Source organism: Cornus florida, unplaced genomic scaffold, assembly GCF_030987335.1.
Source record: "Cornus florida cultivar Cherokee Brave unplaced genomic scaffold, ASM3098733v1 CherokeeBrave_3.0.0_Hap2_Chr09, whole genome shotgun sequence".
In the NCBI taxonomy this organism is placed as follows: domain Eukaryota; kingdom Viridiplantae; phylum Streptophyta; class Magnoliopsida; order Cornales; family Cornaceae; genus Cornus; species Cornus florida.
In genome coordinates this window covers 33,777,705-33,849,793 of record NW_026775579.1, presented here as the reverse complement: position 1 = coordinate 33,849,793, position 72,089 = coordinate 33,777,705, and the positions used below count along the sequence as shown (strand labels likewise).

Sequence of the window (72,089 nt, the reverse complement as noted above, 5' to 3'; positions counted from 1 at the left end):
TCAAACGCCTACCGAGATGGCCAGGGAACATAGGAATTCTCTCGTGAAGACTCCATTCACTGACGATGTGTACCTTGTTGACAGACCTAAGAACTTCACTATGCCTTCTTTTACCCAGTTTGATGGTACAGGGGATCCTTCTCAGTACCTAGATCACTACGCACAAAAGATGGCTCTGGACGATCACAATGACCCATGGATGTGCAAAGTTTTCCCTACCAGTTTAACAGGGGCTGCACTGGAGTGGTTCAGGAATAGGCCACACAAATCTATTCCAGACTACGAAACTCTGTGCACTATGTTCCTGGCACAGTATTGCGGTAATAAGAAGCAAAAGAAGAGTATTGCTAGCCTTTTCACTAAAAGGCAAAAGAAAGGCGAAACATTACAAGATTTCTTGTCCAGATTTAACATGGAGGCTTCGGAAATAGCAGATTGCCATCCTGCTACCGCAATAGAAATGTTCAAACTTGCAATGATTCAGGGAACCAAGTTCCATACATCGCTAGTTAAATATTCCCCTCCGGATATGCAGACTCTCAATGCTAGGGCACAGATCTACATCCGGCTTGAGGAGAATGTGGCCCACTGAGCGCAACATGCCACCCTCATCACAGTGGAGAACAAGCCTCAAGAAAGGGTTTTGAACTCAAAAAGCCTAAAAAGCCAGCACGCTTCGGCACCAGCCATTCAAATACCTGAGAAAAGGCAAATGACAGAGGAAAGGTTCACACCTCTTCGCACAACCTTGGCTCGGCTATTCCAGGAGAATAAAATGAAGTTTACAGCCCCTCAGCCAATAAGGCAACCATTGGAACAGAGAGGCAAGACCAAGCACTGGGCCTACCATAGAGATTACGGGCATATAACTAATGATTACAGATCCCTTAGGCAGCAGGTGGAAAACATGATATTGAGAGGTGAATTGGTAGACTACCTCACAACAAAGGGAGTACGTGAAGCCTCGGGAGGTCAATCCTTGGAAAGTTGAAGGTAATCAAGTAAAGGTCATCCATGCAATACATGAAAGATCGGAGGATGATTAAGAGTCAGAGGAGGTATATAGGTCCCAATTGAGAACAACCTATAAGCTAATGAGGTTATCATTGGTAAACGCTATCGCTTCGGGAAGCGTTAACATTGGGTTCGGCGATGGAGATCTATTTAGAGTTCAACTCCCCCACGAGGATCCGTTGGTCATCAGTCTCTTGGTGGTGAATTGCATGATTAAGAGGGTTTTGATAGACCCGGGTAACAGTGCCAACATCATCACAAATGCGGTCTTTGAGCAGCTAGAGATTCCGTTATCATCAATTCAGCCCACCATCAGCCCGTTAATGGGGTTTAATGGCACAAAGGTGGACCCCCTTGGGGTAATTGACCTATCCGTGATCGCGGCAAAGAGGACACTAAAGGAGAACTTTGTTTTAATGGAGATCCACCCTTCCTATAATCTCATTATGGGAAGAGGTTGGATTCACCGAATGAACGGGGTTCCATCTACCCTTCATCAAGTGATGCGATGCTTGTCTCTGGACGGTAAAAAGGTTATTAACCTCAGGGGAGATCTAGTTGCTGCCAACGAATACTACATGTTAACACAGAATGAGGCAAAGAAGGTAACAAAACAGTCCCAACCGATCATACCTCCTGGAAGCATATCCAAATAGCAATTACAGAACCCTCTGTCCAGGTATTTGAAAGCAGAGGATGAGGTCGAAGCTGAAAAGCCTACCAAGGAGTCTTTGGAAGCTATCGAAGTAATCCTCGGCCATCCTCAGAAAGTCACCTACATAGGTTCTTCCCCCACAGCTGAAGAAAAGAAAGCATTAATTGATGTCATTCGACGGAAAGCAGATGCATTTGCTTAGGAGCATTCAGACATGGTGGGAATCAACCCTTTGGTCTCTTGCCATAGCCTGAAGGTGGATTCGGCATTCAAACCAGTCAAGTAGACGCACAGAAGGTTCGCTCCAGAGCGCAACCAAATTATAGCTGAAGAGGTAAGCAAATTGCTCCAGGCAGGCTTCATCCGAGAGGTGCACTACCCACAATGGCTCTCCAACATGTGGTTATTCAGAAGAAGAATGGAAAATGGAGGGTGTGCATAGATTTTACCAATCTCAACAAAGCTTGCCCTAAAGATAGCTTTCTATTACCTAAAATCGATCAAATGGTTGATGCCACTACTGGTTTTGAGAGGCTCATATTTTTAATGCATACTCCGGCTATAACCAAATCCCGATGAATCCAAAGGATGAAGAGAAAACTACTTTCATAACAGAGAAGGGCACCTACTGTTATAGAGTCATGCCCTTCGGGCTCAAGAATGCTGGGGTAACCTACCAGCGCCTTGTTAACAAGATCTTCGACGAGATGTTAGGAAAGACGGTCGAGGCCTATATCGATAACATGGTGGTCAAAAAATGTGAAGAAGGAAGAACATCCTAGGCACCTCAAAGAGGTCTTTGACACTTTGAGAAAGTATGGCATGAAGCTAAACCCTTCGAAGTGCTCCTTTGTGGTTTCTTCAGGACAATTCCTCGGCCATATTGTAAATAAAAGGGGAATTAAAGTGAGTCCGGCTCAGGCTCAAGCCCTTATACAAAATTAAGAACCAAAAACCCGCAGGGAAGTACAGGTTTTGACCGGTGGAACTGCAGCTCTCAGTCAATTTATCTCTCAATTGTCTAATAAGTACAAACCATTCTTTGATGCAATAAGGTCCAAAAACAAAGACATATGGGGACCTCAACAGCAGGCTGCTCTCAATCAACTAAAGTGTTACATGGCTGAACCCCCGATTCTGTCAGCTCCAAAGCCTGGTGAAACCCTTATCATGTACTTAGCTATTTCCAGTATAGCCACGAGTGCAGTGTTGATTAGAGAAGAATGAAAGAATCAGTATCCAATCTTCTACACCAACAAGATAATGACAGATGCAGAAATGCGATACAACAAAGCAGAGAAGATCATACTAGAATTAGTGTATGTAAAGAGAAAACTTTGACGCTACTTTCAGTCGCACAGCGTCAAAGTTCTTACCAACTACCCCATACGAGTCATTTTTTCCAAGCCAGATTTATCCGGTAGAATAACTAAATGGGCAATCAAACTCAGTTCCTTTGATATATCCTATGAACCGAAGGTGTCACACAAAGGACAACCACTAGCTAATTTCCTCTTTGAATATGAGGATAAGCCCGAAGAGCCAGGCCCTTCCAAGCCACAATGGGAGCTTCGGGTGGATGGTTCCTCGAACCTGATTAGTGCCAGGGCTGGAGTCGTTATCATCACCCCCGAAGGCACCAAGCTGCAACAGTTAATCCGTTTGACTTTTCCTGCAACTAACAATGAGGCCAAATATGAGGCCTTACTCGCAGGACTCCGGCTAGCAAGCCAGCTTCAGGTAAGGTGTCTAAAAGTTTTTAGTGATTCTCAACTTGTTGTGAATCAGGTAACAGGCCAGTATCAGCCCAAGGAGGATCAAATGAAAGCCTATAGGGAGGCTATGGAGAGTGCCTCGCGAGGGTTCGATAAGAACAAATTCCATCAGATACCTCGCGAGGAGAATTTCGAAGCAGATCAGTTGGCTGCAGCAACATCTTCTTCGGATGAAGATTTGGTCCGGATCGTACCAATTGACATCCTGGATGAACCAAGTATAAGCCCTCTGCAGGAGATAATGGTGATCCTAGATGTTCCACATGAACCATGTTGGATGGATCCATTGGAAGCTTACCTTAAGGAGGGGACTCTTCCGAACCAGAAGGCTAAGGCATGGAAACTCAGGCTCACCGCAGCTAAATATGCTATCATCAATAATCAATTATATCGGAAGTCATTCTCAGGTCCTTACCTGAAATGTTTAAGTCCCACTGAGGCCCTCATGATTCTGAAATAGATTCATGACGAGGATTGTGGCAATCACTCTAGAGGTAGATCCTTGGTGATGAGCGCTGAAAAGTGCGCAATTAAACCCCTTAAGCTTAGGTATTCTAGGACCTTTATCTATCTTACTTTCTCGATTTAGACTAATTTCATGTTATCGCCCTTTTCAGGCACTTATCCCAAAAATAAGTTAATTTAGCCAAATAAGAGCATTAAAGAAGCTAACTCAAGTTGGATGGAAGAAAGGAGCAAAGTGGAAGCAGAATGAAGCAAAGTGTGGAAATCGGCATCTTCGATCGATCTTAGAAATCCTTCGATCGATTGAAGCAACATCGATTTGGACATATCAAGATAGATCCAAACCTTTGTTCTTATCCAAAAGAATCCAACATGTTCGATCGATCCAACTTTTCTTCGATCAATCGAAAATATTCAATTTTATCCACACCTATCACCCCACCTACCACTTTTGTTTCTTTCCTAAAATATCTCAGAGATTTGTCTTTATTCAAAAAGGCGCCGCCAAGGTTGGATCAATCTCTGCAGCATTCGATGAATCTCATCACAGTTCGATCGATCTCAGAATAGTTCGATCGATCGAACCTCCTCAAGTCCCAAAAAAATAAGTTCCAGCTCATTAAAAGTTGGCCCATGGTGCAATCATTGCAAGGACCCTAGTGCACGAATCTAGACCATTGGGTGTGACACTTGACCTACCGATATAAGGATTTTGAGCCTCTTTTACATATAATATCTCGTATATCATCTCATAGACTTAGAAACATTCTTAGAGGGGAAGAAAAGAGAGGATGAGAAACTGGAGACACATTCTTGGGAGTTCTTCCATTCTTTTAGGGTTTCCATCAAGAAGGAGGTCATTCATACCATGGAGATAGCCCTTGAGGGTTGGATGACTACTTTAATGAGTGGCTAAACATCTTCTTGGGGCTAGAGTTAGCCCTAAGCATGCCTTCTAGACTTTAATGCTTTGTATTTTGAGGGGATTTGTGTTGTAACCTTGTATTGACACTTATTTTATATATAAATCTTGTTTATTCAATGATTTATGTGGTTTAATACTTCCAATTGATCATTTCATTCTATCCATATGTCTATGTATGCTAGAATAGATGTGTTTATCTCTAGTTTTTGTGTTATTGATGCATGTCTATGTGTGTTGATGCTATGGATCTAGATTGTCAAGGCATAGTGCTTAATAGAATACTATTGTGGTTTATTTGATGGTTTATACTCATGTCTTGATGGATTGTGCATCTCCCTTAGTTTCTTTAGTTTAATTTTCATGCCCTTAACTTAGTTGTAGTGTAGTTGCCTTAGTTGTTAGATGGGAGGACAATCCATGCTTGTTGTTTGATGTTCCATGCTTATGAATGCAAGTAGTATTATTCTCTAACCATGTGATATGTTTGGATGCATTGTGCTATTCACTAGGTTGCTTAGACAATATATGCTTAATTGGACATCCATACTTGTTGAAACAATGAATCACACACTCTCAAATTGCAACACATGTTTCCCCTCATTAATTATGCATTGAATGTCTAGAATGGTGATGTTTAGTGGTGACCTTTAGACCCCAAGACCTCACTCTCTTATTTTCTCTAAATTTCATTTAAATTGCTCATTCTACATTGAACTTGTTTAGTTTAGTTTGTAGTCTAATCAACCAAACACACCATCTTTTGATCACTCAACCTACTAACCCTATACATTATTTCCATTGCTAGTGCACCCACAATCCCTTGGGAAGATCCCTACTCACCCTAGCTATATTTTTAGTTAGAGGTAGTAGTGGCATTTATAAATTTAAAACTTGGCCACACTATTTTATAGAAATTTTGTTGTACCCCACGACAGGCCACACCATTTGGCACATAAGGTCCTGACTTAAGGTTATTTCTGGCCTTACTTGGCTCAGAATGCTGAAGAGTATGCCAGAAGATGTGATAAGAACCAGCGACATGGGCCAATGAAACATCAACCCACCGAAGATTTGCACGCAATGGCGAATCCATGGCCATTCGCTTAATGAGGGATTGATATGGTTGGTCTTTTGCCCAAAATTATGGAGAAAAAGGAATACGTATTGCTAGCCACATATTACTTCACTAAATGGGTTGAAGTTGAAACTTACTCAAGCGTGACCCATGAACAAGTGAAGAGTTTTCTATGGAACAACATAATCTGCTGATTTGGGGTGCCGAATGTTATCATGATGGACAATGGCCCGAATTTAGATAACCGAAGCACAAGAAAGTTCTTTGCTGAGCATGGGATTAGGCAGAAGTTAGCTGTAGTTAGCCATCCTCAGGGAAATGGGCAGGTTGAAATAACTAACTGGACCATTTCAGTTGCTTGAAGAAAAAGTTAGAAAGGCTCAAATCAAAATGGTATGAGAAACTACCTCAGGTGCTTTGGGCATATCAAACCACCCCACGCAGGTCAACAGGAGAAAGCCCTTTTGCCATGGCCTATGGGTCAGAGGCTGTCATCCCCACGGAATCAGTAGTTCCGATTCTTCAGACCCACTTGGTGCTCGAAGGTAACAATGATCAATAGCTCGAACACAGCCTCGATCTCTTAGAAGAAAAGAGGGATGCCACAACAATTAGGCTCGCTTCATACCAACAACAGTTGGATAACAGTTATAACAAGCGAGTCAGGTTCAAACGTTTTGTGGAAGGAGATTGGGTGTTGAAGCAGGAAACAACATATGTAAAAAAGTTGCAACCCAATTGGATCGGACCTTACAGAGTCATAGAAGAAGTAGGGAAAGGAGCTTACCGATTGGCGGAAGCTGATGGGCGGCCAATTGCACCTCCATGGAATGCAATACACTTGAAAAGGTATTATCATTAGATGACATAGTTTATTTACTTTTCATTTACAGACAGCATATGTCTGTTTTCTATCCAAGTATGACTGTATCTAGGCCTATATAATAAAATTTTATTGAGTTATACACATCTTTACACATCTTTACTTGTAACGACCCAGGTTTTATTCAACCCGGTGCGTCAGTGATGACCCGAAAGTTAACCTAGTAACGGATCCTAAATGCGGAAGCTAAAGATAAACAATGGTCTTAATAGATGGAAGTCATCCCTAAGACACTAATGTGCCCTTCCATGAAGTCACGGAAGTTAAAGAGAGCAAAAGAGGAAATGTGAGCTAAAACGAGCTAAATCCGTCAATTAAGGGCAAAACAGTCCATTCACAAATAAAAGGAGAAAATTTGACTCTAAACAAGTCAAACAAGGTGAATACAACCTAATCTTATCATTTGAAAACATTCCAAGAGGTTCTAAGAACTTTGGACAAGAATTCCCCAAAAATGCCCTTTCCCGGTTTAAGCAAAAACTAACCCTATCTCACTAAAACATGAATAACTCTCACTATGATTTGAATCTGAGAATGGCATAGGTACCATTGGAAATCTGACTCAAAATCCTTGAGTTTAGGCTTAAAGATCACCCCATTTGGATTAGAAATGAAGGAGATATGACCGTTTGAAGTTGGAACTTCAGTGCTGGAACAAAATCTGGAAGCCAGGTGTATGAGGGGAGTTTCGGTCGACCGAAATAAAGTTTCGGACGACTGAAACCGGCAGAAACTTTTCAAAAACCTGATTTTTAAGAGTGGGACACTTCGGTAGACCGACATAAGCCATCGGTCGACCGAAATAAGCCATCAGTCGACCGAAATGGCCTTGAAAAGTGTTTTTGGCTACTGAAATGTTCATTTTTATTTCGGTCGACCAAAACATGTGAGATTAGCAATTAGACCTATGGAATTCATTCTACCCACATGCATAGGTCAAAACTGATTCTTTTTAAGGGAAATTAAGCATGTGAACATGTCAACAAGCATAATATGAATTATTTATACATAGAACAATGGCTCATGGCCTCATATACATCATTTACAAGAATCTCACATGCTAAACCTCCAAAGTTTGTTAAAATACATTCTTAAAGCAAAAGATGGTACCAAATGACTACAAGTACTAAATTAAACATGTTTGACCCTTGACCTTGTTACATACACATCCAAATAGTATCAAAAGGTGCACTTAAGTGCACATTACATTGTTGAACAGTCATAATAAGCAAAATGAAACAAGATATGCTAACAAGTGCATATTCTAATATAACAAAAATACTCTAAGTAGTCTAGCAAGTCTAAGATTGTTGTGCATCCCACAATATTGCTTCTTTACCTGAAAAACACCCTGTAACTTCGGGTTGAGTAAACAAGTTTACTCGTAGGGAATGAGCATGCATAAGTTTAACTTATTACAAAGTTTGCAATTTGATATAATTCAATCTATGTTATTAAAGCCACATTAAAACTTTCAACATAGCATAATGAGATGCAAATTCACAAAGTTACAACTTGGAATTTAAATGCGAAATCAAACCAAAGTGGATACTTGGATATTGCCCGGAATAAAACCGTACTCTTGGGATCACTTTAGGGCTATTAACCCATGGCTACCTTCCCCTAGTGCGCACTATAGTATAGGGAGCTCTCTATCTCCCGTACTATAGCCAAGTCCTAGCCAAGTCATGTTCTTGATAATATCTCAAGTTTCTAAAATCAACAAATTGAGTAACAAGTCATGATATGTGATAAAACACAATAAGTTTCATGAATTGAATAACCAAATCATTAAAACAATAAGATAGAAATTAATTAAACTAATCAAGTAATTTCTCTAGATTTCAAGAGTTGTCCAAATGATTCCAATTTAATATATAACAAGGAGTAACTCATGGACATGCCATATATCAAGTTAAAAAATGGAATTTAAGCATGGTACAATTAAATAGAATTTAAATCAATTTAAATTAATTAATTCTCTAGATTTAAAAGCTCATTTAAATCATGCGAAATTAATATACAACAAAGGTCAAGTCATGGCCATGGCATATATCAAGTCTAAAGTGAATTATATGCAAGCTACCATTAGTCATTTATTTCTTAAATTAACATAGGACATGCATACAGCTTGTATATCATTACAAGAACAATTAAATCACTTGGAAAATAAATTATAACACCCCCTACCTCAATAGAGAATAGAATCTCTATAATCCAAGGCAATCAAGCTTAAAAATGAAAAACCAAATAAGGGTTTTATAGAGGAGAGTGAGAAGAAACTAAAGTATTCCAAGCTTAATGGTCTAAGGTGAGTGGAAGGACACCAAAATGAAGTCTAAAGTTTTAAAGCAAGCTTAGTCTCCAATGGTGGCTTGGTTAGGGTTCTTTAGAGGAAAGAGGTGATTGAATTAAATGTGAAAACCCTAAGTTAAAATGGTGGGATTCTCCACTCGCTAGGTGCTCTTGCATTACCTCTCTCTCACACACACTTGCAAGACTAAAGGTGAGTCCTACACTTGTCATGAATCTAAGTAAGCTTCCAAGATTAAATATCAAGCCTACACTTGTCAACCATCCATACCAACAAGTGCTCCTATCCTAGGCCAACAAATGGGTGAATCTCCACCCTCCATGTGCCATGAGATTAGGTCTCCAAGTGGTTCCTCCACAATGTCAACAAGTGGCACCTTAGGAATGTGACACTTGTCACATTTTTTCAGAAATTGCAAAAAGGTCCTTTTTGAAAATATCTTCCGAATTAAATTGCAAAATGGTCCCTAAGACGAAAAATAATTACTTTATTTAATTACACAAAACCCCTCAAGTTTAGAATAATTACCAAAAGTCATGCATTCATGCCCTTTACAAGAAAAGTAAACATTTAGCATGCTTTTCTACAAAAGTAAAAATGTAGATATTATGAAAATTAAATATCATGGATGTATGCAAAGCCAGAATCAAATTCGAGTGCAAAAAGTGAGGTTATGTAAGGAAAAATGAAAAACGACAAAAGGACGAAATAGGGAAAAAACGAAAAAAAGAAATTACCGAAAAAAAGAAAGGAAGGAAAATGACCGGGTCATTACATTACTCCTTTAGTAATGTGAGGTATTACTTCTTGTTATTTTCTTTTGTCGTCATAGGGGGCAATACATGTACCCTACTATTGATATTGCGACAAAAGCATGTACCCTACTATTGATATTACGACAAAAAAAAGATATTACCACAAAACAAACAAAACAAAGCTATATAATTTTTTGACTTTTTGGTGGTACTTACAAGTCCTTTTTCATAAAAATGTACTTTAGAATGCATGTGCATTACAACGAATGCCTATTGAACATTCAGGCTCTACTTAAATCATGAACCCAAAGGCGCTTTACAGTTTTTCTTTCATTTTTGGACACAAACCACAAATATGTGTAACTCAGAGCAATTATCTACTGTGGTCCCACATCGGAAAAAAAACTATTTCTATATGTACCTTGATATAGGGAAATATTAAAGTATTTGGGTGCATTGCAAAGAGGGCCCGTTGGTAACAGTAACGGCCCAGCCCAAGTTGTGTTCAAAAGCCTAGTAACAATGGGCATATTTTGCAATAATTTTTATTCTTTTCAAACAAACCAGATTTTTGGCCTATATATCCCTTGTCCCATATCGAATAGGAGTACAAGAGGTGTATAGTACATATAGAGTTAGCAGTCTACATTTGGTTGCCACGAAGAGAATCTCTGTGAAGGAAAGTCTCCCAAATAAATGTATGGGGGACTTTTCAGTCACAGTTACTCTCTTTCTTGGTCTCATGTCATTTTTAAATCTTCAGCCAGCCTTGCATACTTAGTGAGTTTTCCAGATCAGACTTACAGCCGAGGAACGCATCGCTTCGGAGTCAAGAGTCCAGCTCAATACAGTTCCTCTCAGGCTCATAGCAGAGGAACACCTCGCTTTGGACGTCAAGAGTCCAGCTCAATACAGTTCTTCTCAGGCTCATAGCCAAGGAACACCTCGCTTTGGACGTCAAGAGTCTAGCTCAATACGGTTCTTCTCAAGCTCATAGTTGAGGAACACCTCGCTTCGGACCTTAAGAGTCCAGCTCAATACAGTTCCTCTCAGGCTCATAGCCGAGGAATACCTCGCTTTGGACCCCAAGAGTCCAGCTTAATATAGTTCTTCTCAGGCTCATAGCCAACAAACACAACACCTCAGACCTCAAGAGTTTGACACAATATAGTTCTTCTCAGGTTGATTGCTAAGGAACACAACGCTCGGACCTTAAGAGTCCGACCTATGACAGTTCCTCCCAGGGTCATAGCTGAGGAATACATCGCTTTGGACCTCAAGAGTCCAGCGCAACACAGCTTCTCCCAAGCTCGTGACAGAGGAGTATATTGCTTCGGACGACAGAAATCCAGTGCAATACAATTCCTCTCAGGCTCCTAGCCAAATAATATACCACCTCGAATGATTTAAGTTCTAGGCTGAGCCAAAGAGTATACCACCTCAGATGATTTAAGTCCGAAGCTACGCAAGTAAGATATAAGACCAACTAAGGGCAAAAGTTCTCTATGGCAATACGCCCACAGATCATTGTTTAATGAGTTAATAGTATATAACTCATAGAAATTTTCATCACACCTCAAAATAATACAAGGAAAACAAGTATTGATATATCTATGCCATACAAATCAGTGGCAAGAAGGGTTCCCTTGATGGTTAGAATATTAGACAGAGAAACCATCCTCAGATATTAATTAAACAGTCAAAGGGATTCCCTTCTTACCATCTATCTTGTTTTCACTTCGGACCATAAAAGGCCCAAAGTTCTCAGGCAATAAGCTTTCCTCCCTGAGGATAAGAGCACATTATTACAGTATAGTCGTATAAAAACCATAGGCATTCACAAGCATGAAAAAGACTTTAGAATAAATGTTGTCATTGCATTTCAAGAGCAAAAATATATGGTTTCTACATTCATTATTTCAAAACAAGAAAAAAAAAAAAAAAAAAAAAAAAAAGTTACATAACTCTACTTCCTTTTTGGATCAAAGGGAGCAGAGTTAAAGGCATCCACTACATTTGGATTGGTAGAGGAGTTGGCAGGTCAGAAGATGGAGGAGCTAGCAAGCTTGAAGCTGGATGATCCTCTAGATGAGCCTTCACCATCTCAGCAAAGAGCACCTCAGCCTCTTGGGCCTTTGGACCCTCAGCATAAGGGAAGGACACTTCCATGTCAGCATCAAAAGTTTCTGGATCCTTTGTTTTATCACCAGAGCCCTGGCTAAAGCCAAACCTAAAACCCTTTACACTGGATAACTGCACAATGGTGGAGTAGTGTCCTTGTATTTGCCTCCCAGCAGTAATGCAGGTACCAATGGCGTCATTCAAGTGCTAGACTTCGGCTTCCAGAGTCTCCACCTTTGCCTCAGAAACTGCCAGGCAATTCTTGTAGACATCCCTCGCATCAGAAGCAATCTTTGCACTTATAGCCCAGTGTGAAGCCTTATTCTCAGCACTGCCAAGGTCCCTTTCCAATTTCTTAATGGAATGAGACTGAGCTTCAATAGTGGCACACAGTGCCATAGTCTGGTACAGACTCTACATGATCAACAATGACAATATCAGTAAATATACGGTGGAAATAAATCTGAAGAATTAAGCAAGTTTAGGGAAAAGAGTAAACATTCATAGCATCAATTAGGGCGGATGGTAGCAGCTGGTCCAATCCCAGATTCCCAATGATCTCTTCATCCTTGGGTAGCCACATCCCTCGAGCAACTGCCAAGGCAGCAGAGGGGTTAGAGACTATAGAATCCCCGGAGTGAAGGACTGACTTGTCAGCCCTTGAGAAGACAGGTCTCCAAGGTTCTCCGAACTCAGTTTGAACGTAAGCCCGGACTTCCTCCTCTGGGTCAGTCTCCCCAGCCTTCTTCCCCTTGCTGCTTGAGGGATGGTTTGACCTTTTCTTCTTGAAAGAAGGTTCATCCACCTCCTTCTCATGCTCAGTCGATCTGATGACCAACAAGGGTTGTTCCTCAGCAGTTTTCCTCTTCAAAGCTTCAGCTCTCTGTTTTTCCTCCTCAGTCAGGGGGGAAGCTGTCAAAGGATAGAAGTGCCAAGTCCATAAGGTCTGTAGCTACAACACTAGAAGTAATTTCTTGAAGGTTGGATGAAGTGAGTAGCTCCTCAACCGAAGGGGGCTCGCTCTAAACTTGTGTTTCGAGAAAAGCAAGTCTCTTCTTAGCTGCGGAAGAGGGGAATGTTGCTGAAAGAAGACCAAGAAATTCTTAAATATGATGAAATAATAAAACTTAGCATGGGAAACAACCAGAACACTTTTCATGAAATGAGGGAAGATATTCTATACCTAGCTTCCCAAATTTGCGAGGAATGGGGAGGGTATTCGATTTATCCACAGACCGATTCCCCTTCACAATTATCATCCTCTCTTTTCACTTCTTCTCGGAGGTAAAGAGGTCTGTACATATCCTCTGCTGAAGAGGGAAAGTGAAGTAGAAACGGCCAGGCTCAATCCCATGCCTGGCGATGGTGTAGGTAATGAGTAGATCAACAAGAGTCAAGTCAAGAATCTCCAACCTTTGGCGAACTAGAAGCGCCAAGATCACTCGAAAGAAGTTAGGGTTTACTTGGAGAGGGGTAAGTCCTAACTTATTAAAGACTAGATGATAGAAGAGGTGAAGAGGAAACCGAAGAGCATTAAGATGCCCGACTGATATAAGCAATTCATTGTCCCCTACACCTTCGTCAGAACTAAAATCAGCCCCATCTGGGTACTCAACAATGTCAACCCTATCAGGAATCTCAAAATCCTCTATTACAGACTCGATAGAGAACTTGATACGCCGAACAGACAAAATCAACTCTCTCTCCTCCTTAGTAAACACGCAGTCTGACCAAGAAGTAGATACCTCAGCTTATGAAGGAGAGGCATCCATTTGAACAACTGAATCGTTTGTGAGTTTAACGAGGTCAGAAACCCTAGGGGGAGGGATCCTAATGAGATTGGGAAAAGAAGAAGGTGTGGAATCCGAATCTACAAGGTCTATACGGTCGTGAGTGAGTGAGGAGTTTATGATATGAAAGAAAATTAAACAATAAATGAGAAACTAACCTGAGATCACGCTAAAGCAAAAAGCACAGTGAACGTCGCAGAGTCAGGAACGAACTATGAAGAGGCCTTTTGGTCAGAATGGCAATCGTGTAACTTCAATTCCCTTTTAATTAGGAGCCGTAGTCCAATTAAAAAGGGAATTGGGGGCAAAGTGTGGAGGGAAAAAATCCTCCCTCTAGTAAGAATCATCCACATCACCGCGCTACAAAATTATCTTAGGTACAGCAAGGGCCCAATCGATGTCAAGCCCAAATTGGGAGAGCCCAGTCCAGAACAAGCTTAGACAAAGTCTTGGCTTCCATATAGGTCGCTGACCCAGGACATCCGGCCCACTTACTAAGCGCAGACGTCAACAGCCCGGGGCACCAAGGGTGAACTCCAAGCCCATTAGCCGAATTGTCTAGATCAACCCACATTCAGTCCAATCCTAATTAAAGTAGACCATTCCTGCTAGACAAAGGAATCAACAAAGAAGGCAAGTTCTATGTAAGGAAAGTTCTGCATGGAAATAATTGTAAATAATGTCATATATGGAATGGATTGGAGGACAAGCCATGCGAGTCCTACCATAATTCCAATTATTTCTTATAAATAGAGGCCTGTACCTCCAATAAAATCATCGAGTATTATACACTTATTCTAAGTTTTATATTTGCTTGTTCTGAGTGAGTTTTATTTTTCTTTTTATTTATTTTAATAGAGAGAAATTTTGTACCTACACAATGAGAATTTGGTAATCTCTTCAATGCAGCAGGAGAGTGCACACTCTTCAACACAGAAGGAGGATATGGAAGGTTTCATCCAAGTAAAATCTAATTCAAGATCGAAAGCTAAGGAGAAAGGATTGATGGTGGTTCAAACACAAGTTTTTTCTAACAATGCTTTTCAGTTGCTTGATAAATGTGCTGAAAGAGGTCCAAAGGGAAGAAAATAAGGAAAAGGCTGAGAATAATAGTGAAACTGCTTATGGAAGGGTGGAAGAAGAAGGAATGGATGGTAGTGAATATGATGATGTGTTACATATATGTGCAGCTGAGGTATCATCAGGTACTAATCTAAAAGAGTCCCCTACAGGGGGGTCATCTAAGAAACAAAGGAAGAAGAATAAGAAGAAAGAGGTGGAAATTGATCCTAATAATATTTGAATTACTAGAGGAATGGTGGCAAGTGGAGTATCCCACTATCTGTTGTCTAATGATTGGGATGTTGAATGTAAGAGGACTAAATAAGAAGAGCATGCAATTGGAAGTTAGAGCCTAGTTGAGTAAGTTCTCTACCTATTTATGTAGTTTGGTTGAAATTAGAATGGAGAGTAATAATTTTTAGAGGATTGCTACCAGGATTAGGCCTAACTGGTTTTGGGCAAATAACTATAATGTTGTAGCTGGTGTGAGAATTTGGTATGGTATTAAGGAGCAAGATAGATGTTCTAAGTTTTTCCACAAAAAATTCAAGGAGCATAAGGCTGGTAATAACATTTATGTCATTCAGAATGCAGCAGTAGATCTCATCCAGGATCCTTGTGTGATTCAGAATATATTTATTTAGCATTTTCAAAAGGTCTCCAATGATGGACCAGCTACTCTACACCTAAGTGCTGCATATATCAGAAAGAGAGTTACAGTGGAGGATGTTACTGAGCTTAAAGGGTTGATTTCTAGAGAGGAAGTGAAACATACTGTATTCTCTATGGGTCCTGATAAGGCCCCTGGTCCAGATGGTTTCACAGTGAGATTTTTTCAACAATATTGGACAGTGATAAGGAAGGATTTTACTGATGCAGTTCTTTAATTTTTTTATAATCCATCATTGGGCAAAGGAGTAAATAGCACATTCATTACTCTCATCCAAAAAAAGAAAGAGGCTATCAAGGTGGAGGATTTTAGACCTATTTCATTATGTAATGTTTTCTATAAGGTAATTTCAAAAATTCTAGCTAATAAATTAGCAGGGGTATTGCACAACATTGTTGGGAAAGAACAAAATTCATTTTTGAAGGGGAGGAAAATCCAAGATAATATCATCACCACTCATGAATTAATGAGAGGTTTTGGTGCTAAGTACGCTAAACCTACTTTAGCATGGAAAGTGGATTTAAGGAAGTCCCCTGATTCAGTTCAGTGGAGTTTTCTGTTACATCTGTTACAGTTGTATGGTTTTGGAGTTAAATGGATTAATTAGGTGAAAGAGTGCATCACTTCAGATTGGTTTTCCATTTTGATTAATGGCAGCCTTTATGGTCATTTCCAGCCTGAGAAAGGATTGAGACAAGGGTGTCCATTGTCTCCTCTCCTTTTCACTCTGATTACTGATTATTTTTCTGGAATGGTTGAGGCTAATATGAGAGAAGGAAAGATTGTGATATCTAATAGTGCTAGGAGAGTTGGTGTTTATGTTACTCATCAGTTCTTTGCTGATGATCTTTTGTTTGTGGTTCGAGCTAATATGGGATCTGTAGTAACTCTCAAGAGAATTATGGATAATTTTTCAAAGTTGTCTGGGCTGTATGTCAACAGAGACAAGTCTGAGATTTATTTGACTAGAGTAGTGAAAAGAAAGGCTATTATAGCTAGACTACTGGGGTGTAAGGTAGGAAAACTCCCTTTATAGCTAGACTGCTGGGGTGTAAGATAGGAAAACTCCCTTTCATTTATCTAGGGCTTCCTATTTCTGATAAAATACTCAGAAGAGGAAATTTTGTCAAGTTGCTGGACAAGGTTAATGCTTCCACCACTAGTTGGAATGGTTTTAATATCTCTATGACAGGCAGGGTGGAGCTGTGTAAGGCTGTAATCACTCATTTGATCCATTATTGGACTTTAGTATATTCTTTGTGTGATGTTGTAATTAACATCATAGAGAGTAGAATGAGGAACTTTGTTTGGGGTCATGATGGTAATAGAATAAAAATGCAAGGGCTGAATTGGAAGAAGTTGGCTGCTCCAAAGGAAAAAGGAGGTATGGAATTAGAAGAATTGGATATGTGGATAAAGCATCTAAATGTGTACTAGCTTGGGACTTCTTGTTATCCAAGGTAGAATTTGGGTAGCTTGGTTTCAACAATCTTACTTGAGAAATGCATCTTATTGGCAGGTGGTTCCTAGAGATTCCTACTCTTCCATTTGGAAGAGTGTAGTTGCTATGAGACATATCATCAAAATCAACTGCAAATTCAGAATTGGGGATGGTAGATCCATCAAGTTTTTTCTAGATCCTTGGTGTGATGGGAAGTTAGTTTCAGAAGTGTTTAATCACATTGTTTTATCTCATTTCAACAGAATCAGAAAGAGTTGTATAGGTGATTTCATTGTAGTAAGTAATTGGGATAGGACTCAGTTTGATAATTTTACCAATGGCCCGTTCCAATTTGTTATGTAGTTCCAGATTCTAGGTGGGGATGACTGATTAGAATGGCAATCTAAGGAATTTACTTTTAAAGTTGCATGGAATGATTATAGGATCAGAAGAAATGAAGTTTTTTGGACTAATCTTTGTTGAAATGGGGGTAGGCCCAAATGGTCCACCCATTCAGTGTTAGTAATGCAAAATGCCATTCTCACAAACGCTTATTTGCAAAAAAGGGGAGTGAACTTAGCTTCCAGATGTTGGTTATGCTGCAAGAATACTGAGGATGTGGACCATTTGTTCTGTTGCTGTGAGTTTACTTGGCAGGTGTGGCTGGAATTAGCTGCTATTTGCAAATGGTGTTTACAGAGGTATGAAACAATTCAAGGAATGGTTGAAGACTTTATGCTGAAGTTCAAAGTGAATTCTATCAGGAATAAATTATCTAAATTGATTTTTATTGCTACTTTTTATTTCATTTGGAAAGAAAGAAATGATAGGCTGCATAATGATAAGTTCTCTAGTCCAAAGGAGATAGCTAAATGCATATTGTGGGTGGTGCTAGATATTTTGGGTATATGCTTGCATGATGTAATTTTAATGTTTTCCTAGTTTAAGATTATTCAAGGCTGTTATCCTTGTTCCCTTTAAAGGGATTGTTTGGTATAGGGGTATGCCCCTATGGTTCTATGTATCATATTGTTTATAGCTATAAAAAATTTCCTCCATTTAGGAGGAAAAAAAAAAAAAAGGTTTACATCATGCATGTAGTTAGCATGATTTTTTTCAAAAAGGTTGTAAAATATTATTTTATTAGTTTGGAGACAGGAAAGTGAAAAAAATTAATTGTATTTTCCAATACCACCCTAATGATTTCAAATACTAAAAATATAAATAAATTTGTGTTTGCTATTGTTGTCAGGGGGCGGAGGGAGGGCTCCCCTAACATTATTGAATTTTTTTTATAGTAGCATAGCCCAACCCAATATATTAAGCTTAATTTTACATAAACCCAAACTTGGTCCTCACATATATTAGTCCAACTCAATACATTAAATATTTTAATAGTTATTATTAACCCAATACAATAGCAATAAACTATCAGTCCTTTTATAATAAAATTTTAGCCCAACCCAATTCCAAAAAACATTTAGTTACTTTGTTCTAAGCCCAACCCGATAACAGCCTTGTGCAATATAATATTTGCGCATTATAAATAAATCCTATTATGTATGATCATCATGTGGGGTCCACACATGATCAAAGCCCATTGCAAATTGGTGTGCAATTTGCAATGCAAGTGATATTTGCAATGATGACTCCAAAGGGTGTATATACGAAGAAAACATTTTTGATTGGTTTGGTGATGCAGTAATGAAATGCTATTGGTATATTAATGTGTACTAATGTAATAGATGTAATAGTGGGTGCCAAATTTGAAAGGCGGTGAAACAGTAGATTAAGGATACTATATATATGTGTATAGTTTGTACATGAGTTTGGATCATGGGTTAGAAAATCAATAATATCATTCTCTCTCTATCTCTATTATTATCTTTCATTTACAATATATTATCCGCAGGAGCTCTAACCATCTAGACTTAAAAAAGAAGCACTTTTTCCCTTTTTCTATCTCAACTCTATATATCTATTTTGTGATATTAGTTTTGATAAATTGTTGGATTTGCTTGCTTTACTAAAGAATATTGTATTTCTCACTCCAAAGGGTAAGAAAATTTTATTTATTTCCGCCTTTATTATTTAATGATCGATTTAACCGCCTTTATCAATTAATGATTTAATGGCCGGTTTCACTGTCTTTATTGCTTAAATTATAATAGTTTATATTGTTTTACTTAATGCCATTATATTATTAAGATATACGCTTATTTTTATAATATGCTAAAATTGTGTTCTTATATTGTTATTATATCTAGTTATTTTGAAAATGTCAAACTTGACAAAGCTGAAATTCATGGCCCTGGACATTTTCGGCAAAAATTATTTATCTTAGATTCTGGATACTCGAATTTATTTAGATGCCATGGATCTTGGAATTACAATTCAAGAAGAAAATGATGCATCGTCACAAGATAAGGCAAAGGCCATGATTTTTCTTCGTCGCCATATTAGTGAGGAGCTAAAAACTGAATACCTCACCAAAAGAGATCCACTGAATTTGTGAAATTTGTTGAAAGAAAGATATGATCATCAGAAAACTGTTATCCTCCCAAAAGATCGAGCCAATTGGTAGGAGCTGCGGTTGCAGGATTTCAAAACTGTGGTTGAATACAACTCTGCTCTATTTAAAATCATCTCTACGCTAAAATTATGTGGTGATACTGTTACCAATGAGCTCCTGTTGGAAAAAACATACACCACATTTCACACCTCAAATGTGCTTTTACAACAACAATATCGAGAGCATAGATTTGAAAAATATTCAGAGCTAATATCATGTTTACTTGTGGCTGAGCAAAATAATGAGCTTTTGTTAAGAAACCGCCAGTCTCGTCCAACTGGATTGACACCGATCCCTGAAACATAAGTTGTCTCGCTTCGTGGACGTAGACGTAAACGTGGGCGTGGTAGTGATTATAGCCGTGGTGCTCAAAATTGCAATGAATATGGTCGTGGTAATCGAAATGGTCATAATGACGAATATAGTTGTGGAAGAAATCATTCTTATTACCATGAAGGTTATCAATCCTCAAATTCTAATAATCAGAGATTCACACCATATCCCCAGAAAATGGATTATAATGAAAAGGGGACAAGTATGGCCCAAACTTCAAAGACAAATGTAAATATTTGTTATCGATGTGGAATAACAGGGCATTGGCAAAGAATATGTCATACATCTAAACACTTGGCCGATCTGTACCAAGTCTCACTGAAGGAAAATAGGAAAAAGATATAAATGAATTTCACTGATTTCAATGAACTAGTGGATATGACAAATCTGGACATGTCAAATTTCTTTGAGGATAATGATGGAAAAATTGACCAATTGATTGGTGATGGAAATGTCCACACCAATTAAACTTTACTTTCTTTTATCATGTCATCGTTAGTCTGTGTTTTTTTGTTGTTGTTTGTTTTTATTGTTGTTGTTTGTTTTTGTTGTTGTGTTTGTACTAAAGTTTCTTCAGTTACATTTGAATTAAAAGTTTCTTTTGCTATACTTGAATTAAAGTTTCAATTGTCATAAAATATAAATATGAACTTTGTATGAAATATATAGGCATGAATCTATCAAATGCATTTGTTAATGGCAATGATATATGCCTTGCAGACAGTGGAACAACACACACAATTCTTTGAGATAAAAGATATTTTTCCCACTTAACATTGACTGAGGCTAGTGTTAGTAAAATTTCAGGTCCCATGTGATGGCCCAAGTTTTGTAAACTCGGTGCGTCAGTGATGACCAAAAGATGACCTGATAACGGATTCGAAATGCGGAAGCGAAAGGTGAAACAACGGTCTCTAGAGATACAATATGTCGCTAAGACACCAATGTGACCCTCAATGAGGTCACGGAACCCAAAGGAAAACAAATGCGTTGGTGACGTTTCAATTACGGACAAAAAGGAACCTAGGGGCAAAATGGTCATTTTGTAAAAAGTGGATTCAGGTGCTATCAAGCACATCGCTGGAAATAAAATGACAAATTAGTCAAGTTCAAAAAAAAGTTACTCAATTTGGAGTCCGGACGGGGGAGAAAGGTCAAAAACAAAAATGATGTCGTGGCGGCCCAACGAGTGCAACCCAGCACTTCTGCAACTGAGAGTAAAAACGGGCATCTAAACGGACTTTTTTGGAAAACTCAAAGAAGAAACCCCCCCTAAAATCAAGTTTCCTACCCCGACTACAGATGAAAACAAAAAAAATGCATTGTAAAATGCCCAGAATGCCCCCAAGAAAATCAGGTCAAGAGGAAAAAAAATAATCCGAGCTATTGCCAAAGTTTTGGAAATAGGGCTTCGGGAGGTTTTTAAATTGCCTAAATTGAAAATGAAATCTTAAAATACACCCACAAGACCTCTGGAAGTTTCGGATCGGTCGTGACGATTTTCAAAAAAAAGTCGATGAATAGTACCAACTACATTTGTACTAAAAATTTTACAAAAACCTGGCAGCAAGGATTTTTCAGAAAAATATTGATTTTTGAGGGCCAAGATGATGTTTTCTGAAAAAACACAAAGAAGAAACCCCCCTCAAAATTGAGTTTTCTATGTGAAACTCGAGGAAAAATGAAAAAAACACATTGTGAAATACCTGAAATGCCCCTGGAACAGAATAGGGTAAAACTCCCTAAAAATGCTACTTAGAGTTTTTGTTCCATCAAGGAAGGTATTGTTTGCCAAAGTGAGTATGCAAGTGCATGCAATATGATAAAATAGATGTACCAACATGGCTTAAAGCCTCTTTACATTCCATTAACAAGTTTTAGCATACAAAGCCTCCATTTCTCACAAATAAGCTACAATGGCAATACTTGAGTTTTAAAGAGAACATGCTTGTAGTCTTTCATGTTAATGGCTCTTGGCCTCATCTCATACATGTCAAATACATTGTAAAGAGTGTACTTACGTACACATTACATTAATGAAATCAAATATACACATTTTGACATATAAAGCTATAAAGGCATTTCAAGCCAATCTTCACAAAATGGAAATCTTCAAGTCCACAAGTCATCTAAGCATAATGGGAGTCTCAACTTTAATTCTTATACCTGAAATATGCCCCAGTATCATAGGGGTGAGTAACACAAAGCTACTCATAGAAAATGAGCATGCATTGACCTAGTATTTTACAATTATATCACCTTATGGTAAAACATGTTAAAGGGGCTCATGCCACTTAACGTCTATATCAAGTGAGACTCAGGGAGCATCCTAAGCTACTCATGCAAGTTAAAGCGAACAACGATATCCAAGTATACATGCTCAAGTACACTAAACCATATTAAAACATGATACACGACATACAAGCATACATTTCCAAGTATACTAACAATGTTAAGACAAGTCACACAATGTCTAAGCATATTACCCAAGTATACATTTTATATAAAAATCTCATAAATCAAGTATACGAACACAAGTATATTAAGCTCAACAAAATGCGCATAAAACAAGTATACATGTCACAAGTCTACTAAATGAAAGTCAAACTCACGGAGCAAGTATACAAGTTCAAGTATACTAAATAGTATTCAATTGTCCCAAACAAGCATCAATTCTCAAGCTACAAGTAATCCATGATTAACAACTTAAAATTAAATGCAAAAATAGCAAATAGTGGAAAGATTAGGACATGTGGTCGCTAGACCAAGCAAGTATTTTCGGGTAATTACGACTCACAAGGTACTACCTAGTGCGCACTTATGACTTAGAAGACACTTGTCTCCGCACTAGAGCCAAACCTTACCATCACATAATATATGTCCTCACAAGCTTTCCAAAACCAATAACTTCAAAACTTATGCAAAATCAAATGCAAGTTACCACATTGCATGTGCAAGTAAGGTTGATTCCACACAAACCATGTCCTAGAATTCAAGTCTAAATAGCATATGACATGCCAAGTCCTCAATATGCAATTTATACACAAAGCAAGAATATTTTACAACAATTGAGTCACACTACCATCCTAAGCCACAAGTACTAAATAAGCTTCAATTTAGTAACTAGTTTCTAAGGTAAACAATTGTAATATTCTAGATAAGCTATATACCTACACAAGATACATTTAAACAAGCTTTACTAATCAATGATATTCTATATCATGTTAAGTCTAAATACCATTTTAAGAGGCCACAAGTACTAAATATACTTCAAATTAGTAGCATGCTCACAAGGTAATCAGAATACTACATTTTAAGAGATTTTCAACCTAATCATGGAAAGTCTCTAGATTTCAAATCTATCCCAAACAATCTCAAATTAATCTATGTTAAACAACATAGCATGCTCAATACATATATCAAATCAAAAAAGCAAAATAAGCAAGACATCATCATGTAGATTTTAATTAAATCTTTAGATTTCAAAAGTTATTCAAATGATCCTAAATTAATATATAACAAGCACCAAATCATGGTCATACCATATCTCTAGTCTAAAATGGAACACAAGTAAAATACAATTTACTATAATTTAAATTAAATTAAATCCATTAAATCTCTAGAATTGAAAACTCATCTAAATCATCCCAAGTCAATATATATCAAAGATCAACTCATGGCCATGCCATTTAACAAATTTAAAATGAGTTACATGCAAGCTATAATAAATCATAAATTCTCAAATTAGCAAAAGACATGCATACCACTCATATAAGCATCAATAGCATGCAAGAAACAAAATATAACCCTAAAACATCCCCTACCTCACAAGAGGATTGTTCCTCTTGAATCCAAGGCAAATCAACACAAAATGGCAAACCCTTCAAGGGTTATGAAGAGGAAGATGAGAGGAAACTTTTGTCTCCCAAGGTTAATAATCTAAGGTGAGTGGAAGACCCTCAAAAATCAAGGTCAAGGCTTAAGGCTTCAAGCTCCATCCATGGAGGCTAGGGTTTTTGGTGAGAAAGGAAATGAAAACAATGAATGAAGTGTGAGTGGAGGAAATATAAATCCTCCACTTACTATGTGATCTTACACCATGGTCAACACATACATCTGTGGTCAATTGCACAAAAACCCTCCTTTAAAACCATAATCCCAAAATGGCCCAAAGATATTTGCAAGACTAAATTGTGGCCCTACACTTGTCACCAATCTATGGCTCCTTCCTAGGCTTTATCCCACACCTACACTTGTCAACCATCCAAGCCAACAAGTGCACCAATCCTAGGCCAACAAGTGGGTGAATCCTCACCCTTCAAATATCATCATCCAATGCATCAAAGTGTTTCCATACAAATGTCAACAAGTGGACCAATGAGAGTGTGACACTTGTCACACTTTTCAAAAATTGCAAAAAGGTCCTTTTTGAAAATATCTTCCAAATTAAATTGCTAAATGGTCCCTAAGACGAAAAATAATTACTTTGCATAATTACACTAAAACCCCTCAAGTTTAGGTTAATTACCAAAAAGTCTTGCTTTCATGCACTTTACAAGAAAAGTAAACATCCAATATGTTTTTCTACAAAAGTAAAAATGTAAATATCATAGAAATGAAATATCATGGATGTATACTAAGCCGGAATCAAATCCGAGCACAAAAAGTGAGGTTAAGCAAGGAAAAATGAAAAACGACTAAAGGATAAGGGAAAAGACGAAAAAATGAATAGTATCAAAAAACAAAAAAAATGTGAAAATGACTCGGTCCTCAAAGGAAGTTGTCAATCCAAAGGAAAGAGTCTTAGAAACCATTTCCGAGCACTCGAGACGACACTAGGAGGCGGGAAATCGAACCAGAAAAGGAAAAGACAATGGAAAAAATTTATCCGCAAAATTTGAAGAAAGGGAAAGAAATGAAAATGACCGGGTCATTACATCCCACAAGTTTGATTGAAGGCTCAGGAAAAACCGATAATGTTTTACTACATGTGACAATAATACACATTGATAATGCCTTATATTCTACTAGATTTCGAAGAAATTTGTTAAGCTTTAAAGACTTACGTCAAAATGGGTATCACATTGAAACTACGCATGAAGGAAATGTGGAATATCTCTGCATTACTTCTAAAAAGCATGTACTTGAAAAACTTCTTGTTTTCTCTTCTAGGTTATACTATACAACCATCAAGACAGTTGAGTCAAATGTTGTGATACACCAAAAATCTTATGACCCAAAACTTTTTGTGCTTTGGTATGATCGACTTGGTCACCCGGGGACTACAATGATGCGTCGAATTATTGAAAATTCACATGGGCACCCACTAAATGATCAAAAAATCCTTTTATTAAATAATCATCTATATATCGCCTGCTCACAAGGCAAGTTGATTATTACACCATCTCCTTCAAAAGTCATTGTTGAATCCCCCATTTTTACAACGAATTCACAGGGATATATGTGGGCCAATTCATCCACCCTGCGGACCACTTCATTATTTTATGGTCTTAATTGATGCCTCAACACGGTGGTCACATGTTTATTTGCTTTCTAGTCGTAATGTTGCATTTGCTAGACTCCTTGCTCAAATTATCAAATTATGAGCACACTTTTCCAATTATCCAATTAAGACAATCCGTCTTGATAATGCCGCTGAATTTTCTTCTCAAACTTTTAATGACTATTGCATGTCAGTTGGAATTAGTGATGAACATCCTGTTGCACACACTCATACTCAAAATGGTCTAGCAGAATTTTTTATTAAAAGACTTCAGTTAATTGGTCGACCTTTAATTATGCATACAAAATTACTTGTTTCTACTTGGGGACATGCCATATTACATGCTGCATCATTAGTTTGCATACGGCCAACTGCTTACCATAAATTTTCACCATTACAACTTGTGTTTAGACAACAGCCAAATATCTCTCACATACGAGTTTTTGGTTACACCGTATATGTTTCTATTACACCACCACAACGCACTAAAATAGGTCCTCAACATAGACTTGGAATAAATATTGGTTTTGATTCTCCTTTTATCATTAGAATTCTTGAGCCCCTAACAAGTGATATATTTAAAGCGCGATTTGCCGACTTTCATTTTGATGTGACTGTTTCCCACCATTAGGGGAAGAAAAGAAAATTTTTGAAAGGCATAATAAGATCACTTGGAATGCCTTAACATTATCTCATTTTGATGCTCGCACAAATCAATTTGAAAAAGAAGTTCAGAGGATTATTCATTTGCAAAATATTACAAATCAATTACCTGATATATTTACTGATACAAATAAGGTAATGAAATCACATGTACGAGCTGCAAATGTTCCAGCAAAAATTAATGTCCATGTGGGACAATCTGTCAATATTGCAGCAAATGCATTTAGAATACAACTGAAACGTGGAAGACCAGTTGGTGCAAAAAATGTTGTTCCTCGCAAGAGGAAAACACAAAGAAAAGTTGGTGCTCCTGAAGAGGCCACAAAAAGAGTAATAAAAATTATCGATAAATCTGGAATTATAGCCCTTGATGAGGCCCAGGTACCTAAAACTGATGAAATAATAAACATTAATGATGCAAAGACAGTAAATGATGATTATGTGGCCCTTGATAAGGCACATGCCCTTGATGAGGCAATGGTACCTAAAAATGATGAGATCTCATTAAATTATGAAATAAGGTGGAATAGAAATGAAATTGTTGTCGATAACATATTCTCATATTCCGTTACTCTTGATATTGAAAATGAGGATCCGAAACCTCGAAACGTCGAAGAATGTCGACGAAAAAATGATTGGCCGAAATGGAAAGAAGCAATACAAGCAGAGCTAAGTTCATTAGCTAAACGAGAAGTATTTGGACCAGTCATTCAAACACCCAAGGGTGTTGAGTCTATTGGATAAAAATAGATATTTGTACGCAAAAGTAATGAGATAAATGAAATTGTGAGATATAAACCTCGACTGGTAGCTCAAGATTTCTCATAGAGACCGGGTATTAATTATGACGAAACATACTCTCCGGTAATAGATGCAAACACTTTTAGATTCATAATACATTTGGCAGTCACAGAAAGATTGCATATGCATCTAATGGACGTGGTAACGACATACTTAAATGAATAACTAGATAATGATATTTACATGAAGATTCCCGACGGTTTCAAAATGCCAAAAACAAAACCACGTAGTATGTACTCAATAAAATTACGATGATCCTTGTATGGATTGAAGCAATCGGGGCGCATGTGGTACAATCGCCTCAGCGAGTACTTAATAAAAGAAGGATATATGAATAGTCATCTTTGTCCATGCATTTTTATTAGCAAAACAAAATCAGACTTTGGTATTGTTGCAGTATATGTTGATGATTTGAATCTGGTGGGAACCTCTGAAGAGCTCCTGAAGACTGCCACTTATTTAAAGAAAGAATTCGAGATGAAAGATCTCGGAAAGATAATTTTTTTTCTGGGACTGCAAATTGAACATTTATCAAGATGAATCCATATCCATCACTCAACATATACAGAGAAGGTTCTGAAGCATTTTGATATGGATAAAGCCCATCCCTTGAGCTCATCAATGGTTGTCCGATCATTTGATGTTAAAAAAAATCATTTTCGACCTCCAAAAGATGATGAGGAACTCATTGGTCTGGAAGTACCATATCTTAGTGCAATTGATGCTTTTATGTATCTTGCAAATTGTAAGATACAGTTCTACACCAACCCGTAGACATTGGAATGGAGTCAAACACATATTACGATATCTTCGTGGAACAATTGATATGGGATTGTTTTATTCAAAAGAATCAAAATCCCAGTTAATTGGATATGCAGATGCTGGTTATCTCTCTGATCCACATCAAGCTCGATCATAAATAAGGTATGTGTTTACTTGTGGTGGCATTGCTATCCCATGGCGCTCTATGAAACAGACAATGATTGCCACTTCTTCAAATCATTCTGAGATACTCGCAATTCATGACGCCAGCAGGGAATGCATTTGGTTACAATCCATAATCCAACACATTATATCAACATGTGGCCTCTTATCAATAACAGATACCTCCACAATATTATATGAAAATAATGTCGCATGTATTGCACAGATGAAAGAGGGTTATATCAAAAGTGACAGGACCAAACACATCTCACCAAAAAAAATTTACACACATGAACGCCAAAAGAATGGTGAAATTGATATTCAGCAAATACGTTCATATGAAAATTTAGCAGACCTGTTCACTAAGGCACTGCCAACCACAACATTCAAGAAATTGGTACACAACATTGGGATGCGACAACTTAAAGATCTTTGGTACTAATGGGGAAGAGTACTTGATTAAAAAGGTATTAACATATACTGTACTATTTTCTTTCGCTCAGGTTTTGTCCCAATGGGTTTTCCTGATAAGGTTTTAATGAGGCAGTTCTACCCCATGCAATACTATTTTCAGACACACAAGAATATTGTACTCTTTTTCCTTCGCTCAAGTTTTGTCCTAATGGGTTTTCCTGACAAGGTTTTAATAAGGTATATTCTTAGTGTAGTCTTGTGGACCCCAAGGGGGAATGTTATGTATGATCATCATGTGGGGTCTACACATGATCAAAGGCCATTGCAAATTAGTGTGCAATTTGCAATGCAAGTGGTATTTGCAATGATGACTCTAAACAGTGTATACACAAAGTAAACATTTCTGATTGGTTTGATGATGCAGTAATGAAGTGCTATTGGTATATTGATGTGTACTAATGTAATAGATATAATAATGGGCGCTGAATTTGAAAGGCGGTGAAACAGTAGATTAAGGATACTATATATATGTGTATAGTTTGTACATAAGTTTGTATCCTGAGTTAGAAAATTAATAATAGCATTCTCTCTATCCCTATTCTTATATTTCATTTACAATGAAACTTTTGTTTTTGTTTTGTTTTTGGGTTAAGTGCAATAAACCTCCCTGATATATAAACTTAGTGCAAAACTGGTCCCTACTTTTTGAAAATGTGCGTGCAAGTCCACAAAATTCAAAAAAGGTGCATAACCAGTCACTCTGACAACTTTTTACAAAAAGTAAAACTGAAAACCCCGTTTTACCCTTTTGTTTCCCATTTTGCCCTTCACCATTTATGCATAAAAGACCCTCAGCATTTTTTAACAAAGCAAAAGCTAGATGATGAATGATCAGAAAATTGAGAAGCTTTTTACTTCAATTAAACCAAGCATTCGCCAATAGATCAGACATTAAGCAAATTGCCATGGAATATTTTCATCTAAATGATTAGTCTTAAATGTTCTATGTAATAAGGAAAACTTACAGCAGTGCAATGTAGTTTTGGGGAATACCGGAGACAACACGACAGGTAGCTCCGACAATGACGAACTCCTACGATGCTAACTCTCGCCGTAACTCCACCGTCCTCTTCGACCAAACCCAGTTCAGTCCTGCGAGCATCCGTCCGCCTCTAGATGTCTTTTTTCTTACTCCCGGCCCCGGAAAGAGAGATGAAGAGACGGAGACACCATTACTGCCGATGCTTGCGACTCAAGCACAGTCACCATCAATGCCAATGCTTGCGACTTAAGCACAGTCACCGTAACCAACACAGTTGCTTGAAAGCTTGTCGGAGTATGTGTGTTTTCCTATTGGTTCAATGATGTTGTTGAAGTGGGTTGAGTTCTCTTGAGACGTTGCCGAACTGAAATTGGGTTGCTCTTAATTTAGTCGTCACCAACGTCATGGCCCACTCGCCAGAATCAGTTTTAAGCTTTGTGGTTTGTCATTCAAGTGGGTCTCGCGAGCTTGTTCCTTGTTGCCATCTAGGGACATGAAGCATACCGGTGTACAGCTCACAGGAGTAGTGACTAAAACACTCCGTGTGTCATTGGCTTTTTGCATGCAGGTCATGGGACCAGAAGTACACCGAAGCTCAATGATTTGTCATCTTCATCAGAGCATATGAGTCGTGGAGCTCGTCGTTGGTTATGGAGTTCACCGGCGTTCAGTTGCTGCTTTGAAGCTCACTAAATACACACGCATGGAAGTGTAGCTCGCTCTATGATCACCGAAGTGGGTCTCATTTGCTTGAACTGTTTGTTGTAGTTTGGAGCTTTCTGTTTGTTTTTGTAGGCTTTAATGGTGGTTTCGCCGTCGATGGAGCATCTAAATGATGGCAACGGTGGTCTGTATATATATATATATATATATATATATATATATATATGTATCAAGCTTGGCCATGATTTCATTCTTGCATGGTCATGGAGAGGTTTTAGAGATGACCGGTATCTTTCGCCGTCGATCTTGTTGCTGATACATTCACCGCCATCAGGTCCGATCTGCCGATACAACCTCCTCACAAGATTCAGATTTTGGGTTGAAGACTTAGATACCTCCTTCAACTTCATCAATTTTCATTATGCTCTCCCAAACAGAACCTGCAACTACACGCTTTTTTTTTTTTGCCAATTGGATATTGGGTCTGCTAATGGTGTTGTTTACAAAGGGTGATTGTGGATGCCGATATGGGTTTTGAACTTTTGATTCTTTCAGCAAATAGATAAACTAAAATATATGGGTTTTGAACTTTTGATTCTTGTAGTTTGTAGTTGCAGAGAGAAAGAGAGAGAGAGGGGGCAAGTTCAGAGTTGAGAACGATGCCATGGAGGCGGAGGCTGAAATGATTTGCCCTAAAACCCATAGATTTGCCCTAATGATATATGGTGCGCGCGAGCGCACACACACACATATATATATATATATATATATATATATATATATATATATATATAAATGACAAATTTATTTATATTTTAAAATATGAAAGGACATGTTTGGTTTTAGATTTAATTATATTCAGGTTTAAGTTATCCCAATTTTATACAATTTGAGGTTTATATTATTCTTTTGCCAAACAAACCCCATTTTATACAAATTTGAACAAAAGGGTTATTTTAGATGACCTGTATTTATAATCATTAATTTATTCAACTGAAGTGAGGGTATTATCGTCATTTTATACCACCAGAGACCTATTCTCACCAAATTGATAGTATAGGAAGGTTTTTACCACACAGGGACTGATATGCACTATATCGATAGTAGAGGGGGGGTTTTTTGCACTTAACCCCTTCTTCTTCTTTTTTTAATTTTTATTTATTTATTTTTTTTTGACAATTACAATTGATGAAATTGAATAGGATTAGGAATGTATAGAATTTTACCGTGTGTATGTTTCATGAAAAAAAAAAAAAAAAAAAAAAAAAAAAAAGAAAAGGAAAGAAAAGAAATAACCAAATGGTTTTCTATTTGAATTCAACTAGAATTATAACCTACTAAACTAATAGAAACACGGGGATAATTGGAACTTAAAATATAACCCCGCCGCTTTTGCTAGAAACAAAATTTTGGTATGTTTTACCAGGGGAATCATTTGGGGAAAATTGACTACTTTTGGGAATCTTTGTTTCTTACAAATTTTCCCTTTCATCCTAAACAAACACATTTTCGATTGTTTTCCTTCCCTGCTGCTTCCGTCCAACTATACACACTCTTAATGCATTGCATTCAGCAACAATGGGGAAAGAGAGAGTGTACCAAACACAACTAAGATAATCACACGATTAGGATAATTTATTTATTTTTTATTTTTATTTTTTTTCTGGTAAGTAGGTAAATGAATCAAACTTCTAAAGTACTTTTATTTAGCATGCCATATGCTAACTTTCAGAGAAAAACGAAAACTCTTTGTTAGCTAGGGACTCTTGCAAGCATATGTGTATGTGATCATAAGTTGCATGCAGCAACAGAAGTTGCTAGTTATATTTCTTGAGAGCCACTTGGTCAACTGTAATGCTGAAGTAGCTGAATTCTGGATTTGTTTACGTCACGTGAAGGTGAATCGGGCATATTATTTACAATGTCCGACTAATGAAGATATAACAAATCAGTTTATATAGAGAAATTTTTTTTTAGGTGTTCAGACTCATTTCTCTGTATGGTGAATTTTCATCGGCTGGCATAACAATGACATGGCATGCTCATAATCATATATTTAGGGATCCATTACATTAACTAATTGCCATTCATCTCTATCTAGGGCTATAATCTCTTATAAATCATTGTCATTCCATCACATTGCGGAAAAGACTTGGGCCAGATGTCCCATGAAGCATTAGGTCTCATATCGATTCTTCCCACGTGCAAAGAAAAAACAAAATGTTATCAAACTCTACTTAGCATGTACCATTTTTCCATTACAAGTTTCATAAAAAAGAAAAGCTCACTATATCACCAAATGTTCCATGCGTTTTTAACAAATTACTTGAGTAATTAGGGTGCACCTTTGACAACAGAAAAAGCCTCATACAGAAAAGGTAAATAATGGGGAACTGAGATACAACATAAATTTACTAAACTTCGTATACAATCACCCAATTTGATTAACGAAAAGGTATATGGTAATGAAATGTCAGTTCGCCACAAAGTGGTTTGTGCCTACCAAGAAGGTTGCAGTGGCCGAAAGAGACCGTTGAAAAATCACCTGATCAAATTGTCAAATAATCAATTATCTACTATCAGATCGCTTCTGTCATTATCTTGAGACACAGCAAACAGCATTTGAGGCAGAATACTTGCCAAAGTAGAGGCAGAATAATCTTCTAGCGATTTCCTGGCAGCACCTCCAAACACGAGCTGTCTAACCAAGGTCGGAATGCTCCTTCATGGGTCAAATTCTGAATATATCATGAGCATCAGAACACGCTACACTATTTTTCAGTAGTTAATGACATATTAAAGAAGATGAGAACATAATATCAAAAACTAGTGGCTAATTATTAACATATTTCAATGGTTCTGGAAAAATATTAGTGCATTGTCCCGTGCAATCTTCCTACAAGGGCTGCTGAGAGGAATATAGATCAGAGACGAATATTAGTGCATTCGCGCTATCAGACTCGAATCTGATACCCTTCAATCTTGTCGGTACAAGCTTTTTCATTGCAAATTTAAAATCTAAAAATTCCATTGCAGCCTTAAGAGACTGTTGAAAAATCACCTGATCAAATTGTCAAATAATCAATTATCTACTATCAGATCGCTTCTGTCATTATCTTGAGACACAGCAAACAGCATTTGAGGCAGAATACTTGCCAAAGTAGAGGCAGAATAATCTTCTAGCGATTTCCTGGCAGCACCTCCAAACACGAGCTGTCTAACCAAGGTCGGAATGCTCCTTCATGGGTCAAATTCTGAATATATCATGAGCATCAGAACACGCTACTAGTATTTTTCAGTAGTTAGTGACATATTAAAGAAGATGAGAACATAATATCAAAAACTAGTGGCTAATTATTAACATATTTCAATGGTTCTGGAAAAATATTAGTGCATTGTCCAGTGCAATCTTCCTACAAGGGCTGCTGAGAGGAATATAGATCAGAGACGAATATTAGTGCATTCGCGCTATCAGACTCGAATCTGATACCCTTCAATCTTGTCGGTACAAGCTTTTTCATTGCAAATTTAAAATCTAAAAATTCCATTGCAGCCTTATCCTAAAATTTCAAGACATGCTAATTACATCAATTCACTACTCTGGTTCAAGTGAGTTGTAATTGATGCAACATCCTACCATTTGTCCATTATTTTGGATGGGGAACTTCAGAAGTAGTACATATTGTTAGCATATATGATAGCCACGATTTATGGAATGACTTATCATATTAGATTTTGATTTAGTTTCATTTCTTGTAATATGAGCATGTGCGTTTTTTTTTTTTTTTTTTAATCTACAAATACTAGAGCTGTGAATGAGTGATTAATCTCGTTCAATCCTTTACACAATTCTCTCTTTTTTCTTCTTTTTATATTTCTTCTCATATTGTATATAGATGACTGAAAAGTTGAGATATACGCCAAATATCAATTCAAGTAATTATATTCTTCAAGAGAGGAGGGAGGTGGGGAAGAAATACTGGACAAATGGTATGATGCAGTAACTTCGTCTGCTTCGTTTGTAACTCTAAAAACAGTTCTCAAGAATTTAGAAAATAGAAAACTGTATTCAGAAAACTTTAAAAGCCAATTCTCTGAAAACAGGTCCTTTATAACTGAGTTTTCATAAAACTAAGCCAAGCAGAGTTTTTTGTACAGTTTTCAGTTTTCTAAAAACAAAAAACTGTTCTCAGAGTTACAAACCAAGCAGGGCCGAGCTTGGAGTCCGTACTCAAGGGAGCTTCTTGCTTTGCTCTGAAGAAATGTTGATGGAGATCACACCGAGTTCCATGCACCTCCCCCCTATATGTACCTACCATAGGCGCCGGTGCAAAGGATAGAAAGTCTTCTGGCACCAAAAGTAGGTTCAATTATATGGTTCACTAGGCTTATGGAAACCATTCTTGACTGTTATGGATTGTATTAAATGTGGTAGCAGCTATTTTTGACTTTATTTTTCTTTGGTTTGTCTATATTTAGGCGGGCATATGTATTGGATCGATCAACTTGTGATGAATATTGAATATTAAATTGTGCTTTCACACATCTTCCTCCCTAATTCTTCGTCTCTTCTCCCTCTTCTCTCTTCTTCTCTCTTCTGGTTCTACATCACTCACACTACCCTTTCTACATCAAATGTCTACCTTAAACATATCTTCATTGCCTCCTTAGGAAGAAGGTGGACAGTGTGATTGAGAGGGTGAAAAAGAAATTTAGTTCAGAGGAGGTCCAACTTTCCAGCAGGCTCTGTATTCTTAATAGGGCAGGATTAAATTTTTCAACATGTGGTTTCAAGTTGTTCTAAAATGGTCTTACTAAAAGTTATAAAAGTTAAGAAGTTTCTAATTCAGAATTCTAGCATTATTGGAATGAGAAGATGTCCTGTAGCCTACAAATACTATATGCATCTTATCCTTAAATTATAAGTGATTCGATTTTGCAATTCTACTCACAGTTGCAACCCTGTCATTGTTCATCCCGAAAACCTAATTCCATATCCCTGTCCACTTTCCTTTAGGAATTTTATTTTACACCCAAAACCTGAAAAAAAAAATTCTGTCTAAATTTTTTTACCATCTCATACTCTAAAATTCCAATAACCTGTCACTTCTAAAGCAAATCTAACCAAGCACTTTTAGCCTAAAAACCCCAAAACCTTTCTCCCACCCTTTTATATCATTATCTCACACGTTGACATTCTTTGTCAACCACAAAGTCAACTATAAAGTATTGCTTGCAAATGCCTAAAAATAAAAATTTTCCAATCTAAACCATATTATTAGATTTAGTATTAGTTTGATATACCCAAAAATAAGCTATATATATTTTTTAATATTATAAAAAGATTTTGATGATATTTTCGGTTGACAAAAAGATGGTATGGATCGTCGATAGTATTGTAGATTGTGTTTTGGAATTTGAGGGGAGGGTGACTCCAGTGCAAATTATGACATTGTTTTGGTCTTCTACATTGATAGATAACTCCGGCTCTCAAATTTTAAGAGACATTATAGTCATTTAATATTATATTTAAAGATTCATTTTTTATGGGTAAAATGCAAAACAACAACCCCCCCCCCCCCCCCCCCCCCCCCCCGCGCCGGGCGGAACTACAAAAAACCTCCCCTAAACTATTGTTTTGTTGCAATTTACCCCATCAAGTCACCGGAAAAAGCAAAAGACCAGTTCACCCTTACTATAAAATGACGTACGTTTAATCCTTAGACTCATAAGTTGCTGACGTGGCTACTGAAATCTAATCAACCAATGGAATTTTGACAACACACCCAACTCCATCATTGTCATATTCTTATTTCATATTTCACCTTTCAAAAAACAAAAGTCCTTGGCTCCTCTTTGCTCTTCCTCTTCTTAGCTCCTTGCTTCCCCACCCGAGGGGGACTATATGAGGGGGTAACGTGATCCCTTCTGACGAACTCCTCTAACACAATGAATCATCGTAAAAGGAAATAATCAATCATACGGAGAAAATAAATCCAAATCCCTAGAACTGATTCACCATTTTTTTAGGTGATCAAGTTATGCTGGCGGTGATGGTGGTTACAAAAGTGGTGGGTGATGGCAGTGGCTTGGGTGGTTCAGTATGAATTATTTGAGTTTTCAAAAATTTATGGTCAAATTGGTTCGACTATGATGGTGGTGTTGGTGGGTTTCTAGGGTTCGATTGGGTAAATTGTTTGAGAGAAGTTTGTGACTCGATTGGTTGACGTTATGGTGGCGATGATGGCAATAACTAGGGTGGTTCAGTAGGAATTATTTGAGTTTCTAAAAATTTGTGCTTCGATTGGTTCAGCGATGATGATAGTGGCAGTGGCTTTGTAGGGTTTGATTGAGTAATTGTTCGACTTTTCAAGATGATGGAGAGAAGTTTATGGCTCGATTGGTTGGCGTTATGGTGGCAGTGATGGTCGTTGCAAAAGTGGTGGGTGATGGTAGTGGCTTGATTCAGTGGGTTTTTGGGTTCCATTGGGTTTGACAATGTGTGGTTTAATTGAGAAGGTGGTGGTTGAATTGATTGATGTTGAGGGATCGTGATGGTGGTGGAAGTGGTGGGATGGTGGCGATATGCACATCGCCATGGCTAAAGAGCAGAAGTGTTGACGTTTCAATTTAGGTACAAACAATGAAGTAGGCAATTGGGTTGTGCATGGTTAGGTGGTGTTTGGGTGTATAGTTATATGGTGTTTGGGTCTAGGTTTAAAAAAGGGTATGGTGTGGTGATCGCCCGTTGGCTCGTTCCTTTCTCAGACTTTTCCGGATTGCCATGGATAGACGTGCTTTGGTGGCCGATTGTTATCAGCTCAATAACGGTAGGCTCGCGTTGGATGTGTTTTCGGCCTTTCAGCATTGGGAGTTGGATGAGGTTGCAGGTTTGTTGGAGCTGTTGTACGGACAAGAGGTAGATAGTAGTGGCACTGACTCTCTGGTTTGGGTGCCTTCTATAGAAAGTAGTAATTGTCCAAATATTGCGTTGGATAAGCTTCCAAGAAAAAGATTGAATAGAAGTTTAAATTCAAAAACTGTTGCACAAGACTCCTTGGATAAATGGATACATAGAAAGAAGATTGGAGAAAGTTCAAAGTCTTTTGAACTGAGTTATCCACCTTGATTTGGGAGGATTTTGTATTTTATTTTATCTTGATCTGTTGTACAATATTATTCAAAATAATTTGTAACAATGATAAACATATATAAATTCTCTTCCGCACCTTCTGCTACGGTATGAAAAAAAACAGAATTTCCTACCAAAAATACTTGTATTCAAAAATTCTTTATGGTGTCAGAGCCAGTAACAATGGCATTAGCATCCACTCTCAAATATCCCTACCCTTCAAACCTCGATGTTGCAAACTTCATTTCATTGAAGCTTACTTCAACAAATTATTTGTTGTGGGAAACACAAGTACTCTGTTTTATTGAAAGTCAAGACTTGCTTGGCTTCATCACAGGAGAAACCATTACTCCAGAGAGAGAGAGGGAGATTGAAGGTTCCAATGGAACGGGAAGGATTGTAAATCTTGATTTTGTGTTATGGACACGCACTGATCGGCTAGTGAAAGCTTGGATAACGGCCTCTCTAACGGAAGAAGACATTCTTGGACTTCTTGTTGGTCTGAGAACAACTGTTGAAAGCTCTGGTTGATGCCTTTTCACAAAGCTCGCAAGCAAGAGAATTTGAGCTACTTCAAAAGCTTCAATATATGAAAAAGGGAACTTTTTCCCTAGCTGAGTACTTAAGAGATTTTCAATCCATTTGTGACCAGTTGAATGCAATTGGTAAACCTGTGTCTGATAAAAACAAAGTCTTTTGGTTGTTAAGTGGGCTAGGACCAAAGTATGAAGCATTTTCTACAACAATGTTGAAGCCACCAGTGCCAACTTATACAGATTTTATATCTCTTCTTCAAAGCCATGAATTAAGAAGCAAGGGGCATCAAAGTGAGGTGACTAATCATGCAATGGCCTTTCTTGGTCAGAAATCTAAAAATAAAAACAATCATAAACGTGGTGGTGGACAATCCTTTACATCAAAAGGAAGAGGTTTCCAACAAATTGGGTAACATGGGTCATTTTTTCTAGATGGAGATTCATCCAATCGACATCAAGAAACTTCAAGAACACAACCACAATACAAAAATAATGTGGTTGTTTGCCAAATATGCAAGAAAAGAGGGCAAGAGGCTCTTAAATGTTGGCATCGGTTTGACAACAGCTATCAAGATGAAGAAATTCCGAAGGCATTAGTGCAATGCAAATTTTTGAGTCTCAAGATGCAAATTGGTTCCCTGACACAGGAGCAACATCACACATTATTGACAACCCAGGTAAGCTCTCTAAATTAATTCCTTACAAGGGGTCAGATTTTGTCATGGTGGGAAATGGTGAGCGGCTACACATATTATATACAGGTCAGGGGAAAATATTTGGTAATAGAAAAACTATTCCATAAAAGGATGTTTTATTGGTTCCAAAATATTAAGAAAAATTTATTATCTGTATCACAACTTACAACTGATTATCCTTGTTCTTTCCACTTTGATGACGTTGGATTTGTGATTAAGGATCGAAAGGCAAAGGAGAAACTAGCCTTGGGGAGTAAACGTGAAGGACTCTAAGCCCTTGAGGAATCTAGAACCAAGGCCTTCTTCTCAAATCGTTTTCAGACCACTGATGAAGATGTCTGGCATATGCGGCTTGGTCATCCTCAACCAAGAGTATTGCAGTATCTACAATCTAATAAATTGATTTCTGTTAATAAGAAATCTCATGGCTTATACCTGAGTTGTCAACTTAGCAAAAGTTGTAAGCTTCCTTTCTATTCTACAAATAATAGGTGTGTGGAACCTTTGAATAAAATTCAATGTGATATGCGAGGATCGGCTCCTGTTTCTTCAATTCAAGGATTTCGGCATTATGTGGTGTTCATTGATGATTTTTCTCGTTTTCGTTGGTTTCATCTACTAAGAAGGAAGTCTGATTTTTTTGAAACATTTATAGTGTTTCATAAAATGGTGGAAAATCAATTTGACAAGAAAATTAAAAAATTTCAGTCGGACAATGGTGATGAATTTCTCAAGAAAGAGTTCCTTGACTATCTCCTTGATAAAGGAATTAATAATCAAATGCCATGTCCTGCAATTCCAGAACAAAACAGTATTGCTGAAAGAAAACACAGACGTATTGTAGAGTTGGGGCTTGCAATGATGATTCAAGCATTGGTTCCAAAACATTATTGGGTTGAAGCCTTTTCCACTGCTAATTTCTTAATAAACAGGTTGCCTTCTCCAATGCTAGCCATGGAATGTCCTTATACCATGTTGCACCAAAAAACTCCTTCTATTCTATGCTTCGAACTTTTGGCTGCCTATGTTTTCCATACCTTCATCACTACAGTAAAGATAAGCTTGATCCACGATCACTTCCTTGCATTTTCATGGGCTACAATGATAAGCATAAAGTATATCGTTGTCATCATCCTTCTACAAATCGGGTCTTTATTTCTAGACATGTGGTTTTCGATGAAAGAAAATTTCCTTTAATTCATCATATAACATGAATTTTGTTGAGCAGGGAAATGAACATCTTTCTGTATTTGACGAATGGATGAATCCTTGTGATGACACACAAATCTCAACACCTACTATCACAGATCAAGATAGAGCTAGAATGTTTAATGACTTTCAAACACAAGAATCAGCTGGTGAATCATATTTGTTGCCCAACGGCCCCAAAACAACAAGACCTATAGTTGGGATATCATCAAATCTGCCTCATTCTTCTTTTGAAAGTACTAGACCTGGTGATATGGTACAAGCTCCTCATGCTATGACCACGAGAAGCAAGTCAGGTATTCACAAACCCAATCCTAAGTTTATTTACAATACTGTTCATTCTATCATTCCGACTGAGCCAAAAAGCATTAGAAGTGCTTTAAAACATACATGATGGCGAACTGCTATGGTGGATGAGATTACAGCATTGAATGACAACCATACTTGGACACTAGTTCCACGTTCCCATGATATGAATGTTGTGGGCTGCAAATGGGTTTTTCGAACAAAACTTACATCAGATGGGAGTTTGGAAAGATTGAAGGCACGACTTGTTGCCAAAGGATATAGCCAACAAGAAGGGGTTGACTCCAACGAGACATTTAGTCCAGTAATTAAACCAGAAACTATACATACGATTCTCACCGTTGCCACAGTTAAAGGTTGGAGCATTAGACAACTGGATGTGAAGAATGCCTTTTTACACAGGTATCTTGAAAATCCAGTATATATGGGGCAAACTCCAGGATTTACTGATCCTAATGCACCACACCATGTTTGTCAACTCAACAGAGCATTATACAGTCTTAAACAGGCCCCTCGTGCATGGTTTGATCGCTTTAGTTCCTTTCTTATTGAGTATGGGTTCATTTGTAGCGTTGCTGATTCATCGTTATTTATTTACAAAGATAAAAATCATATTATTATTCTCCTTCTGTACGTAGATGATATCATCCTTTCAGGTGACTATTTCTCTCATAGACTCATAGTGGACTTGATTTCTGCTCTTGGTCGTACTTTCTCAATGAAGGATTTGGGACAATTGCATCATTTCTTGGGTATAGAGGTTCATAAATTGGATTATGGCCTTTTTCTTTCTCGGTCCAAATATGCGTGGGAGCTTTTGCACAGTGCATATATGGAAGGATGTAAACCCATTTCCACACCAATAGCAACTAAGTCAACTAATGTTGCAGGGGGAGAAGCCCCATATCATGATGTGACGGAGTATCGACGGATAGTTGGTATGTTGCAATATCTGACTATGACACGGCCGGATATTCTTAGGCCGTTAATATTGTTTGTTAATTCATGCAATCTCCCACAGTTAGCCACTTCAAGATGGCGAAACAAATTCTTCGGTATATTCATGGCACTATCCATCATGGATTGCGTTTATTAAAGCATAGCACTACCTTTTTGCATTTTCATATGCTGATTGGGTGGTTGTCTCTCCACTCGGGGATTCACCATCGGCTATTATACTTTTTTGGGTTCCAATTGCATCTCTTGGAGTGCTAAGAAACAACCAACTGTTGCAAGATCGAATTATTACCCAAAGCTGCTTTCACCATTCTTTGTGGCAAACTTGGTCTGTGGCCACATCCCCAGCCGAGTTTGAGGGGGTGTATAGAAAGCAATAATTGTCCAAATATTGCGTTGGATAAGCTTCCAGGAAAAAGATTGAATAGAAGTTTAAATTCAAAAACTGTTGCACAAGACCCCTTGGATAAATGGATACCTACAAAGAAGATTGGAGAAAGTTCAAAGTCTTTTGAACTGAGTTATCCACCTTGATTTGGGAGGATTTTGTATTCTATTTTATCTTGATCTGTTGTACAATATTATTCAAAATAATTTGTAACAATGATAAACGTATATAAATTATTCTGCTACGGTATGGAAAAAAGCAAAGAGTTTCCTACCAAAAATACTTGTATTAAGAATTCTTTACCTTCCTCTCAGGGGAGATTCGAGGTTCGTTCCCTATTCCATTGTCTCTCTGATTTTCACGGTTCTAATTTCTCTTGGAAGACGGTATGGCATTCCAAGGCTCCCCCTATAGTGGCCTTCTTTATATGGACTGTTGTTTGGGGCAAGATTTTGACCCTGGATAATTTGAGAAAGAGAAGACAGATTACAATCAATTGGTGTTGTTTATGCAAGAGGAGCGTCGAGTTTGTGGATTATCTTCTTTTGCATTGCCCTGTAGCTCAGGACTGTTGCAGCCTTATCTTTGGCCTTTTCGGCGTCCATTGGGTTATGCCTCGGTCCTCGAGGGGTTTGATTGACGCTTGGCGAGGCTATAGTGTGGGAGCCCATGCCCGTGAGTGTTGGAGGGTGGTTCCCCTTTGTGTTTGGTGGTGCTTATGGAAAGAGTGGAATAGAAGATCTTTTGAAGGGGGGGAATCTTCCTTAGGGGCTTTGAAGTTTCAAATTATTAGCTCTCTCTTTAATTGTGTTTTGGGGAGAAATTGTATATCCATTAACGAGTTTATTGATTTTTTGGGTTCGATGGGTCCTTAGGACCTTGTCTCTTGCTTCGGCCTCTATATAGCTCTTGGGATACGTTCCCCGTTTGAATGCTTTCTAATACATTTTATTTAAAAAAAAAAAAAAAAAAAGAGTATTATTGTCTTTTATTGTTGTGAAGGATGGACAGTGGGCAATCAGAATTTCGTTATCTGAAGAAATTGATCCGACCATGGTTCCGCTGATTGAAACACGTTCTGGAAAAGCGGATTCGGGTTCACCGGCGGCGTCGGCTAGCATCCCTCGTTTGTCTCTCAGGGATGGAGGTGGGGTTGGTCCTAAACCGGGTTTCCAAAAGGTGGAGGTGCTGAACAGTCGGGCTCAAGGTTAGGGACGAGTGAATCGCCACGCGCACAAGGCGAGTGGTAATAGGAAGGCTACGTTTGGGACACGTGGTTGGAGGAAAAATGATGCCCGTTACGAGCGGATGACAGCTGGCCTTCCTCGTGCCGAGTCACGTGCTTCTCAGGGTATTTTGAATTCAGGTTCTGTTGGGCCAGATAGTGTTGGGCCTAGTTTGTGTGGGGCTCATGTTGCGGGCTCAAAAGTGACTAGGAAGGACCTTTTTGAATGGGGTGGGCTGGGCCATCCTCTGGGCCGGGGCTCTTTACTAAGTCCATTAAGCAGGATGGACGATTTAAGCGTTCTGGGCCTCTCTTTTCTTCTGGACCAGCTCAGGTGAAGTCAAGCTTGGCTAAGGCTAGGATAGTTAAATGGGGCCCGAATAATCAACTCTCAATCTCTCTTCAAGGTGGGCAGCCTAACCCATCTATAGAAGTGGTCTAAAGCCTTGTCACTCAAGATCCTACTTCGGACACGTCATAGAGAGATTCGACCTCACGTTTTTGGTCGACGAAGGAGAAGGCGAAATGGGTGAAGGTGAGCTCGAAAATGACGAAAGGGGCTGGGGCTTGTCCAAAGACTTTCCGGCATGGGTTGTGTTGTCAGAATCGGCTCTCGGGTAACATATTTGAGCTTCTTCAGTCGGGGTTTTTGGGTGATGACGAGAAAGGCGATTGTGCCTCCATGAAGAAGGATGGTCTCTCTCAAAGCTTTTTGAAGCAACTTGGTAAGAAGTGGACTAGAAATGACAAATAGAAGTGGGTTGCGCGTAAGGACCCCCATTCGTGTCCAGGTATGTCGGTTCCTTTTCAAGATTGGAATTCTTCATCTACTTCTATCTCCGCTTCTACTCCTTGTGAGTTGCTGGGGGGGGGGGGGGGGGGGGGGGGCGCCTGTTCCTGAGGTTGATTTGGTGGAAGGGTTGAGTTCTACGGTTGGCTCAGAGTTTAGTTTGGGATTGTTGGGCTGTCAGAAAGGGATGGGACGGTTTGCTTGTCTGGTGACAGGGATTTTGATCGATTTTGTGTCGGGATTGCTGAGACTTGTTCGGAGTTTTCTTTAGCCTCTCGATATGATTCTTCAGGGGAGGAGATGGGCAGGTCGGTTAAGTCTCTTTTGGGTGGATTGGAAGGGTTGTGTTCTTCCTTAAAAGGAGACCCAGTGGCTTGTCTGAAGGGTCCTGTGCCTGAAGTGGTGACTGTTTGTGTGGGTAAAGATATCAAAATTTCTATCAGTGAGGAATCAGCTTCTCTATTGGTAAAGGAGTTACAGAAACACAGATTTCTGCATGATGATCAAACTGTTGATTGTAACCTGGTCCCGTTCACCCAGAATGGTGTGTTGGATTATGGAAAGGACTGGCCGTCACCTGTCGAGGAGGCAGTGGAGGCCAAGGGAGATGTGACAGATGGAAGCAGGTTGAAACAGGGCAGCTCTCTTGGTATGATTTTGTGGGAGGAGGAGGGACTTGGTAATTTGGGGGTGGTTGACCCTTTGGCTGTTGTTCATCCAGAGGAGGTGGACAGCAAGGTGCGTCGGCAGGAAGGTGAGGACACTGGAATGGAATGGGTTAAGGCTAATATTGGGGTTACTAGTGATCTGTTGGGAGTCTCCTGCAAGGGTAATCGTGATCAGGCCTTAGCAATCCTTCAGGCCACGGCAGAGGGGAGAGAAGGGGAGATGATTCAATTTTCCAGACGAAGGAGTAGGAAGAAGAAGAACCTAACTCCAAGGAAAGGAGAAAGGGAGTTAAGGAATTTGTGTTCTGAGGTGAATTATGATAGGGTGATTTTGGGGGGGGAGGGGGGGGGGGGGGGGGGTTGTTGGGGTTGGTTAAGGGGGGAAAGGGGGTGATTGTTTCCCCATGAAGTTTCATTTTATCATGGAATGTCCGTGGTCTAAATGATCCGGGCAAGCGAAGGGTGGTGAAGATGGCGGTGAGGAAATGGGGGGTGCACTTGGTGTGTTTCCAAGAAGCAAAGGTTGATTCTATGTCTGATCATGTGGTGAAAAGCTTGTAGGGCAACCGGTTTGTCGAGTGGGAGGCGCTGGATGCTGTCGGGACCTCAGGAGGTGTCCTTATCATGTGGGATAAGAGATGGTTAGCAAAGGTGGATGTTTGCAAAGGGAGATTTTCTCTGTCATGTACCTTTGCGATGGAGGAGGATGGATTCTCTTGGGGTTTTTCTAGGGTGTATGGGCCGATTGACGATGGTGTGAGGGATGGTTTGTGGGAGGAGTTGAGTGGGGTGAAAGGGAGGTGGTCTCTTCCTTGGTGTGTAGCAGGAGACTTTAATGTGGTTAGATCCCCGACGGAGAGATCTACTGATGGTCCGTGGACTCGGGCTATGATGCACTTTTCTGACTTTATTGATGGCCACCAGCTTATTGATCTCCCTCTTGAGGGAGCTTCCTTCACTTGGTCCAGTGGAAGGGAAGCTCCAACTTTCTCTCGCTTTGACAGATTTTTGATTTCCGGTGAATGGGAGGAGAAGTTCCCGGACGTTGTTCAGGCTGGTTTGGCTAGGGTGACGTCGGATCACATTCCCTTAGTTTTGGACTGTGGAGGCTTGAGATCTCGCAACACTCCTTTTAGATTCAAGAACATGTGGCTTCGTGCGGATAATTTCCAGGAATGTGTGCACTCTTGGTGGGAGGAGAACCTGGTGGTGGGTACCTCGAGCCATATTCTCGCAGGAAAGCTTCGACTCCTGAAAAGGTGGAAAAAGGAGGTGTTCGGGAGTTTGGTGTGGAGGAAGAATAGAGCTTTGGCTGATATTGCTGAGATTTATAGATTGGAAGGGGAGGTGTCATTTCTGATTCTCAACGTAGTAGGAGAGCAACTTGTCAGGCAGAATGTGTGGAGCTTGCTTTTTTAGAGGAAATCTCGTGGCGCCAGAAATCTCGGGCATTGTGGCTTAAAGAGGGAGACCGGGATACAAAGTTTTTTCATAGAACTGCTAATGCTCATAGGAGGACTACTCAAATTGGGCAGATGTGTGTGGATGGTTCAGTCTTGACTTCGAAGGAGGTGGTGCGAAGAGGTATTGTCTCTTTCTACCAACGGCTGTATTCTAAGCCTCTTCATTGGAGGCCACGTCTTGATGGTCTTCACTTTGATTCCATTTCTGCTTTGGAAAGGGATGGGTTGGAAAGTCCCTTTTCGGAGGAGGAGGTGCTGAAGGCTTTAAAGAGTTGCAATGGTGATAAGTCTCCAGGCCCTGATGGTTTCACGATGAGATTTTTGTTGGAGAGCTGGGAGGTGGTTTGGTATGAGATTATGGGCACTTTTCATGAGTTCCATTCCACGGGGCGGTTTGAGAAATCGCTTAACGCATCTTTCATTGCGCTTTTATTCCTAAGAAGGGTGGCGCTTCTAATATCAAGGATTTTAGACCTATTAGTCTGATTGGGTGCATCTACAAACTCATCGCAAAAGTTCTTGCATTTAAATTGAGGGAGGTCCTGGATGGAGTTATTTTTGAGTCTCAGAATGCTTTCATTGGGGGTAGACAGATCCTGGATTCTGCCCTTATTGCCAGCGAATGTGTGGATGCTAGACTTTGTAGTGGGGCTCCTGGTGTTCTTTGTAAGCTAGATATCGAGAAAGCCTATGATCATGTCTGCTGGAATTTTTTGTTCTATCTGTTGGAGAGGATGGACTTTGGTGAGAAATGAAGGAAATGGATTGTTTCATGCGTTTCCACTGTCAGGTTTTCGGTGTTGGTGAATGGGTTTCCTTCTGGTTTCTTCGGCAGTTCTCGTGGGTTAAGGCAGGGGGACCCTCTTTCCCTTTTCCTTTTTATCATTGTTCTGGAGGCTCTTAGTAGGTTGATGAGAAGGGTGGTAGAGTTGGGTTTTATCAGGGGTTTTAAGAATGGCCCTGGCTCAGCTCAGCAGTTGGAGATCTCTCATTTACTTTTTGTGGATGACACCATCGTTTTTTGTGAGGTAGAGGTGTCACAGTTAAGGTATCTAAGATGTGTGTTGGTTTGCTTTCATGCTGTTTCTAGCTTGAAAGTTAATGTGGGGAAGATCGTGATTATTCCTGTCGGGGAGGTTCAGGAGGTGGACACTCTGGCTGCTGTTTTAGGGTGTGGGACACAACGCTTTCCTATCTCGTATTTAGGTTTGCCGCTGGGGGACTCAGCCAGGAGGGTGGGAAGTTGGAAGCCGGTGATTGAGCGAGTTGAGAGAAGATTAGCGGGTTGAAAAAAGCAATATCTGTCAAAGGGTGGTAAAGTTACGTTAGTGAAGAGTACTCTGTCAAGCCTCCCAATGTACTTTCTATCGCTCTTTCGGATTCCAGTCTCTATTGTTGGAAGAATTGAGAGGCTTAACGGAACTTCCTGTGGGGGGGGTCGCGGAGAGGAGTTCAAGTATCATCTTGTCAAATGGGAGCAGGTTTGCAGGCCTTTTCGATTGGGAGGGCTTGGAATTAGGAGATTGGCCCCTTTCAATAGTGCTCTTCTTGGTAAGTGACTTTGGAGATTTGGCAGTGAAAGACACAGATTATGGAGAAGGGTTATTTCGTGTCGCTTTGGGGAGGAGAGAGGAGGGTGGTCAGTTAGACCAGTCAGGTTTGCTAGTGGAGTGGGGGTGTGGAGGGCCATTGGAAAGAGTTGGGATGTCTTTTCCAAACATATTAAATTCAAAGTTCGGGATTGAAGGAATGTCCGGTTTTGGGAGGATTCATGGTGTGAGGATAGGCCATTGGCTCTTCTGTTCCCCAGGCTCTTCAGGATCGCTGTTGACATGCTGACTGCTATCGCCTTGATAGCGGAAGGTTGGCTTGGGATGTGTGCTTCCGGCAAGCTTTTCAGAATTGGGAGCTGGATGATCTCACTGGGTTTTTGGCTCTTCTCTACAAATAAGAGGTAGAGGGTACTGGTGCTGACTCTTTGATTTGGGTGCCTTCTCCTCAGGGGATGTTCCAGGTTCGATCCTTTTTTGTGTGCCTCTCTAGTTTTCATGGCACCTCATTCCCTTGGAAGACGGTGTGGTTGTCTAAGGCGCCTCTTAGGGTGGCTTTTTTTGTGTGGACTGCAGCCTGGAGTAAGATTTTGACTTTGGACAACTTGAGGAAGCGAAGACATATCATTGTTAATCGGTATTGTCTTTGTAAGGCTAATGGAGAGTCAGTGGATCATCTTCTGTTGCATTGTCCTGTGACTCATGATTGTTGGAGTTTGCTCTTTGGTTTGTTTGATATTCATTGGGTCACGCCTCGGACCTCTTAGGAGTTGTTGGATGTTTGGAGGAGCCAATGGGTGGGGGCTCAGGGGAGAGTTTTTTGGAGGGTGGCCCCTTTTTGCATTTGGTGGAGCCTTTGGAAAGAGAGGAATGGTAGATCTTTTGATGGGAAGGAGTCCTCCATTGGAGTGCTAAAATTTTCTGTTATTTGTACCCTTTTTTGTTGGGGTTAGGGGAGAGACTACTCTTCTCTTGAGGATATTGTTGACTTCATGGGCTCTTTGAGTTCATAGGTTCCGTTTTGTTTTTGTATAGCTTGGGACGCGTTCCCCTTTTAAAAGCTTTTCAATACATTTTACTTATCAAAAAAAATTTCTAAATGTGGGTCACGTGACAGCACATGCGGTCGGAGCATTGACAGATGGAGTCGTCTGCAACAAAAATCTATAGTTTAGGGAGTTTCTTACAATTTTTGTAATTCAGGGGGTTTGTTGCAGGTTTACCAATAATTCAGGTTTTTTTTTTTTTTTTTTTGCATTTTACCTTATTCAAAGTTGTCTAAAGTCATTCCCAAAAAGTCAAAAACAATTATTTAATGTTATTCCTACAGTAGCATAAATATGATGTAATTAGGTGAAATGGGATGGAAACTAACAATCAGAATATTATTGCAGAGTCAGACATTTTTAGAACATCAATATATGAACCATCACTAGATCCTGAGAGTTGTGACATCTGATTTAAAAACAAAAAAAGCCATTGGTAAGGGCATTGATTGCATCATCAATAATATTCCAAAGGATCAAATAACAATAAGAAGGCATAGTGTTCTTTGTTGGATTTTGCTTCAATTTTTTATTTTCCTTTTGTTGGATGATAACGGAGAATGTCTCCCACCCCCTTCGGGGGAGCAGGACTACCCTTCAAATACCTATAATGTTATGTCTTCTGCTTCAACGTTCTTGAGTTTCTTTTCAATAGTTTCTGTTATTCATTTCCAGTTAACTTTTTTATGGATCATAAAGGAGTTAAAAATGTAGATTGATGTCAGTTTCCTACTTTATAACCATGGAAGGACAAAAACTTTTTAGTGTTGCCTTTGCTACACAACCACTAAAAATTATGAAGCAATGAAGGTGGATAAAACACAGGAATTTCAGTGTTATTAAAGGCGCGCCTAGGCGCTAGGCGCACGCCTAGGCTCGAGGCGCAGATCTAGTGCCTATTGTCATCCCAGGCTCATTGATGTTTACTAGGCGCACGCCTCGGTTGCGCCTCGTCCTATTTGTTAGGTTGTGCCTAGGTACGCCTCATTGTTTTTTTAAAAAAAAAAAAACAATTATTCTATTTCTTAAGTCAAAAAAGCTACTTTTGGAAACTTAATAAACTAATAAGAAAGCCAAAGCTTATGAGAGAAGGAACTTTTGTTCAAAAGAATAAACAAATAAGAAAGCCCAAGAATCAAAGTATGAACATAGGAAGGGTGAGACTGTGAGACCAACGACAAAGCCCTAGTTGCAGAGACAAACGATGAAGCCATGTCAATTCTTTCTTCTCTCTCCTCTCCTCTACTTCTCTCTCCTCTCATCTTCGCTTACTTCTCTCTCTTCGTCTAGTTCTCTTCTCTCTCTGTCTTTTCTTTTTTTTTGGGCTTTGTTTTTCCTACCTTTTTCTTCACACTTTCTCTCTCTTCTCATCTACTTCTCTCACTTCATCTACTTCTTTTGTCTCTGCATCTTTTTTTTTTTTGGGCTATGCTTTTTTTCCTTTTCTTGTTAAGAGGTTTTTTTTTGTTAATAGATTTATTTCTTTTTGTGCTCTGTTTTTCCATTAAAAAAAACAAATTCTGTTTTGCCTTTCAAGAAAATAAATTTGTGCTTTGTTTTATGGTTCATGCTTATATGATCAATGGATTTATATTTGATATTAATTTTTAGAATATTGATACGACTTATGAGATATGAATGCTTTTATGGTAGTTTAAAATTTCAATTGTACGCCTCACGCCTAGGCCCCAAAGGACCTCTAGCGCTTTGGTGCGCCTTGAGCCTTTAATAACATTGAGGAATTTGTACTATTTCAGTAAGATACATAGCATAGGACCTGTGAATTCAAGCTTAACACTACTGCCACTTATAAAGACAACAAGTAGGAGGGGGAAAATAAAAACAAAAAGGCATGCATTCCAGAAGAATGGGAACTAATAATTGTACTTTACATATAAAATATTTAATTTTTCTTGCACGTAACAGATATTGATATTTATAGAACAATATTACTTTGTATTTAAAATTATAAATAGTGTTTAAACTTTGTCTACAAGCTGTTCCACAACCAAACACCTCACTTCAATGTTCTTTTCGATGGGTTGAATGATAATGTATTATGTGGCTATATCACGTGACAAACCAAAAGGCCAACAAACCAAGAAGTGCACACACAAACAAGATACACACCTGCATCCAATAGAAAAAACCACGTAAGAGATTCAGCGCTTTACGTCGATCAAATCGGGCTTCAGAAATCTTGCTTTTAAGATCTGCATGATTTAAGAAAAACGAAAAATTATAAGGAATTTCCAAAAGTTTCTCACAAATAAAAATTTGAATCGAGTTGGATCTGAACTGAAAACAAAAACAAAAGAACCGGGAGAATCATGCACAAATAATTTCTGAGATATAACGTCAAGCAGTGAGAGAATCAAACCCAGAGCAAAACAAAAACTTAGTATGTTAAAATGACATGCAAGAAAGAGATTTGAGAATGATAAGGAAGAAAAACATTGAAATTTTGTGTAAGGAAGGAGATGTCATCGTGACAGATATGGATGTGAGTCTGTGGCAATCCAAAGCAGTCATGGGGAGATGAAATGAAGATTTTGATACCCAGCAATTAAACTATTAAGCAATAATTAATAGACAAGGGTAAATATCACAATAATGGAGTTTAAATTGTAGCGGGTAAAGAAACCTAGGAAAACGTGGACACCATGATAGTAATCACAAGATATAACATCATTACAAGATTTGGGTGCTTATAAGACAATTGTATCTTCACTCTTCAAAATGGCTAAAGCTCAGTTCAAGTCATGAATAGGGGTTGCTAGAAGGTAAGGAAGCACATTCTAATTCTAAATACATGCAAATAACAATAGAAGTTGTTGAGCGAATAGCTATTTCAAAATCATAAGAATTTTTCATCCCCATGATAACCAGGAATTCAAAAGTTCATGGTGCTTTAGGAAAACATAAGGCAAGTAAGAAAAGAATAAGATAGATGGAAACTACTAAAAACAAGGAATAATTTGAAAACAACTTCGTAAATGAAAGAATATATCTATTAGCATTTAGTCAAAATATCTACTATTGAGCAATTGATGTCCAAACTGTACAATTAGGAAAAAACAATTATAAAAGAACATATTGGTTGGGTGATCTCATTTCTAAGTTGATAGTGTCGTCAAAGTTGCATCATACCATTGTTGTGGTGATACTCAAAATAGAAAAAAACAACTTCAATGGCAGAGAAAAAGGCATTCAACTTACCATCATAGTGATCAAGATATGATTTGCCGATATTACTTGCTTGGTAAAATAGTGATCCCGAGCAACGCAAGTCTATATTACGTTGCACTGGCTTTCTCGCCTTTATATTATGCAAAAGCTCTTCATACTCCTCCTGGTCATAAGGTCTTTTGAGAATACTCACGACCTTCTCCCTAAACTGAGATTTCTTGCTTTCACTTGGATGTCCCAGACACTGCCAATTGTCACCCGCCAGATAAACAAATGTAAAACAACATAACAATTCAACAAAAAAATGTAAACAAATTTTAAAAACAGGCATGAGCCAAAAAAATTTACAGCATAGGAGGATACGTACAGATGAATCAAACATTTTTGAAGGTACAAATGGATTCTCTGATGGAGCACTATCTATGTCTAATATTTCTACATCAGATGAACTATCAATATCCTCTTCTTCATACTTTACCCTCTTTCCATTCTCAGTCACGAAAACAATGCAATCACCTTCCTGTTCCAAACAATTCAGGAATGCTCGGTAGCATTCATCCACCATACCATTTTCCATAGTTTTGGGTCTTTCCACCTTATCTTTCCCAATAATGTACCTCGAAGTCTTTTGTGTTTCAATCTTGTCTTTGCTCGGAACATCAGTCACATCTTTACGAGCTTCTATCTTCTCTCTATTCGAAAATTTCCCTGATTTTCTTGAGGTTTGGGCCTCAGGCTCGTTATCCAACCCATACTTCTCCTTGTACCTTATTAATAAAGACCTCCCGCCCGTCATAGTTACCTCCAGTTTATATGAATTCCCATATTCCCTCAAATTCTCCAAGAACATCTTATATTGAGGGTCCATGTCGTCTTCTTCATCACGAACACGTTCCTCACTTTCCCTGACTGTCCCATCTTCCTTTAAATTCTCCAAGAACATCTTATATTGAGGGTCCGTGTCATCTTCTCCATCACGAACATCATCATGACTTTCCCTGACAGAGTCTGCTGGTTCTCTATTATTCAAATATGACTCAATCATCATCAATTCCATCACCCAATTGATTCTCTTCCAATGTTCTGCAGTAAGCTCAGAATTTCCAGTACCAAGCAGCCTTCTCTTCAATGTCCTCACCAGTCTCTCATCATTCTGTGTTGATGATGAGAGACTGGCGAGGCGATTGACCCAGAAACAAAGATCAAAGAGCCCCATATTAACCCAGAAACCAACTTAGTAACCCCAAACACCAAACTTCTTTTTTTTAACCAAACTTCTTTTTTTCCCCTTGTTTTCTCAAGAAATACAACAACTCTTTCATATAACCAAACCCCAATGTACAAAAAATAATTCTGCTAAAAAATGAAAATAAATAAATAAACTGAAGTTAGATAACGAATAATGTAGTTTTAAGCAACACGCACAAATCAAACTACAACAAACGACAACAAAGTTATACATCAAAAAAAATAAATAAATAAGCAATCTTAAAATATTTTGCTAAACCTAAGTCACTCAGAGTGGGAGTAGGAACGACAACGAGCGCGAGAGTGGAAAAATCTAAAATTTAGTCAAAGTGAGAGCACTTGGAGAGCTTTTGTACACGTGTACGCTAGTGTGCATAATTTTATTTTTTTTAGTATATTTGTACATATGCTAAAGGCCGTTATATATATATCTATATTTTTGATAAGTGTACATATGCTAAAGGCCATTATATACTTTGTGAAATAATAAAAATGTAATTTCATAAGTACTAGAAAATGCGTTTGAGCTATAAGAAAACTTATTTCTTCAGTTAGAGATACAACAAATTTAATAATAATTAAAATAAAAAATTATAGTATATTTTTATTTTTTAAAAAATGCAACCTTAGAAATCTATATATTTATTTTAGATTCTTAAAGAGATACTGTTTAATTTTTAGTACATAAAATGATTAATTTCAAGAATTATAAAACAATAAACTTCTTAATTAAATAAAGTAAAACTAAAAAGTATCTTATAAAATATACACTGCACACACACACACACACATTTTATACTTTTACAATTAAATAATGAAACAAAAGTGATCAATATAAACAGGCATCAATACGGCATGGATTTGTTATTCATCTTTAATATTGTAGGTTTATTCTTAGTTCTGCACATTTTTAACCGTTTTTATTCCATAATAGATACAATTTTGATAATTGTCATATAATATTAAATGTTACATGTTGAATTCACAAATTGTGAGAGACGCTCTCAAGTGCCATACCGTGCACGGGAGAGTGGCACCTTTTCAGAATGATTGTGTGGCTTAATGGTAATCCTAACTTCAACACATCAAAATAAAAAAAAATAATAATTAAACAGACTCACACATCCACAATTGCCCCCTATTGACCTTAACATTTCAGTTGAAAAGGAGATGAAGAAACCCTAGACTAAGCTCTAGTAAACACTAACACAAGAATATACTTAATAATTTGAGTTACAAGGTAGATATTATATGAAGAATCATGTCTTTATATATAATACGTGTAAATCAAGTATGAAATTTACCTCAGCAAAGAAAATGTGGTCGACGAGAGGCGAGTTCCACTCACAGAGATCTAGGAAGCGAGTACAAAAGCTCCACAATTGCCCCCTTTTGTACAAGAATATGCTTATCTAGCGACAGACTTTTTCTTTTTTCTTTTTTCTTTTTTCTTTTTTTCCACCGAGATGTAGCGAGTAGTAAAGTTATTGAGCAGGGCTTTATACTCACTCACCCGTACATGCAGAATAGCCACTCCCCCAAATATCGTTCATTTTTTTTTTTGGTATCCGTGGGATGAGCTCTTCTAACATCTGTCTATTTTCACTTTCTTGATTGTGGTTTAAAAAAAAAAAAAAAAAAAAAAATTTGTAGAATTTAAATAATAAAATAGTTTTTTTTTTTTTTTTTTTTATCTATGATAATAATTGTTTTCTCTTGTTTTTTTCTATCTAACCATATAAAGCCAAATGAAATATTAGTTATCAAAAACGAAAAACGTTAAAGTGCAAAAAAACCTTAGATAATATAGGTTTTGTACATAATGCATTCCTCATTTTTAAATTTGAGCGCTGTGGATCTCTAATTTCCAAGAAATACGCATTTTAGTCCATATTTTTCAAAAAAAGTATAAATAACCCCTCATTTGACCAATTTTTGGCAAAAAATAAATAAAAAACTCGATTTTGCCATTTTTCTTCTTATGTTGCCCCTCACATAATGTGCATTTACACCCCAACCAACCCATTTCCTATATGCTCTCTCTCTCTCTCTCTCTCTCTCTCTCCATAACTAGATTACCACCACTACCTCTGCCGCTCACCACCATAACCGTTTCTCAATTAGTTGGGACTGCACTAAGTATTTTCCCTTTCTCCTCTCTTTTTATTCTATCGTGTATATACACACACAAACACCAAGCAAAACCTTCCTTTTTCAAATTGGGCTTTAATTTCAATTAATTGCAATTAATTCTCAATTATAAGGCAAGAATTCCTGCCCAATAGAGGGACCGGTGCCGACCGATGATGAGAGAGAGGGTTGGGAGGATATCGGTGGCTAATATTAGTCGTGGGTTTGAGAGGAGGACCGCAGTCTGAAACTGACTCTTCTTCACTTGTTCTTGTAACGGGTGATGCACCTCGAGAATAATCGTTCGACAGCGCGCGTAAACTTGTCAAACAGGCCTTCACCATCCCACCTCTACCATTGTTACCATTAATGAAGTGGTCTTATGTATTGATTGCAAAAGAATCAAACTTTTGGGGCTCTGCTCTTCATATAGTAAAACAAAATCTATGGTTGTTGCATAAGGCTGCCATGGCGGGGTTACGGCGATTGCAGCGTTACTTGCCATTGAATAGAGACCCATTTGGTTAATACATATATATATATATATATAATCTATGGTTCAATGGTGAAGCGCTTGCTTTTAAGATCATTGGTTTGGATCCAACTAGTGACGACTTAAATCCACCATTGAAACCCACCATTGACCTGATATATGTGTGTGTGTATTTATTGAAGCCCACCATTGTTCAGGACTTAAATCCACTATAGAAACCCATCATTGTTCAGGACTTAAATCCGCCATTGAAAACCACCATTGAACTATATATATATTGTGGGTACATATAATTATTCATTGAAACCCACCATTGAAACCATATATTGAAAAAACTCTATGTTACATGGATATTGTAGGGGGGGAAATCTCACCCTCCAATTAGAATCTGACATATCACCAAAGGAAATCCCAATAAAATAACTATCTTGGGCGAGCTAAATATTAGGCCCAAACTATCTTGTGCAGTCCACCTACCACCAGAATTGTACTTATAGTAAGCTTCTTATATATGGAAGAATTGGAGAAGGAAACAATCAAACCAATTATGGAAGAATCGTGGGGGGCAACTAATGCGAGTCCAACCCTAATTCTTCCACGAATTTGTATAAATAGAGGCTTAGACCTCCAATGAAAAAGGGTAATAACCTCTATTTTTTATTATTCATTGTTTATACTAAGTGCACGGTGATCTTTCTTTGACTTTTCAAAGTTGACAAATTTTTGCTCCTACACTTTGACGTCGTCTGTGGGAATCTAGAAATATACTCCCATAAGTAGTCATAAGATTTACATGCGACTTTGCTCTGGCATCGACAGGATAGGCTATAGTTAACCAACAGATGAAGCTCATGCAGAAGATGCATGAAGAGTTCTTGCAACAGTTCGATGCACTCCACCAAGCAAATAAAGCCAGCATAACCCAAATCTTACAACTTCAGTAATGGAATGACACTCTCTAGGCCCAAATCTTACAAATTTAGCAATGGAATGACACTCTCTAGGCAATAGTATAACAAATTGTGGCACAACCACTGCAACCGGAGGTTAATCCACCAGTCGAGGGTCAGGGAAACCTCCCTAACCCTGTCGCACCTCGAGTGGTAGAAGATCGAGCTAATGGAGAACAAAGAGAGGCGCGGGTGAGAGTCGAGGTTGTACCATCAGAGAGTCACCTCCATCAACAAACTGAAGCACATGAAGAGCAAGCCGAGTCAAGCCACAGGCTTATAGTATGGTCCAATGGTGTTTCACCTTTCTTTGATAAAAGCAAGATGATGAAAGTGCAAACGCTAGGGGAGATGGCCAAGGCGCACAAGTCCTTACCGATAAACTCCCTTTACTATGCCAGTGTTCACCCAGTTTAACAGAACCAGGGATTTTTCCCAGCATTTAGATCAATACTCTCAAAGATGGCCATGGACAACCATAATGATTTACTCATGTGCAAGGTGTTTCCCACCAATCTAACGGGGCAACGTTAGAGTGGTTTAAGAACATGTCACACAAGTCAATCCTATATTACTTGACTCTATATACTGCTTTCTTAGCCCAGAATTGTGGCAACAAGAAACAAAAGAATGCCATCTCTAACCTGTTCATAATTAGGTAAAGAAAGGGAGAAAAGCTACGAGACTTCCTGAACAGATATAACATAAAAGCCTTAGAAATCCCAAACTACCATCCCATAACAGCTATTGAAGCATTGAAAATAGCTATGATCCAAGGTACTAAGTTTGACACATCATTGATTAAGTATTCCCCACCGTACATACCTATATTAAATGCTAGGGCACAAGCCTATGTGAGACTTAAGGAGAACATAGCCAATTGAGTTCAGCATGCTACTCTTATTTCGGTTGAGAGCAATCTAAAGGAGAAAACCGATGGTTTTAAAAACCCGAGGAGTCATCTGGCTTCTGCCCCAGTCTTGGCCCTACCAGCCATAGAGAAGAGACAAAGAATTGAAGAAAGGTTTCGAAAAAACAAAGTAAGGTTCCCAGCTTCACCGCTAATCCAGAAACACTTAGAGCAAAGGGACAATAGTAAGCATTGTGTTTTTCATTGAGATTATGGACATGTAACTAATGACTGCAAGACTCTCAGGAAGTACGTTAAAACTATGATATCAAAAGGGGAACTGTCAGATTACCTCCTGCCTAAGGAACAGCCGAGGTTAAGGAAAGGAAACACCAACCCTAGAAGGATAAAAGGCAATCATATAAAAGTGATTTACGTTATTCATGGAAAGCCATAAAAGGATTAAGAGTTAGATGAGGTGTACCAATCCATATTAAGGGTAATGCATAAGTTAAGGAAATTAGCCACTGTAAACACCATCGTCGCTGGTAATATCAAGATCTGCTTTGGAGACGAGGACCTATCTAGAGTCTAACTCGCCCATAAAGATCCTTTAGTAATAAGCCTTCTAATGGCTAACTATCTAATCAAAAAGGTGTTGGTGGACCCTGGTAGTAGTGCCAATATCATAAATAAGTGTGCCTTCAAGTAACTGGAGATTGACCCCGCATCGATCAAACCTACTTCTAGCCCATTATTGGGATTTGATGACACGAAGGTGGAGCCCATTGGAGTGGTAGACTTATCAGTTACCACAGCAAAAAGAACATTAAAAGAAAATTTCGTGCTCACATAAATTCACCCATCTTACAACCTTGATAAGTCTTGAAATATACATTATTCAGCCCTTAATCTTCATTAGTTAGTAACTTAGTTTATCTTTACTTTCTGGTTCTAATCGTAATTTGTTTCATTCATTACTTTTAGACTTTGAATATTAAACAGAGTTAATTCTAGTGCCTTAGAGATTGATAAATGTCAAGCCTTGGGAGAGCAATGAAAAAAAGCTCAAAGTCAAAGTCAAGAGAAATCCGATCACTCGAACTGTGTTCGGACTCTGCTCATTTGGACTTCTGACCCACGCAATCGGATTGAAGTCTACCAGGTGCGTAAATTATGTTTTAAGCCTTGATTCAAGGGGGCTCGGGGTGCAATCCATTAGGTGTCCTTGTGCATATATTCTGACCATTCACATATAAATAGAATATTAACCATATTTGGAAAAGAGGTTGGATAATTAGAAGATTGAATAGACAAATTGGACACATTCTCTCTACATTCTCTTTCTAGGTTTTCTCTCAAGGAAGAAGAAGAAGAAGAAGAAGAAGAAGAAGAACCTAAGCTTGGAGATCAATTGTGAGACCACCATGATGACATATACCTTCTCCATAACTGGTTAGTTCTTCACTTGGAGCTTGGATGAGCCCTAAACTAGTTTAATTAAACTTTGACTTTTAATTTTGGGGATTATGAATTGTAATTAGTGCTTGGTCTTATGAATTCAAACTTGGTTATACTAAGGTTTTTATTGATAATTCTTTTGATAAGTGCTCAAATGTTACACATTTTAGCACCTAAGTTATGGTATTTTAGTTCATTCATCTATCTTACTTTCGTGTTTAAGTTTTAATTTGTGCTTTTGTCTAATTCGGGTCAATAAGGTTTAAACGGGCTAAAAATAGCCTATTAATCCCTTTTTGTAGTTAAGAAGAAAATCTGGAAAAATTCAGAAAAACTGTATTAGAGCATCGGCAATCGATCGCAGATTCATGGCGATCGATCATAGGCCACGTCATCGATCGCAGCCACGTCAGCATTAGATAGAGCTTCCACGTCATTAATCGTTAAAGTTTCGATCGATTGCAGCCAATCTGTGATCGTTCGCAGTGCCACGTTAGCGCCAACTAAGCGGATAGGATTGCCAGTTGTCAAAGATAAGGATGCCACGTCAACCATGATCAATTGCCGAAGTCCACGATCGATCGCAGAAGTTGGCGATCGATCGCCACCTTGCTGGTAGTGAGTTGTTTTATTTCCGACTCCACCTGAACTTCCCTTACCACATGACTGCGAGATTGGATCAATTAGAGGGCCAAATTCGGACTTGTTTACTACTCCAAGGAGCTTGTATTTAAAGTAAAATGAACCATTTGTTAACGGTTCACCAATTTGTCAGCTAGTTTTACAATTGAATCAATTTTAGACAATAGAAATTCTCTCTCTAGATTAGGGTTTCTTGTGAAGAAAAGAGGCAAGATCACCATCATACTTAGGGTTTCTACCAAGAACACCAAGAAGAAGAAGAAGAAGCTAAGCTTGAAGATATCTGTAATACCCTTAATTTCAAAAGGATAATACTGGTATTTAATTTATAGGTTAAATTGTATTTTTAATTGTTGACGTGCATATGTGTTAGTTGAATTGATTTAATTGCATTTAATAGTTTAATTGTTTTAATTTAATTGATTTAATTGCTTTCATTGTTTAATTGTTTTACTCTAGTTATTTTAATTGAATTAATTTACTTAAATTTAATGGTTTAATTGTTTTAATTTAATTGTTTAAATTGAATTGATTTAATTACATTTAATTATGTTTTCAATGTAACTGTATAGAAGGTGGCACATATTATATTAGGTTTTCAGTTCAGCCGACGTTGGAATATAACCTAGGTTGTTCTATGGGCCGAGTAAATCAGATTAGGGTTTAGTTGAGCCTAGGATTAATGTGGCCTATAAATATTCACCTAGGATGTCTGCCTAGGGTTTTAGAACAATACTACGACATAGTAAGGTTGAGAGAAGTTTTGGAGACGGCTGGGAAGAAAATAGAGAGTTGGCCAGAGACTTTAGGACGACGTCGGTGTAAGGCAAGTTCTATTCCTAACTCTATCCCTTAGACTTGTGTTCTTTACATCTCTAATACAATTCCAGGAGTAAATAAATGTTGAAAGTAAACTGTTTCGCATGTTTGAATTGTTCTAAACTGTATGTTTGTATGAACTGTTATTTTTTTGAGTTAATTCTTCTTTGTATCCTTTTTGGTTCAGTTGAAGTTAATTACCGAGGAATGATTTTAAAACTCTCTGAAACACTAGAACCTAATTTTTTAAATCAGTAGAAACCTTGTCAACGGAGGACGGAATTGATGGAAACCGCCGGAGATCAAACCGTGGAAGGAAAACAAGTGAACTGGGCAAACGGAGCAAGGAGGCAGCTCCCCATAAGGGTGGAGCCGGCTCCAATGCAGGTTGAGGCAGCTCCACATAGTGTGGAGCCGGCTCCACACAAGGGGGAGGCTGCTCCCCATGTGGGGGAGGCGACTCCACCCCCTTTTGATGCTATCCGGGCGGCGTAGTTTTGCTTCTGGGTTGAGTTTTTGAACTTTTTGGGATATTCAAGGACTGTACATGGGGATTTAAAGGAGTTTTATGGTTGTATTAGAGCTCCCGAGGATGTGGGAATGAATAATAAATTACTTAGGGTTGATAGGTTGAACATCAACCAGTTTCTAGCAAGTTATGCAAACTGTTCGTGGGTGTGAGTGGTTTAAATTTCTTAAGTTATTCTAGAAACTTTTTGTGAATAATTATCAAAAACTAATCATGTATTTGTGGTATAAACTAAGCATGTTAAAATCTATATATTTTTCCTATGCTTGTTATGGAATGATTGGTGTTTAAGTTGTCTTATTTATCGCATCAATTGTTGGACTATAATTATGAGTATAATAATTAGTCAAGGTTTATTATGCTTGCTGCGGAGTTAATTGATGTAGAATTTTAATCATGTTCTCTTAATTATATGGAATCTGGGGATAAGTTAATACCTACACATACTGTTGTATTATTAATTGCAGGATTGTTGGTTGGGTAGTGTATAATCAGCATGTTAAAAGATGTTAATTTAATATGCTCACTTATGGAACAATTGATGTTTAAACTTACTGTTTTTAGTCTCAATTGTTGGATTTATGGATTTGGATGATATTTACATGCATGTTCTGTATTATGATTTCTGGATGGACGGATTGTATGCACCGGTATAGGACGGTGACATACTAGGGGGATTAGCTCAAAAATCGCTAAGTCCTACCTACTCTGGAAATTAAAGAATTGGATTAACTAAAAGTTAAGTCCTATTGATTTGTAGTGTCATGACAACGACTAGTTGAGTGGCACTACTAGGGATTATGGATGGATTTTATATATATTGTTATGGTACCTCGATATGAGCTTGAGTCTTAGAATCGATGGTTAGGGAGCGTATATGCATCGGGATACATAGCTGGCTATGATGGTTAGAGGTGCACCCTGTTTAGACTTAGGTACACATGCCCACTTCGTGTGTATTTTAGCATGTTACCTCTATTCAGATTTAGACCGGCCTGTAGTCCAGTGAGAATCCTTTAGTGTGATTATATATATACTTACAGACTATTAGCTATTGTTGAATTGTTTAGAATGTACATGCGTATCAAGTCTTTGCTTGGATTGTAGTCGGTTAGAACTTACATGTGGGCCTGACCCACTTATATTTTTCAGGTACACAACATTTCCAGACTTAGACTTGATCGTGCTGAGTAGAGATTTCTACTCACTCTACCGACGACGTAGGATTTCTCTCCATAACTTACTTCTGGATGTTCTATCAGTTATTTTTTTAGTACAGTTTGGATAGTTATTAGGGGTCCACTAAAGATGGATTCCCGAGTTGTTTAATCTATCGGAGGTTTTAGATTATTAGGATTTAAGTATTTATCTTTAAAGGATTTTATTTTAGTTTCTTTCAGTTTTTAATATTTGTTCTTATTTCATTTTGTCATCTGTGTTCGTTTTTTAAAATATTAATTGTTTGATATTCCCTCGGGTTTGGGCCTAGGCCTGATCAACCCGTGTCTCGAATCTGAGGGGTATCACAGTTGGTATCAGAGCACTCCAGGTTCAAGTGTCTTTAGGATTCTATCGAATAAGACTTCCGCGTTCTCTCTTGATTAGAGCTTAAGTTTAGGATTCATTGTATTCCTTACGGTTCGTTTAGAAATGGTATTAGTGTCTGTCTTTCCGTGTTAACAGATGGTTAACGCTAGAAACGGACAGAGCATGTGAGGATCTAGAAAGGAGAGTAGAGCGGCACATAGGCAACAATATCTCCTACGGCGTCAGCAAATGGAGGAAGAGCAACAAAGGCTTGGGATGATGATGGTCAGTTTAAGGAGGCAGTTCAACAGACTCGAGATCAGGGAGGAGATCCAGAGTATATTCCTCACATCAATGATTTCATTACTCGGGCTATAGAAGCTGGGGTAACAGCTGCACTTCGGAATCAACCTCAGGTACAGCCGGCACCGTTACCAGCACTGGTTGTTCAAATTGATACTTAGGAGAAGGCCAGGAGTTCTTTCACAAAGGGGAGCCCAACTGAGTTTACAGGCTCCACCGATGCAAGAGCAGCTCACCAATGGAAACAGGACATCGAGAGACATCTTTGCTTGGTTCACTGCACGGAGGTTCAGAAGTAGATGCTTGCTACATTCAAGTTTGTTGGGGATGCACTATAGTGGTGGGAGTCAGTTACCATAACAGAGGAGAGGATGACATTGACATATGATGAGTTTAATGCACACTTTGAACAAAAGTATTTCCCTTATGCGGTTAGGGCAGCCATGAAGACTGAGTTTCTTAATCTGCAGCAGGGGAACATGACAGTGGTGGAGTATGAGCAGCAGTTCACGTGCTTATGTCTTTTTGCACCGGAAGAGGTGGATACCTAGGAGAAGAAGCGCAACAGTTTCGTTAAGGGAATGATGCGATCTATCAAGAGAGCTATTACGGGTAATCCAGCCTATACTACCTATGCTCAGGTGGTAGACGCAGCTTTATCGCATCAATTGTTGGATTGTAATTATGAGTATAATAATTAGTCAAGGTTTATTATGCTTGCTGTGGAGTTAATTGATCTAGACTTTTAATCATGTTCTCTCAATTATATGGAATCTGGGGATAAGTTAATACCTACATATACTGTTGTATTGTTAATTGCAGGATTGTTGGTTGAGTAGTGTATAATCAGCATGTTAAAAGATGTTAATTTAATATGCTCACTTATGGAACAATTGATGTTTAAACTTACTATTTTTATTCTCAATTGTTGGATTTATGGATTTAGATGATATTTACATGCATGTTCTGTATTATCATTTCTGGATGGACGGATTGTATGCACCGGTATGGGACAGTGACATACTAGGGGGATTAGCTCAAAAATCGCTAAGTCCTACCTACTCTGGAAATTAAAGAATTGGATTTACTAAACGTTAAGTCCTATTAATTTGTAGTGTCATGGCAACGACTAGTTGAGCGGCACTACTAGTGTAACGCCCCGAATTTTATTCTAAATAAAATCCTCGATTTACTCAAATCAAAATACTTCATAAAAGACACCCAGGATCTCAAAAGAAATAAAATACCCTTTATTGATACAAAATCAATCAAATTTCCTCAAATAAATAAGGCAATAGCTCAAATTAATTAAATTGATACTAAATCAATTTCCTCAAATAAATACATAAAAGTCTCTAAATAAAATAATTTAATTCCTCAACACTAACTCTTCCACCTAAGCCCGCTACTATGAATCCAAGTTCATTCTCGGTACCTGAAACTGTAGGAGGGTGAGACAGTAGAAAAAACCATAACAAGGATTTCAAAGAGTTTCATGATAAATTTGCTTCACAAAAATATATATATGCTTTTAAACAAAATACATATATGCAATTTTAACAAAATAACAATCAACAAAATATTTGAAATAAAATCATTCAAGCCATTCAAGGTATGATGATCCCTACTCTGTAAAACCATTATTCCACACTGGATCATCAAATTCATCAAGTTTTTGCTTTCTCTGAGACTCTCGAATTCCTCACTGTATTTCTCATTCTCAAATTTTCTAGCTCTGCTTTCTTTCAGTTAATACCATCTGTGCACAAACACTCTATTTATAATGCAATTCCACCGACACTTTTACAAAAATCTACCACCAAAAATCAAATCAAATATCTAAAGTGCAACATAATAATCACAATGGACCCGCCACCCATGCTTCCTGTACTTTACTTATCCTTATATCTTCATTCATTTAATTCTATCTTCACTTCATCCATATGGAGAAACAATTACAATGTATCTCCAAAATATCACCATGTGTAAAATACCAACAAAGTCAAAAATAGTTGGGCCCGCCATTACAACAACAAATACAATTTCCATTTTGTTCTCCTATTCCGTCCAAGTGCTGCCCCCCTTCAATAGACAAGAACATATATATATAACATAGCCCATGTGAACTCTACCAAAGTCAAAGAAATCTACCATTAAAATTACATGTGGGACCCGCCAAAATATCACAATTCCTATTTTCCTTCTTCTCTATCCCAATCTCGGCTGAACCTGCTCCCTTCCTTTTTATTTTTATCATCATTGCACCACCTTATCACCATTTCACAAACTGATACTCCAAATATATATATATATATATATCAAATAAAATCAATTAACCCATTAAACCTATTTTCACCAATTCGGATGGCAGCCCTTTTTCCATCTAACAGACGCAATGTATATATAACATATATACTCAAGTGCAAAAATCAAATCAACCTCATCTCTCTTCAATTCGGCACCTAGGTGCATCCTCCCTTCCATCAGAATATATATATATGCAGCACAAAAAAAAAAATATAAATTGTAAATCTCCAATTCAATAATCAATAATCAATAATCAATAATCCAACCTCAAATTGGTAAATCTCCAATTAAAACAAAATAATCAAATTTGTTGACAACTAAAAATCAAGAGTATATAATTTAAAATTAAACTCTAAAAATTCGGGTTGTCACAACTAGGGATTATGGATGGATTTTATATATATTATTATGGTACCTCGATATGAGCTAGAGTTTTAGAATCGATGGTTAGGGAGCGTATATGCATTGGGATGCATAGCTGGCTACGATGATTGGAGCTGTACCCTGTTTAGACTTAGGTACACACGCCCACTTCGTATGCGTTTTAGCATGTTACCTTTATTCAGGTTGAGACCAGCCTGTAGTCCAGTGAGAGTCCTTTAGTGTGATTATATATATACTTAAGGACTATTAGCTATTGTTGAATGGTTTAGGATGTACATGCGCATCGAGTCTCTGCTTGGATTGTAGTAGGTTAGAACTTACGCGTGGACCTAATCCACTTCTATTTTTTAGGTACACGACAGTTCCAGACTTAGACTTGATCGTGCTGAGCAGAGATTTCTACTCACTCCTCCGACGACGTAAGACTTCTCTCCATAACTTACTTCTAGATGTTTTATCAGTTATTTTTTTATTACAGTTTGGATAGTTATTAGGGGTCCACTAGAGATGGATTCCTGAGTTGTTTAATCTATCGGAGGTTTTGGATTATTAGGATTTAAGTATTTATCTTTAAAGGATTTTATTTTAGTTTCTTTCAGCTTTTAATATTTGTTCTTATTTCATTTTGTCATCTGTGTTCATCTTTTAAAATATTAATTGTTTGATATTCCCTCGGGTTTGGGCTTGGGCCTGATCAACCAGTGTCTCAGATCCGAGGGGTATCACAATATCCCTTGAGGGTTCTATGACCACATCCATGAGTGGCTAAACATCATCTTAGGGTTTGGATGAACCTTAGGCTTGCTCTCTAAACCCAAGCTCTTAGTCTTTTTGGGGTAATCTTTGTTATAATGAATGTTTATCCTTGTGAATATATGTATCTTGATTTTTCACATGATTCTTATGGTTGAATGCTTCCTATTAGTTCTCTAGATTAGTTGCATGTCCATGTGTAATTAATTGAGGATTTCATCTCTACATTAGCTTTTCTATGTTAATTGCATGTCTATGTGTGATTATGAATCTAGTGATGACTATGCATAGATTTCATTTGATACACTTGTTGATTAATATAATGGGTTATGCCTATGCTTGATGGATTGTGCCATATCTTTAAATTAATTATCTTAATTTCCTTATCATTGGTTTAAATTATAGTGTAATTGCGTTTCAATTCTTAGATAGGTGGACAATTGTGATACCCCTCGATTCTAGAGCCACGGGTGATCAAGTCCGAGCACAGATCCGAGGGATACCAACCAATTAATATTTAACCGAATACAGAATACAAAATGAATTTAATAAATAAAAGTTTAAAAGCTGAAAAAAATACTAAACATAATCCTTGAAATTAAAATACTTGAAATCCAATTATCCAAAACCTTCTTAGAAAGAATCCTTCAATAATTTTACAACTCGGGAATCCATCTCTAGTGGACCCCTAATAACAATCCCAAACTGAAGGTAATTAAATAACTGAAGATAAAATCCAAATCTAACAATAAGAAAATAAAGTCCTACATCGTTGGTAGAATAGAAGATCGTCTCTGCTCAGCCCGAACAATCCCTAGACTGGAGACGCCCGTCACCTGAAAAATGATAAGTGGGTCAAGCCCACTAGCAAGTTCTATACTACTACTACCTAAGCAGAGACCCGATACGCATGTACATCCTAACCAATCCAACAATAACTAATAGTCCGTATATATATATATATATATATATATATATATAATCACACTACAGGACTCTCACTGGACTACAGGCCCGTCTCAACCTGACTAGTAGGCACCATGCAAAACGCACCCGAGGTGGGCATGACTACCTAGACCTAGCAGGGTATACATCCAACCATCATAGCCAACTATGCATCCCAATGCATATACGCTCCCTAGCCAACGACCCTGAGACTCAGGCTCATATCGTGGCACCATAAAAATATATTTAGATTCTATTTCAAACTAAAGTGTCACTCAACTATTTAGTGATTTGACATAAAACACAAGTAGGACTTAACTTTTGTAGTTAATCCATCCCTTAATCCAGAGTAGGTAGGACTTAGTGTTCTTTTGAGCTAATCCCCCTAGTATGTCACCGTCCTATATCAGTGCATACAAACCATCCATTCAATATTGATAATATATATATATATATATATATATATATATATATATATATATATGACAACATAACATATCAATATCAACATATCCAATCATAAGCATAACAAGAATGTTTAACTAGCATGTTTGTTCAATACATCTAGTACCTGATTCTCTGACAAGTTTTAAATACAGAGAATAAATATAATCATCCTGTAACCCACAACAAGCATAATAATAATAATAGAATTAATATGCTTATTGATACCTATTCCACAACATCCAATAAGTTGATATAAAGAACTCTTTGTAAACATTAACTAATTTCTGATTATACGATAACAGAATTTATATAAATTGACATGTTTAAACTCATACCATTGTTACATGATTTAAACGTAAAACCCCTAATTCAATTGCTAATTTAGAATTAAACAACTTGAATCGTCTGTAAAATTTCAACCATGTAAACTTCCTTAAAAGTGACTTACTGTCACTTATTCCGATTATAATCATTCTGTAATATAATATGCTTAATTTAAATTACAGAAACATGATTAAACAATATTCCCATTCCCAGATAAAATTGCAACTCATAGGGTTATGCACTTAAAATACTCTGCCTCCAAAACAGTCCACAAGTTCACTTGAAACTATAATGGTTTAAAACTACTGATTTCTTTGTAATTTATTATGCATTAACACACCCTCATAATTTTTAATAGAACTTAGATGCTACTGGAACATCCCTGCATAGCTCCTAATAGCATCTGGAAACACCAAATTCTGAAACCCGTAGCCAAAACCATCACTGAAAAGGCGAAAAACTGAAAACCGTTGAAGGAGCTGCCTCCAACCAAGTTAGAACCGCCTCCAAAATGATGGAGCCGGCTCCAAACATTGTTGGAGCCACCTCCAACCTTCTTTAAGCCGGCTCCATGTTTCCATGGAGCCGCCTCTTCTTCCCCCTCTCTCTCTGATTGTTTGTTTCGTCTCCGGTGAGCTCCATTGTTTCCGTTCCTCTCTGTTACAGCCTTTAACGCTTTTAATTATGCTTTGACTGATTAAACTAAATCCTAGGGTGATATAGAGTTAATTCAATTCATTACTTATTAACCAAATTCAATTGGAATAAGAATTTAGCAAAAACAGTTTCCGCAAGCCAAAACCAAAACCATGAATACATACTGTATAGATTTTGTTTAATCCTTCAAACCAACTTTATTTTTAGTTAAAACTAAATCCCAAGGTGCTCCAGAATAATTTAAATTCATTAGTCACTAATTAAATTCGATTGGAACAAGAATTACGCATGACATAATAATAACAAGCAAAAACAATTTAAAAACAATTAACATTCACATAGAGAAAGACATACTGCTTTGAAGTAAATAACAGGGCAACCAAATTCATTTATATTAATCTCTTCCTAGGACTGTACTAGGAATGCAAAGAACACAGGCCAAAGAGATAGAGTTAGTATAAAACTTGCCTGTGAGATTCGGTTCAAAAATCTCAACGTCTTCTCTTAAGCTTTTCCAGTGATCCTTTGGTTTTCCCTCTCTGTTCTCTCCCATACTCCTCTATGCTTCTCTCTATTCACTTGATGTCATGAATAGGGTTCTAATACCCTAAACCGAATGTAAGACATATATTTATAGGTTTACACCAAAACCCTAGTTTAACTAAACCCTAAACTGAAAACTCGGCCCATGGAAACCTAGTTAATGTTTAGTTATGTCGGCTACCTACATGACCTCTAAAAACCTAATTTAATAACATCTAACGAAAAATATAATTAAGTCAAATAAAATAAAATAAACCCAATTAAATAAATATATGCAATTAAACAATTAAATAAATAAATTAAATCACCAAATTCTCAATTAAATAAATTAAATCGTAATTAAACAATTAAATAAATACCCGGACTATCCTTTTAAAATTAGGGGTATTACAACAATCCATGCTTGTATTTGATAATCTATGCTTATTGTCACAAGTTGTATGATTCTCTAGATTAATGTGTGTGAGAATTGTGGATTAATTGGATGGATTATTCTTTGACTTGATGAGTTATGCTACATTTTAGTTTACTTGTTGTTAAGTGGACAATTCATGCTTGTAATAGATGATTCATGCTCATTGTTGCAATTGATAATACACATTTTGGTTACAACATTATTCTTTCCCCCAATTAGATGAATGCTAGTGGTTTAGGGACAAGCTTAGTGGCAATTCTAATGCCCTAAGACATCTCTCCTATTTTCACAACTTTACTCTAATTTAGCTTGTTTTCTCTTGCATTGCTTTTAATTCATCATTAGCTTAATCAAACCAAACCAAAACCTCTTTTCAATCAATTGACCAATTAATTCCAAGTTTAATTCCAAGTGCCCTTGATCCCTTCTCACTTTATACTACATAGTATAAATGTTTAGTGGTTTATAAATTTTAAATGTGATGCCCACTACTCTCTTAAGTTTTAACACATGCATTTTGTGCGCATTGCTCAATCGACATCATCTTTTAATTGATTCTCTATGTTGATTACATGTTGTCTTATGTGTGATTAATTAAGGGTTGATCTCTACATTGAGTACTCTTTATAATTGTGCTTAATGATGGCCATGCATGGTTTTTGTTGGATACATTTTCTCTTAATTTGATGGATTATTCTTAGTCTTGATGGGTTGTTCTACACCTTAAAGTAATTGTAGTTAGGTAGATAATCCATGCTTGAATTTGATAGTTTATACTTATTCATTGCAATTTATATTATCTTCTTGAACATTGATGTGTGCTTGTAGTCACATTTCTATTACAATGTGTTTTCCCCATTAATTGAAGGCATTTGGTATAATTGTATGAGTTTAATGGTGCAATCCATACCTAAGTCTCTCTCTCCTTATTACCTTAATCCAAGTTTACCTTAGTTTAATTTGGTTACATACTTTCACATTGAGTTAATCATTTGTTTAATCAAATTCTCAGAAAGAATCCATAGGCCATCTTTATACTTTAGCAAAAATTTGTCTCCATATAAGGCATCCACTATTTGCTTATGAGTGTCAGATAAGCTTTGATAGAAACATTGGACGAGTTACTACTTTGGATAGTCATGATGTGGACACTTCCGTAGTAAATCATTTAATCATTCCCAAGCTTCATGTAATGGCTCTCCATCACCTTGAGAAAATTCTTGAATAGTCGTTCTCATTACATTAGTCCTACTCGTGGGGTAATACTTCTTAAGGAACTCTTGTTGCATTTGAGCCCAAGAAGTGATGGTATTAGCCCCCAAGTTATTGAACCAATATTTTGCCTTATCTCGAAGGAAGAAAGGGAAAAACTTCATTCTTAAGGCTTCTTCAGGAAAATCGGTGATCTTAATGATGGAACATATTTCTAAGAATTCATCTAAATGCTTGTATGGTTCTTCAAAATTCAACCCACAAAATGGGGGGCACATTTGAATGGTCCCAGGCTTGATTTTATAGTATTTTATAGTGGTTAGCCTTAACATTTGGTAACCGGCAACAAGTTAGAGCATTGTAAACATTGGGAGTATAATGATCTCAAAGGACCATTTGAGGATTGGGTAGCGGGTAAGCTACTTGAGATGGTTGCACCACATGAGGAGGTTGAGCTACTAGAGGTGGGTGGACATAACCTTGAGGAGGAATATTTTGTTACATTGAATTTATCAGATGATCAAGAATAGGAAGACTTCTACTTGCACTACCTCTTAATCGCCTACAGGAAGACTTAATTTTTTAGTCTAGATGAGTATGAAGAAACCTTCTACCACACATGCATAACAACACACCATAACAAATTCACAACAACAACATCCACATACGATGATCCTTTTCTCCTCAACATCACAATGCAAATGTATAAATAGCCGCGACAAGGACCTATGTTTGGACAAGAATTTAAAACAATTTGATAACCTTGATAAGGACTATCTCGCAAGCATATATAGAAACGTGCAATAATGGTTCAAGGGTTCAAGATACGCTCCCAAAGGTCCCAAGCACAATGCCGTGATTCCGAAGCTTGCTTCTCTTTCTTTCAAGTAGCTAATTGCACATAAAACAACAAAATAAGAAAAAGGTAGGAAATGAATCCTACTTGCAATCAAATGAATACTAATGTCTAATTTGATTCCAATAAAACCATTAATCCCCGGCAACGACACCAAAAACTAAATGCAACTTTGGAGTGTTCCACAAAAATGTGTTATACTTAGATATATTAAATGGGCATCAACTTTTACATTTATAAAAGCCACTTAACACTTATATGTTAGTATAATGAGAAGGGATCGTCCACGGCGATTATTGGCTTGGAATCTAACTTGACAGTAATGAGCGTAAGATTGAACAATGTTTGTTTGGTTGATTATACTAATGTGAACATGCAATTGAAATTAAAACTAAATTAAGCGTAAGTTAAATGACAGGGATAGAGGCTTAGGGTATGGATTACACCACTAAGCTCATGCAACTAAACCTGTGACAACCCTGGATTTTACAAACCCAGTGTGTCTTGTGATGACCCGAAATGGATCCAAAATCCAAAAGCTAAATAGAAACATGGCCTCTAGACATGTACATTATCCTTAAGACACAAAAGTGGCTTCTTGAGGAGTCCCAAGGCTCAACGGAAGCAAGAAGGAAACAAGGATTCCAAAACTTTACAAGAAATAGACCAAGGGTAAAATGGTCATTTCACCCAAAAATGAGTGCTACCGTGCACACCATTGGAAAAATAACAAAAAATTAAAAAATTTAGACTCAAGAATCACCTGATTCAGAGTCTGGATGGAAAAGATATTAAAATAGAACAAAGAGGCATCATCCGATTAAGAGATACCACGACCCTATCTCACTAAAACTGTCATATCTCTCATTACGGTTGAATTTTTTGTGTGTGGTTGGTACCATTGGAAAGCTAACTTCAAGTTCTTGAATTTAGGCTTAAGAATGACCTGATTTGGATTAAAAACAAGTGAGATATAAAGTTGGCTTAACAAAGCTGTCCAAGAAACTGAAAAGAAATTAAGCTTCAGGGAGGATCAACAGGCTGACGGAAAGGATCAGCTGGCTGAAAGTGCATCATCAGCCAGCTAATGGCAAGGATCAGCCGGCCAAAATTACCTGTTTCTCATAAAAAGGCTACTAGAATTGGTCTCGAGGGCTTTGTCTGCCGGCTGATAGCTCTCATCAGCCGACCGACACATCTACTGCAACAGAAAAAACTGTTGTAATGTGTGTGAAAGGTGTTCAGTCCGTCTTTAAGGCTATCATGCATTCTACATGATC

At 37.9% G+C, this 72,089-nt stretch overlaps 1 protein-coding gene and 1 long non-coding RNA gene across 4 annotated transcripts; both read right to left on the bottom strand.

The window, feature by feature from the left end:
- Positions 1–32,063: 32,063 nt before the first annotated feature.
- Positions 32,064–53,776, bottom strand: LOC132273656 (uncharacterized). 3 transcript variants are annotated; one of them, XR_009470209.1, is made up of 6 exons: positions 53,567–53,775; positions 51,382–52,370; positions 51,045–51,258; positions 49,956–50,038; positions 32,922–33,114; positions 32,064–32,598 (listed from the first exon to the last, which is right to left on the bottom strand). XR_009470209.1 is itself a non-coding variant. In XM_059774642.1 (6 exons), exons 2-5 carry the CDS (start codon positions 52,228–52,230, stop codon positions 33,040–33,042), a joined length of 1,221 nt encoding a protein of 406 aa, XP_059630625.1. In that variant the 5' UTR covers positions 52,231–52,367; positions 53,567–53,776; the 3' UTR covers positions 32,064–32,598; positions 33,017–33,039. The 3 variants fall into 3 exon arrangements, 1 of the variants encoding a protein (XP_059630625.1); XR_009470208.1 differs by having other exon boundaries at positions 51,382–52,367; XM_059774642.1 differs by having other exon boundaries at positions 33,017–33,114; positions 51,382–52,367; positions 53,567–53,776.
- Positions 53,777–63,193: 9,417 nt separating this feature from the next.
- LOC132273240 (uncharacterized) lies at positions 63,194–63,701 on the bottom strand. The gene is made up of 2 exons (XR_009470062.1): positions 63,595–63,701; positions 63,194–63,407 (listed from the first exon to the last, which is right to left on the bottom strand). It is a non-coding gene; the product is annotated as an uncharacterized LOC132273240 (long non-coding RNA).
- Positions 63,702–72,089: the final 8,388 nt, after the last annotated feature.

Bases quoted from the DNA above. Each gene is read 5' to 3' on its own strand.
- LOC132273656 (XM_059774642.1), bottom strand. From the start codon at position 52,230: ATGGGGCTCTTTGATCTTTGTTTCTGGGTCAATCGCCTCGCCAGTCTC. The intron at 50,039-51,044 runs GTAAGTTGAATG...TAAATCATGCAG, and splicing joins ATATCTTGATCACTATGATG to ATCTTAAAAGCAAGATTTCT. The intron at 33,115-49,955 runs GTGTGTATCTTG...TGATATATTCAG, and splicing joins GTTTTTTCTATTGGATGCAG to AATTTGACCCATGAAGGAGC.